Source organism: Psittacula echo (genome assembly GCF_963264785.1).
Source record: "Psittacula echo genome assembly, chromosome: 4".
Classification (NCBI taxonomy): Eukaryota; Metazoa; Chordata; class Aves; order Psittaciformes; family Psittacidae; genus Psittacula; species Psittacula echo.
In genome coordinates this window covers 65,273,457-65,345,545 of record NC_137738.1, presented here as the reverse complement: position 1 = coordinate 65,345,545, position 72,089 = coordinate 65,273,457, and positions in this window count along the sequence as shown.

Sequence of the window (72,089 nt, the reverse complement as noted above, 5' to 3'; positions counted from 1 at the left end):
AGTGTAAAATGTAGGACTATATATTAACAGATAAGACAAACCTGCTTCCAGGAAATCACATCCTTTCTTTGCTTTTACACTGGTTAGAGAAAAGGAAATGAAGCCAAAATTTGCAATTCAACAAGGTTACTTCAGTGTCAACAAAATACCTTTCATCAACGTTTTATGGCCATTGTACTTGGATATCTTAATTTGCATGCATTTACCTCTTGTGGCAGTGCACACTTTCCTAGGTATGTGTACGTCTTTTTTAATATCCATTGAAAATCTGGCTCAGAATCAGCTGTTTAGTGGTTTAAGTTCATTCACTCACATGGCTAATCCATGGAAGAACAAGCATTTTAAATGCTCCTTGGAGAAATAAATAGCAGCTTTATGTGTGCTTTGGGTATTTTAGGTACTCACATAAAGAAAAATAAATACTGTTTATGATCACTGGTTATATACTCGTAATAACCCATTTCCAAAGTCCCAAAATCTCACAGCCTGGCACCAGTATCTCAACGCTATGTACAGGAATGGAGCTCTATGTTTTTTAACAGTTCTTGAGCTCTCTTGGGGCTGTTTCCTGTGTCTTCAAAGCCACTCAAATCCTGCCGGGTTTGCGCACACAGTCGGACCTGGTGCTGAAAGTAGGGGGCTAAAACCCAAATATTTGCACTGAGCCAGGAAGAAATGGGCAGCCAGCAATAGCCTCCATGGACCTGCTCTTTGCTTCTGCACTCGGGCTGTCACTGCTCCTCTTCTCCTCACCAGCAGCCCTGGAAGACAAGGAAAGCACCATCCCCAGCACCTCAGACCTGAGCAGAGTGGGTGGAAGGCAGGCTCCTTCCGAAGCTATTCATCTGCTTGAAAGAGGGACCAAAGAGGCAGCAAGGTGGGAAGGAAGCAGCAAGGACAGCTGGGAGGCTGTGAGCACCAAAAGGCCTCTCTATGGGTCTGGCAACACTTGGCTGTTACAAACATCTACATTTGTGTGCACTGCAGTGATGATGTGGGGCCTCCATATTGCAGGTGCTTATAAAAATAAGCAACAGCTACTGTGGATATTTATTGCCTTATTCTGGGAACCTTATCTCTCAAGTAGCAGCAAACGGAGCCATTTAAATACAGTTGCTGGCTGTGATGCACATGAAATCAGAAGTGTTTGGTGGACAGGCTCTCTCTAATGTTAATAGCACAACAGGACTTTCTGGAGAGGGATGGGGCAGAGCTGCTCACGAGGAGTGGCTGGCTGGCATGCAGTGAGCAACAGCCACCTCACTGGTGCTTTGAGGGGAGCCCCCAGAGCTGCTAGGTGAAAGCCAGAGCTAAGAAGCTGCCTCCACATCCCTCATGCACGGGGTAGGCATGAGGACAGGACATCTTACCTTGCTCCTATGGGGAGATTCAAGTTTGGAGAGAGACACACTATGTCTGCATAGGCTCTCTTGCATTTGGGAAATCAGTCGTTAACAGTGTAAAACATCCTTTCATCCCATAGTGGCACTCGCATCTCCGCTTACATCAGTCTGTGGGGAGAGAGCAGGACTGAGCAAGGAGAACATCAAGAGCCGGGCTGGGAGGAACAGTTACCATGTCCCAGCACTGAGTGCAAACTTTTGGGTTCAATTCTCTCTCCTGAGGTGCCTGACTGCAGTTTAGGATACTCAGGCAATGTAACCTTAGGGACCCTGCTCTGTCACAGGCTGCCATAGTGAAACCAGGGACACCAAAGCTTCGTCATTATGGACATCCTAGAGCTTCCTATAGGTCTTGTGGGAATCCTGAAGTCTGTGACCATCTTCTTTGTCCAAAGTTGGTGTCAAACTTTACCTGTTTGTGCAAAGGAAGACTGCAGTCAAAATCATGCTGGAAAAAACCTCTTAGGTGGGATTTGTCCCCAGAATAGTCTGCAACATGGAAATGATAACATTTACAGCTAGATTAGGGATGATCTCTTTCATGGTCAGGATTAGATTAGAGATGATCTCTTTATGTTCAAGTATCACAATATAACCAGTTGTTTTGCTGCAGAAGGTGGAAACTAGATTGCCCTAAAACAGCCCCACCTCACTTCCCTCAAGAATACAGAGGTATATGCAGCCAGCTGTTAGTTTATAATAAAGTCCTTCAGGATTACATTTGCTTATGAATACTTAAAGAAAGCTTCTTCTTTCTACAGTGGATAGAAATTCATACTTTTATTCACACATTTTTCTTAATGACCTTCTGCCATAGGAGCAATTTACTTAGTCCACTCCAGGTGATTTTGCATGATTTGCAAATCTAATTTTTATCTCCATGTCTCACATTTGAAAATCTTTTGCCACCATATTAATTTAACATTTTTATCTTTTACCCACCAAGACAGCTCATCATGACCTTTAAATTCACTTACAAAGGATAATCCATTGGTTAATCTGGACCAATTGGCCTCAGTTACACACTTGGTGACAAACCATTATTTCTACTCCAGTTCTTTAATTGGCCAGAATGCTCTTTTTTATCAGATATATTAGCTGTCAGAAGTGCCTGCTAGCCTTTACGTACTTTCTGGATAGTGTCCAGGTCATTAAAGCAACATCTTCTGTTCAAGTCTGGAATATTTATCCTGTGCCAAAATCCTAACTTTCTCCTTGCTTTTAATTAATTAAAGCCTGAAGAATGTTGGATGGGTCATTCTACAGGCAAGCCTTTTGAAATGGGAAAGCTGATATGAAATCTTTCATGCTTCTTTTTCTTTTACTCATTCAGCAGTTTTGCTTCACAAATCACAATTTTATACTATTTAAATTTCATCTGGTACAAGTATTTTACTTTAATTTCTGCTGAATTATTTTGCATTACAATAAGGCAGGCACAGTTTCACAGGCAGGGAGGAATTAGCAGGAGCTGAAGGTGCTGTAACCCCCAGTATATGATGGTGGGGGGATGACTATGGAGAGGTATAGCTGTTCTCCTGTCCAGAGCAGTTCATCAGGACTGTATCCTCCGAGGATCAGAACTGGCTTTTGAGAAATAATACTACCCCACAAGTACGGCCAGAGTTCCCCAAACCTCTACAGACCTGCCTGCAGGAAACAGCCAGGCAGCTGAATCCCACCTCAGCTGCTACGGTGGAACAGCTCAAGGTGCTTAGGTGCTATTTGTGCAAACAACATGCATGACCCACATCCTTTTCTGTGTTTAATGTCTGAGATGCTGGTAACATTGACAGTTCTTTATTCCTTGTCCTTATAGACCAGCAACATCAAGATTTTGACTGCCTTGGTGCCATAAATATTCTTTTCACCAGCCAAGAAGACCTGGTTAAAACAATCTTTTACCATGAAAAAATATTTATTATTTTATACCACTGTGTTTGTTGCCATTCATGCTCTGTGTTCACTGTCAGTGACTCACAACAGAATCAAAGGATTTCTTGAAAGGAGATGTGGTAAAGTGTGGTGATTTCTTTATATCTATGTAGTAAAATACTGTTCATTAAAGATGTAATATCTCTCGATACCTCCTTTATGCCAGTCTTCAACGTAAAATTCAGAAGTCATCTTATGATAAAAATGAATTGACAGTGTTCAAAATATCGTAAGTTTACTCCAGTTTTGTCAGTCTAATGTGAATTTGAAAAAAGGGCTATCACTGTGAAAATCTGTTTTGTTGCAGATACTTCTTGCAGTTTCATGTTCTTCCAGCTTTAATTTTAGCACTCTATGAAGTGTAAGACTAATGTCTAAAGGTATGCCAAATGGAGATGTTATTTGAATGGCAAATGATGAAAAATTAATATAATACTTCTATTCTTGCTTCTTGGTTTTGGCTTATGAAGCAAAATCAACATATCTTCAGAGCAACTTTTTTTGCTGGAGCTGTGCTTCCTATGCATGTTCTTTTTCATATTCATTTTCTGCTTAGATTTGGATGATCTTTGAATAGCTGAAGAACATTTCTGGGAGAGCAGTGTTCCTGCTTTGTTGTTTGATCAGGGATCAAACTTCACTATTGTCTGGATTTTACTCACAATAAAGCCCTGTTTTTCAGGCAAAACAAGCACCCTGAAGTAAAGTCATGGGAGCCATATGACCTGAATGGGGCATAAGGGCTCTACTAGATGTGCTCCCTATTGAAACCTGCAGTGTCACCTATCAGCAAGCCCTTCAATCTCCAGTATACAGTATGTTTAAACGCTGTATAAATATAGCTTTCACACTTCCATTTATCTTTGTGTCACTTCTGCTGTGGTGCTGCCAAACAACTCTGGAATCCACGGGGGGGCTGAGCACGCAGGCTTGTACGGGAGCACATCTGCCAGTGGGCTGATTGAAACGTTCAGGAGGTGAACAACGGCCTCACTGATGAAAAGCAAGTCCTGCGGTTCACAGAGTCTGTCTCAGCTGGGCTGTGATAGGCTGTTCCCATTTTCAAGCCTATTGTACTTTTCTCAAGCTGAGGTCTCATGTTTGCACAGGGTCAGAAGACGCAGTTGCAGACATCCCATTCAGGAGGAGGCCCTTTACAGGCATTTATTCTCAAGGAACAATTTTGCAGTAGCTCGAAAGAAACCATAACCTGGTCATGTTGTTTTATTTTCTCCCGTATGTAATCCTACATGTAAGTCTGTCATTTTGGCATCTGTAGTTGGTGGAGACATTTGTTCTGAGGACATGTATTTTAGGTCTGTTATGTTTTCTTCTTTTGTTAATGGATAAACAGTCCACTTGTTGCACAGCCATTGAATGAGACTATTTCAAAGGTGGGAAAATCAAAATCTAACAAATAGCTTGTGCAACAGCTGAGGTTTCTTGCAGACTCCTGAACTTGAACTCCTCCTGGTTATCTGCAGCAAATGCAGTAAACGGCTGTGTTGGGGCTTTTTGCCATAACACCAATAGATTTTGGAATAAGCTTGTATTTTAAAAAGAGGCAAGTCTCTGGCTGACTTCTGCCTGTTCTGCTGTGGAAGTGGTGGGTAGTGATGAAGCAGTGGATCTCAAGATGAAGAGATGGTTTCCAGGCTGTGGTAGTCTTTTCATTCCTTTTTGCTGCCAATCCAGTTGCAAAAATCAAGTTTGTGTTTGGAATATGAAGATGCATCCATGCGGAGCATCTTGCAAGCCATGAGAAGATCAGAAAAACTGCCTTTGGACCAGAATGTGAACAACATTTAGGAAATACAGCAACATGTAGGAAGTAAAACATGCCAAACAAGGGAGAGGAAGTTAAACTGCACATAGTTGCTGAGATAGTTGGTTGTCTTCCCCCAGTTTGTTATGTATTTGTGTGGGCATGGGAAAGTTAAGCTTGAGGTATTGCTGAAGTTTTGAATTCATAACTTAATGCTGCTTGATATATTCTCTTTGGAAGTAAAATACCACATACCACATGAATACTCTAGTTCAGTGGTACTCAAAATCCAAATACAGAATGAATCAAAAAGAAAATTAAGAAGTCACAAGAAAATCCCCCTGTCAACATGTTTAATAATTCAGCTTAAAAAAATCCAACAGATTCTTATATTAGAGGACATGTATTAATTATAGCTTTTAAAAGACCTATGCATGAGAATATTTAGAACAACTGCAAAAAACAAATCTTGTATAGAAAAGTCATTCATCCTGCCAAATTTGAAGGCACTAATCCAGAGCATTTGCATGAGACAGTTCCTCAAATAAATTTTTGTTGGGTTTTTTTTTTTTTTCATAGAATCATAGAATGTTTTGGGTTGAAAAGGACCTTACAGATCACCTAGCTCCAAATCCTCTGCCATGGGCAGGGACACCTTCCACTAAGACCAGGTTGCTCAAAACCCTGTCCAACCTGGCCTTGAATACTGCCAGGAATGGGGCAGCCACAGCTTCTCTGGGCAGCCTGTGCCAGTGCCTCACCACCCTGACAGGGAAGAACTTCCTTACATATAACCAAAATCTATCCTTTTTCAGTTTCAAGTTATCCCCCCTTGTCCTATCGCTACTATGCTGCTACTACCATAGGACATAGGACTACGTTTTTTAACATAGGAAAACAGTAATTCTACTAACCTGCCCTCAGAATCAGCTGAGTCATTTTTAATTGAATACTTTCAGCTCAGTGATCCTGAAATAAACCATTGAATGAAAAATTTTCACTTATGTGGTTATAGTTTTTCAGCTGAAACAGAATCTCTCCATAGAGGGGACTAACGTACCCTAAGCACAGCAGGGACTTACACCGTTATGTTTCTGCAGGCGGTGAGTACTCAGATCGGATCCACCCAGCTCTTGGGATACAGCCCCATTCAGCTGTCATCTCCAAAAGGGCTTTCCTCCAGCAGCTGAGGAACAGTGCTTTCTATCGTTCCTTCTATGGAGCTGAATGCAGTGCTGCATCTCTGAAACAAGAGAGGTGGAGGACTACAACTCAAAATGTACATTTTTAGAAGCAAATATAGAACTCAGGTTTTGGCTCAAACCTAATTATTCATTATTTCCACTACACAAGCTGGTCAAAAATTGAATTGAGGAGACTCTCATAGGCAATTATAAACTATCTTCTAAATTATCTTCCTGCAAAGAAGGGGAATAAATCTCCTTCAGTGAAAGCAAGATAAAACCAGGGTTAATTTTATGCCAGCTGGGTCCACAATAGTTTACTCTTCTGCCTGTCAGCTGAACTGCTATGTTATTTGTAATGTATTAGTACTGCCGCCTCTCAGGATACGTACGTGCAATGTGCTGGTATTCCAGCACCACATTTGATATAAAACCATCTCTGGATAAAACAAGCACTAAAGGTAGGAATGACAGCAGCGTTTGTCAGTGCCAAGCTCAGTGTCTACAGCCTCCTCAGCATAGTGAGCTGTTGAGCTCTCAGCTTGTTTGGCTGCTTTTTAATCATGTTCAACCTATGAACTCTTCTGGATATCAAACTGCAGCCGATGATCTGCCGCTTGGAGCTGGAAACATTTGGTGGGATTTTATGGAGACTCAATGTAAGCAAAGAACCACGGAAATCAGGTGCAAACCACTAACTTTGCCGGCAAAAGAGCTTTAAAACCTACTGTAAGGCTGCAGGTGTGCGTGTGATCTGGGGACAATCTCTGTCCACTTCTCTGTTTGTCATTTCTGATCTGTATTAATATTCATTGTAACCTGGTCCTGGTGGGAAATTACTATGCATTTGCTCTAAATCGGTCAAAACTCCTGAACCAGCCATATGGTGTGAATCCCTGTTTGTCTGGTAGCACGGAGTCTATCTTTCACAGCCCTGATGCACATACAAAACTGTCTGCTTTCACTGCTTCCTAGCAGTGTTGTAAATATAACTGAACTTGTGAAAGAAACAAGGTGTTAATTGATGGTGTACATATTCGCCCTCATAAACGCCTGCTCCTAAACTACTTTTCCCAGTTTCTAAGGAAACCCTTATTCCTCAAAATGGCCAAGGTTCTCGCTCACAATACAGTTTAAATTCTTAATCGCCAAAAGTACTTTTTTTCTGTGAGGAGAAAGGTGTAGATACAACCCATCTGTATATTCAACAGTTACTTTGAACTTGGAGGAAGGGAAGATTTTTGTCGGCGCTGACTGTAGGAAACCATCAATTCGCACATTATGGGAAATGTGATACTGTATTGTCAACTCCAGCTCCTGACTTTCTTAATTAAGACTGTGCTAGACATGCCAGAAGAAGGGGTCTGCGTGTCTGATCATGTGCAGGCAGTTAAAAACGTTTGCCTGTGGCTGCTTCACTCATCGTACCAGTTCATTTTATAAGACTGTACCGAGATGAGTTTGCATCATGTAAAAGAAAGGCCATTGCCAATAACCACAGTGCCTTCCCTTCAGTGTGTCACTTTGCTTCCCCACCGCATCCGGCAAGCCTGGTTGAAGCAGAGTTATCAAACCCAAAGGACCAAACTGAGTGACAGCTGCCTGTTGATGCATCTGTGGACGGTGGATCCTCCTATTTTTTTCCCCAGCCTAAATCTCACTAATTTAAATTAACTCCCTAGGGTAATGTTCTTTTTCTACAAGCGCAATTACTGTGTGTGCGTCAAAACAAGATTAAGATTTAACAAGATTAAGATTTATAAATAAGAGCATGTGTCTATTATGTTATTTTCAATCTGCATTTTAAAAGTATACATGAACTTCTGTAACTCAGAGGATGCAACTGCTGTAGCAAAAGCCACATCAAGAAGAAGCATCCCAGATCTGAAGAGACCTGGAAGAATATCTGAGCTGATGAGTATGTGAGTCATGTGCCTGCAGACTTACACTCTACAGTGCAGCTATCTGCCCGTTTCGAAGCACTGCACGTCCTTTCAGCTACTGGAGCATATGCTGATCCCTTCACTTAACAGGAGCAGAGGGAGGGATGCTCAGGAAAGCCATGTAGGTCTTTTGCTCCCCAAAAGTGACTGTTGCTGTCATATTTATCCTTCTTCCCTGCATGACAAAACTGCGTGACATAGTCAAAGAATCATCTCTTTATTATGGCAAGCAAAGCTTCAGAAAAATCATATGAAGAACTGTGATTTTGTATTTCCAAACGACTTCTGAGAAAGCAGAGCCAATAATTGGCTCTGCTAATGCCCTTAAACTTCCCAAGGCCGTGCAAGGGTGACCAATAACCACTGGCCCTCAGTCCTCACAGTTTCAAGGTGTAAAATGAGGTGCCTTATATTTCTGAGGCACATAATCTAATTGGCATTGCTTCATTATTCCCATGCGCTGCTACTCCTCCTCAATCCACTTTTACATTTAAAGGGAAATAGGTAGGGTGTTAATTTTGCTGGGATTATGTTTTCTCCCAGAAAGAAAAGGGAACTGTCTGGACTGTACTATAATGTCTGAGTCACTGCCAAGAAGGTTATAAAGCCATGTGGATAAACCTGCCTGATTGCAGGTGGACAACTTGTTGTTGTTGTTATCAAATAACTCTCCATCAGTCCTGTCTTTCAGCCTCCCCACTCAACAACCGCCTTGGTAGAAATTACTGAACACATTTTCACTGCCATAAAAATTGGCCAGAGCTATATTTCTGTATTCCAAGAAAGCTTTTGACAGCCAACCATGATACTTTATGTAATAAGTTGTCAGCATACTGTGTATCACCTAACGCTGTCACTTGGCTTAGGTCAAAGCTGTCAAATTGCCAACAAAATATTGTTAGTGAAAGCACTAAATCTTTTTTTCAGCATAGTCCTGTTGGGGTCCATCTAGCCTTTGGTCTGTTATTGTTTATGCTGTGGATAAAGGACCTACTGCATCAATATGCATGAAAAACAAAGCTTACATATATGTAGACAACGATGCCAGCAGATGCTACAGTCAGATTTTAAAAAGATCTGTGAAGTGGTAGGGAAGGACTGCTTATGGTCTGCTTATGGCTCTAAAAGCACACATATAAAATGTTTCAGATCAGGGTCCAGACTTGGAGCTTCTCCATCATTCTTGCAGGTTACGTTTACATTGTACATTAAATTAACATCCGAGTTATAGATTTGATCTTTTGACTATAAAAGCCCCAGATGAATTGTAAAAACTCATGCAGCCCTGGGGGGAGAGACACCTGAGAGGGGGATTTGAGAGCTGCCCTGCCTGGGAAGCAGCTATGAACTGCCCTGATGCAGCTGGCTTCTGAGGACTTCTCCTCTTCTTTTCTCCTGGGCTGTGATATGACTTTTGCTCAGCTGACCCTAGAGGTAAGAAAAGGAGCAGAAGTGGCAGGAGAGCCTGTAATCAGGACAAGTCTCCGTTGAGGGAATAAGACCACTAAGCCTGAACTGTGAGAGCGATGCTCACAGTGCAAGGCTGGCTTTGGTAAACAGAAACAATTTTGGTAAATAGAAACAAGTTTTTTTTATTATATAAATGGAAGACTTAAAGGGACCAAAGTAATGGGTCATCTTCTCTTTTCTCAGATACCTCTAACCAGCCTTTTAACAGCACAGCCTTCCTAAAGCACTCCTCAGAAACAGGTAGTCTCAGAAGCATAGCGGTGTTCTAAGGATGTGCTCACATCCATCATAGCCGATACACCCCCCCAAAAGAGTGCAAAACAATACTGCACTGTCTTACTGTCAGTTTGTCAGTTTGACAGCGAGTACAAGGAAGTGACTGCCAGTGCCAGTGTGATTTTTTTCTCAACCCCTGAAACTCTGGTTGTCTGCTTCTCATTTCATGTGCACTAGTACTGAAAATTTACATTGATTAAACCGCTATACCATTAGTGGGAGTAATTCGCCTTTAAACTGAGCAAGAACTCAGGGTCTTGGAGAAAGTGCAGTAGTGAGAAATTCTTACATGTCATTATGATGTGTCATATAGGAAGTGAAGAGAGCAAGTGAGCCAGAAATTCAGGCCAGGAGTTTCAAAAGTAACTTATGAGTTGAGGCTCCCCAGTTTCAAGATGCCTGGTGTAAGACTCTATAAAAGGTCTTAGTTTCCATAATGCTGATCATTAACGGTGTCTGAAAATTAAGTTCATTTCAGATCTCTGAAAAGCTGATCTAGGTTAAAAAAAAATCAAAGCTCATAAACCTTTTCAAATAGGATAAGAAGGCTCCATGCATCACCTTGGGCCAGTTCATGTGCCCTCGCAGAAGTATTCTCCATCTGAGATGTTTACACCCCTAGCCAGAGCAGCTGTACCTGTATTGCTAAATCAAACAGGTCCAGGAGCTGTTCTCTGTCTCTGTGGCTCGAAAAGGCACAGGCTTATCAGCTGTGTGACACTGAGCTCTGACTCTCTCTTGGGCTTTGTGGATGCTCCTACAGACCGAAGACATAAACATGGCATTCCAACTTTGTCACTGCTGTGTTTGGCGCTGAATCCTGAGGCTCTGCAGCCCACAGTAGTGATGATTTCCTAGCAGGAACCCAGGCTTTGTGCTGCTACTGCATGAGCAGAGGTGTCGGAGACAGCATAGTGGGCTCCCTCAGGGCAGAGGGAGCCAAACCTAGTGTGCCATCCCTGATAGTGCCAGCTGAGTGCAAGGGCCAGCCGCATCCTGCAGCTCCCTGAGGGAGAGAAGCCAGCATGTATCAAGGCCACGCCAAGGTGTGAGCTAACAGCTAATAGCTAAGTAGCCTGAACAGCCAGCTTGCTCCCTAGCCCTGCTTTATTTAGCTGCACAGACACAGCCTTTGTGTGTCAAGACAAAAATCAAGACAACTTGATTTTTGCTGTGAGAGCCAGCACAAAGCTCATGGAAACGTCAGCAGTGTGTAACACATGCCTGCGGTTCCCAGATCACGCGCTGCCAGTGCAATCCAGGCGAGACATGACCTGCAGTCCCCTCCACTGCTGCCCACAGCTTCCCGGGAGCCCAGCCTGACACCTGCGATAATCTGCGCCCAATCCTGGGGTTGCTTGAGAGATAAACAAAAGGATTAAATTGTCTCATTTGACAGCTTTTTGTATAACTGAGAGGAAAAGAAACCCCAAACTTGAGTACCTTTCTTCCATTTAATAAAAAGCAACTGTTAGGACAGTTAAATCTATACATTTATGTTTTTATTGCTTTGGCTAATGATTTGATTTAAATAGCAGCAAAGGTTCTACCAACTTTGCACTATTGATTATGTGGTCAATAACTGAATACAATTATTGTGCCAAAATGCATTCTTATATTAATGCTGTTGTGAAGGCATTTCAAAATATAAAGCATCAGTGGATGTGTTGTGACTCACAGCAGAGTATCAAAGTCACAGCATGGGATGGCAGTAAAGAAAAGAACACAGTAATGAGGAGAAAAGTCTAAGAGAGAAAAAAAGGCAGCACTTGACAGTGCTTTGCAAGTTAGAAAACAAGCAGTTCTGAGAGCCGCATCATTAACGAAGCCTAGTTTACTATGAAACTGTGTCCTATATTCCTATTCCCCTCCTCCTTCCCACCAACCATCCCAAAGCCCCACTGTGTTCCCTATGGTCTCGATACCCTCCCACAGCATCTTCCCCTTGTCTTCTCATTCTCCACCTCCCCCAGCACTGTCATTTCTCTGCCATTCTCTGTGCCACCCAAACGGCAGTGTGTGCCCTGGCCAGTCCCAAGGGATGAGGGTGTGACCGGCTGGCCAGTGAGCATCTCCTGCTTGGCCAGCTGGCAACCAAACCTCTCTGCAGACAACTGCTGGATCAGGCTCCTGCCACTGAGCTCCTCGCTGAGGAAGTCTTCAGCACAGCATTCCCTTGCATCCCTATTCGCTTTGCAGATGTTGCTTGTCGCAGTTTCTTATAAACTCACGTATCTAAGAGCTGCAGTTGGTAAAACTTGTTTACCTCAGTCATCAGTGGATTCAAGAAATGATGAGGGATGGGGCAGGTGGAATCTCAGGCAGTACAGGTTTAAGTCTGTTCTTTTTTCCTTGCAACGCTGGACAACTGGATCAGAATTCTTGTATCTACTTTTTCCAAAGAAGAGTTGCAAAAAGAGCTCTGACTCAGAGCTCTCAAAAAGAGCTCTGATCTCAGCTACAGACTCATGGAAAAGCTCATCTTCCCTTTAAGAAAATACTTATGTTAGCTATGTTCTGGCATAATGTAAAGACCACATAAACAAAGACCAACAAATGAAACTCAGCCTCAGTTTCCCTCATGCATTGGTAAAAGTAACACTGACCTCTATGAAAACTGCAGCTGTGTGCACAGCTCAAGCCGAGCCTTGGCTTGTAGCTGTATTCCTCATTTTAGCTGTGACTTGTGGAGTCATGAGGATTGCACTCTTTCATCCCATGGCGTCCGGCAGATACAGTGCAAGAAATAAGCAGCAGGTTTCAGCGTTCGCAGTGACCTGGGATTCTGCACAGGACTGCCTGATGGCACAATTAAAAGCCTAATTCAGAGACCAGGATTAAAGTTCAGCTGCCACTTTTACCCTTTTTCCCTGCCTTTGAACCTTTAATTTTGCTATGTTAATAATCTTCTAGGAGAATTCCTATGGATTTTTTTTGTATTTCTTAAAAATGACAAGAATAGACCTATTCTGACACGTACCTGTATCTGTTAACACCAGGGCACCTGGGACTCTTCAGGAGGTACAACCTGAGATCAAACTTTCTGCTTCATTTGATATGAAATTTCCTGGGTTATATGGATAAATATCCAGAGTTGTATGGACAAAACTTGGACACGGGCACTGACAAGCATCTCTCTGGCAGCTCGGTGGAAAGCTTTCCATACAACTCCAATAACCACTGCAAAAAGCAGGGTGTGATTTATATACTCCTCCACTAGGCATTCCCACAGAACTGCTAGGCTGTGATCACAGCTCATTATCAAATGCAGAGAGCATGCAAAAAAAAAAAGGGTATTTAAAGAAATAAAGTACAATTTTTTCAGATCACAGCTAATTTCCCACCAGCTGTTAGGAAGCACATTTTGCTCCCCTATACATCCTCTTTCTCAAAAATGTCCAATTTCTGTTTGCTTGGAGAAGTTTGGCCTTATTTTAAAAAGCGTTGGGTTTTTTTTACATAAAAAAAATATCTAAACCAACTAATTTTCCAAATAAATGGATAAATAAATAATTACAGAATTGAGAACACACTGACAGTCACAAAATTAGAAGCAGGTGAGAAGGTGGAAATGGCTATTAGTCCTAACTGCAGGCATTACATGTAGTTCTGTTTACGAACATGCTCACACCATATACGCATATAGCACGTTTTGGGTAATGATGGCCATATGGTTGAGCGTGGAACTGTAAGGAATGACAACATGACTAAATCATGCATGTGTGTTCAACCACCTCGTTGACTCCCTGACCATCCATCTATCTCTGCTGAAGCTCTTGAGATGTTCCAAACCTCTAAACAGATAAAGGCTTTTCTTCTGAACTAATCTACTAGAGCATTGCTTTTGTATTTCCTGCTCAAGGATCAGGACAGATGGTTTATATCATTGGGAAGGAAACCTCTCCTTCCCAAAGATGTAGAGGTTACCAGAGTCACAGAGGAGGCTGAGGCTCCCTCTGAGCCTGGGAAGAAGGTGAGAGAATGAACTTTCAACACAGGACAATTTTATGTGCTGAAAATCTATTGTAGGCCATTTAAAGCAGCTTTTATGGCTTCTTCTCAGCTGTGCATCCATATTACTTCCTTCCTGGCTAAAATATGGTTCAAGGTTATGGATCCATATTGAAGTTTAATGGTTACTTCAACATCAAAAATATTTGTTTGACTTGTATCTCTCAATGTCATAGAAGTTCAAATACTGCTGCAGCAATATTTTAAGGCAGAAACTGAGTTAAAAGTTGGAGGCCAACAGGTCAAACATTATATCATTTAAAAAAAAAAAAAGGAAGTTGAGCATCTCCTTCTTAAAAGATATTCAGAAGACCACCAAATCTCATGCAGAAACTTGCTCTTCAGAAGAAATGTATTTTAAAAATGCAAAAGAAGACTCTTAATCAAAGAAAGCTCAATTCATTCCCTTTACCCCCCTTTTTAAAGAAAATAAAATATGAACATTCAAATTGAAGAGGGTGTCTGTGGGACGCTGGAAGATGCTACACAAGGGTGTTCACTGTAGAGAGGAGGATAGCTGTATTAAAATGAATAATTTTGTGGGGAAAGGATAGAGAGTTGCTGCTGTAAGAAAAAAATCTTTTTGATTGACATGAGAAATTGCTGCCACATGAAACAGTTCATCTTCTTTGAAGGGCTCTTTTGTCAGTGAGGTCAGGTCAAAGAGGTTTGAAAGGTCCTCATCAAAGGAAGTTGCCTTTCTAGGCCCAGTGCATTCCCTTGCTGGTGTAGTCTTGGCTTCAGGAACTGTATGGAGATGTGGGAAGCCGGGGGATAGCAGCTGCATAGCTAAGCAACGAGGGCTGGCTGAGCCATGAATCAACACTGTCACCTGCTGTGGGTGAGATAATCTCCTCGTCACCCAGGCTGGTGGAAAACTGCTGCACACGGGTGACTGCTCAGTAGTAGGTGTCTGACCATAGCATCTAGTTTGTGCATCTAAGTAGAAAGCAGGAGGGAGTCCCTGTGCTCACTGCCCCGCAATCCAGAGTCAGGATTTGTGTTTGAAACTTAAATAGTAATGTAAGCCATGCAGCATGTCTGAAAAACCAGAAATCCCTCTTCCCCCTTTCCCTGTCTCTGCTATTCCTCATCCCTTGTTTCCCTCTATTCCTCCTCCCTCGCTCCTTTACCAAGCATTGTCCCCATGGAGGGCACGGCACCTCTTTGCAATGCGAATGAGCAGCACATTAAATATTAGTGCTAACCCTCTAGTTAAGATGTCTGTGCCACCCCTCTGCCCTGGTGTAACTAGCCACTAGTAATGAGTTTTGCAGGTGTCCCCCACCACCACTCAGTGATGGAGATGCTGAACCAAGGACCTGGGCATATCATCTCAGTGTCATACCCCGCTGGTTAGCCTGGCACCGTGCTGTGGTGGGCTCAGCTGAGCCATGTCAATGCTGCCACAGTCTCCACCAATGCAGCTGAGGCTACCGCAGGGGAGCTCCAGCTCCAGACCTCCCAGCGTGCTCCAGCCCGAACACATACTGGGTTCAATGCAGGCTGAACAGTACAGGTGGCTGTATTTGTCTTCCTGACAGCACCACTTTCTGTATTCTCCATTTCCTTCTGAAATCTTGTTCCAAATGTCTACTCTTGCTTAGTTTTCAAGATACTACAGACCAGGACAGCAACCACAACCTGATGGGACCTAAGCTCTTTCCCTTCTGCCCTGCAACTTATCAAAATTCAGAGGAAAATTGCCCCCTCCTTTTTCCTGGTCACTCAGGAATGCCCCACATGCCAAGGAGGGTCCCATTTCCCACTTGCACCCTGCTCCCACAGCCTCCCGCTCCATTAGGACCTGGTGTCTCCCTGCAGAAAGAGATGAAAGGAATTAGCATCTCATTGAGATGGAAGAAGCAGCTCATACCTCTCCCAGCGAAGTGCAAGCCCCAGCCCTGATAAAGGTCAGTTCATTTCTTTTTTTATGGGCTAATTTTCAAGGAAGGCAAAAAATCTGGGGGCTTCTGTTTGTTCTCCAAAAGAGAACTGACCTTCTGATACAGCTGTGAGACTCCAGACCCTGCTTCCTTGGGCAGGAATTTTGAGTGCTCAGTGCCTTAAAGCGTCGCTCTGCTGATTGCAGGCAGGTTTCACCACCACTCGCTCAGCCACATCTCGAGCTATGTGAAAAATCACCTTTGCTGATTAGGGCAGGGCTTTCCTTCCTGATTGCATTGTCCTGTTGACTGTCATTGAATTTTTGAATCAGGAGGACGTTCTGTTTGTTTCTCAAATATTAATTGCTGTATGACTTTCCTCTTCTTCACTAACCTGCTTTTATGTCTTAGCAAATAGTTCCAGAGGTAATTGCTGAATTTATATATCCATGGGAACCCAGCAGATATGTATGATAATAGCACAATTTGATATTTATGAAGTGCCACTTTTCTATAAAGGTAGAATTTCAGTTAATTATCACCAGGCTGTTTATTAACACTTGAAAATGGAAAAATAATGAATGGGCACATCGTTTATTCATTAAAATGCGGATGATGAGTGGCCCCATTCATAAATTAGCTTTGCATTTCACTTCAGTGAAGCACTGCCTGTGCTAGTGGGTTTTGAAGGTCAATTATGCTTTAACCCAAGGCTTCCTGCGAACAGCAAGCGTGTTGCCTTGGACTGTGATCACAGTGGCTCTTGTCAACCAAACAGAGCCATTCTGTGAGAAGTTTGGCTGACAGGCTGTGTAGGCAAAGAAAGAGAGCTGCAGCAAGTGCTGTTGTTCAAGAAATAATTCCCTTTTGCTAGGAAGCAGTGCATCTGTCTCTATCAGGCAGTGAGGATTGATGCACTGGGCTGGGAAGGTGCTCCTGTGAATGTCCCTATATGTCTTCTGAAATCAATGTCCTTCCTTCTCACAGCCAAAAACCAAGCTGTTCTTGGAGAAAGTGCTGCCTTCCTGCTGACCATCCAACAAGAAATCACACCCCCTCTGGCTCCAGTGCTACCTGGGCAGGGCATTTTAATACAGATGCAGGCAACAGAGTGAAGTTCAGAGCAAGCATCTGAATCTTTGGGACACCCTTTTTCCACGGACAACCCCTTTCCCATCCCAGGGAACACACTGCCAGGTCACACAGAACCCTGTTGGAGTAAAGGGGCAGCAGGGGCAGAGCTGGGACAGAGAGGCTGGGCAGGAGACACCTCTTCACAGCCATTTGCTATTCAATACAGTATTGAGATGCTACACTCGAATGAGATCTAATAGAGAGGCTTTTTCCTGAATAGTTTCCATCATTAAAATTATCAAGGACTTCCCCTCAGGATAATGTTAGCCCTGGGGTCAGTCTAAAATTGCATATTTCATTCTACCCATCCCCAGCCTTCCTGCAGTGCAGGCTGGATGCTGCCTCATGCTGTAGAGGAACCACTGATAACTGCTGCCCTGGGGCAGCTGGACACTGTCTGCAAAGTTTGCTGGATACCTTGGTGCAGAGGTGCCATTGAAATGTCAGCTGCTGTAAGCTCAACGACTGTGCCAGATGTGCTAAACATGACAAAAATGAGAAAGTGGGTGCCGAAATGTCTTTGAAGCCATCTTGAGGCGATGCTCGTTTCCAGTGGGTTTGGAGTAATCCTCAATTCAGCTGGAGATTGAGAGACACCTGAGCTGTGAAATGACACGATGAACAATAGTGGCCATTTCCAGAACAAAACCCACAACAATATCAGGAGTTAAGCAAGCACTCCTGGCTATGGGCTCTGGTACTGGCCACAAGCAACTGTAGGCTTCCCTGAGAAGAAGCCTTGTATCACTGAGAAGGAAAGCTAATGTGGTTAAGCACTATAGCTCCAGGTGTGGAGATGAGCCACCCTCTCACACGTCTGGGTCGAACTCTGCTAGTAGCCCCAGGTGTACAACCAGTTCCCTGAGCGTAGTCAGCAGTAGCACTAAGTGCTCCTGTATTTTGGCCACTAAACCATTTTCGGAGGATGCTGTTCCTTTCTAATAGCATAATCACTACTTGCTCAGCTAAGGAGGAGTATGAAACTTGGTTTAGGAATGACTGCAAAGCAAAAGAATGATTGTAAGGGGCCACAGAGGGGCAGATGTGGTCATTTGAACATGAAACCACCCATAAGCAAAGTGAGTTATCTGAAAGATGGATCTACAGTAACCTTAGACAGGATCAGTGTCGCTCAAGTGCTCATCCTGCACAGAGTAGCTCCGGGATAAGTCCAAGCTGCTAGTGTTAGTTACTAAGACTATATATTGGCTTATTTTTCCAGTGGCATGTCTGAAAACAAGAATCAAATGCAGGGCTTTTTTTAGCTGTCTTTAAAAATGCATAAAGTTTTGCTTCGAGTGTCACTGTTGGAGTTTTACTATTATGCTAACAATCCAGGCTACCTGCTGAATGCAACGGGCTGCAGGCTCCATTTGGGGATTTTACCTACTGTGAGCATTTTTTCATTTCTTTTAAAATAAAATACCGTTCTCAAGTGCCCACCTTGCAGAGACCCTTTCATATTTTTTTAAATAAAAAGAATGTTTAGAGAAATTATCTCTGCTTTCATGCACGTTGCTGTAAAGTCAAAGACAAGTATTTCTGCCTTTTTTTTCCTTATCAGCTACAGCTAAAATGCAAAACCCACCAAACTTTCACACATTTTAAGGTCCACTACATTCTTCTAAGCACTGTGATCCTTCATGAGGTAACCAACTGAATTTTAAGATGCATGTCAAATAAAATGACTAGCAAGGACAAATTAAGGTTAGCATTCGAATTTTTCTTCTGAAGTACAACTTATTTTCTTGCAAAAGTACAGCATCAGTTCCTGCAAAGCACTTCTGTTATTGATTGGAGAGATATAATATATAAAGCTCCTGCCTGTACCACTCTACAATAATTAAAAGTACTTAATCATGCAGCTTTGAGATTTATTTTAAATGCACAAAATATGTTCCTTATTGTGATTCACAGGAATTTACTGGTCTAATTTCTTTAGAGACTAGCAGGAATATATATTGACTCTGGTTTATTTATAAACCAGCTATTTAAATTACCAAGTTATTTACATTGTTATTGTCTCCATCATTTAGTCGCCATTTGCAAAGATCTCACATTGCTCTTAATTTGGCATTCCCTAGTGCTAATAGTACTTATGGGAGAAGGTTATTTAGAAGACAGCCAAGCAAGACATCTCGGTATGGGTGATCTCCTTCTTGCCCTAGACAAGCTTGTCTCTTGGTGACCTCCTTTGCAAGGGGACAATGTGCAGGACTGAGCCCTGGGGAATGTTGAAGCTACTTATCGTCATGATACAAGAAAGAAAGAAGGCACATTGTGAGGAACTGTAGACCCGGGTTTCAGCTGACCCCAGGATCTGGATTAAAGAACCTCTGAGGCAGGTGTTTATAATGCTGCACAGCTGTATATCAGTCTGTTGGGGACAACAGGGAACACAAAGGGAGGGACATAATGGCCCAGAAGGCCTCCAAGATTCTAATGTGGTTTTGGGGTTACGTGAAGGAAGGAACAGGCTTCGGGTGGACTCAACTGGTCCCATTTTCATCTTAGTCCACTAGCAATATATGAAAACCAGCAAGACCACCAGAGTCTGAAACTGCTGTAAGAGTAGCTGAGGAAAACTGTTATTAAAGGAATATTTCATTCCTAAGGGTGAGGACATAACCTACTCCTTATTTTCATTTCTAGCAGCATTTTTTTTTTAAGTCTTAAGCACGCAGTACAGCGCTCACTCTCCTTTTCTTCTGTTCTTTTTTATGCCCTAAACTCTGTATAGACGATTGAGAATAACAGCTATTATTTACCTTGCGGCTTTCATCCCACAGCTGGATCTTGCACTGAAAGGCCTCCCTGAGTATCTCCAGTAGAGAGACAACTGTCAAGCAGATCATGATAAAGAGCAACCCCAATGGCCCCTGTGGGGAGGCGGGCGGTGGGTGCCCCAGCTGCAGGGACACCGTGCTTTCGGAGGCTGGCGGGGAGAAGAGTGAAGAGCCCCAGCAAGGCAGCCATCCCCCACAAGGCGGCAGACCCACCTGGCACTGGTGGGACCAGCAGACACTGGCTGACACTGCGCCAAAAGCCTTTCAGTGCAGATGAAAGGGATTGCAGCTCAAGCGTTCTCATGGCACTCTGCTTTCAGTTGGCTTTGGGGTGGTCATTGGCTGCATGAGCCTGGAGAAGCGACTCATGTTTTAGCCCAGGTTGACACCAGTACCATAGCGACTGGGAGCTCTATACAGTTATACAACTCTCTTTTAATTTCCACCAGCAAGAAATAAACAGGTTCAAACTACCCAAGGGAGAAAGAAACCAAATCGAAATGAAATAAAATGGGAGTTTACTGGAACTGAGGTTTGTTTCTTTTTAGATGCTTCAAGAGGGAGTCTCAGACAGAAGTACAAGCACTGTGAACTCCAAATGAGCCACATGCAAAGGCAGCATGAGAGCCACCCATGGCATTAGGACATGGCTGTCCAAACCTCACCTTAGAAACAGGGCTCAGTGTGATGCCAAACCAAAGGTGCCCATTGATCATGGTGCCTGCCACTCCATCTTTCATTAGGACTGCTGCTGTGATGAAAAGCTCAACAACAACAACAAATAAACCCTGCAAAAGAGTGTGGTCCCTTCTGCAAGGTGATCGCTTCTTTGTGAAAGAAGAAATTACTGAAATGCATGCTGTTTTGTTGCCTTATATTTCTAAATAGCCCATTCCACATGAGGAATGAATCCCTTCCCTCGCACGATGCAGGCAGATTCAGAGCACATTTTGGAATAAGGAAAATTTACATTTTTCTTGGTGGGCTTTGGATCATAGCATTTTATATTTTACATTCAGAACAGTTTTAAGGGAACTGAAAAAGTTTCAGAGGTATGCGTCCATTCCCAAGCCAAGAGATGCTGATCCAGACATTGTACAACACTGTACTTTCTCTCAAGATATCCAAAATGCCATGAATTATGTATCCAACCTTGAAATGTTGTTAAAAATATAATAGAAAGTCACATATTGTGCATATTTAAGCTTTTTTCAATACTCATATTCCGTAGCTTTGAGCCAGATTTCTTCTCCTCCATGACATTTGTCCACACTGAGAACTGAGTCCAAAATATGCTTAAAGGCAATTGAAAGTTGTTTGGAATTTTTCTGATTTAAAGCATTTACTTACTGTGAAAGTTGCCAAAAATCTGAACAGTTTTAAAACACTGGGCACCTCATTTTCAGTTTTTCTCAGCAGTCATTCCATCTATTTTTTTGGAACTTTAATATTCTCACAGGTTTTATTTAATTTTCACATCATGCATTTCAAGATCATTTTAGTAGGGTGCCTTTTATAGGTATTGTTTTAATTCCCAGCATACAGATCTTCATAGTTATTTATTGTTAATGTTTCCTCTTGGACTAAACCCAAGAAACCGAAGAACTTGGCTCCAGAACATGGCAGTCACATAGAGGGAATGCTCTGACAAGTGAATTTGGGATTTAATTGGCTTGTACTGCGAGATGCTGGGTTTGAAATGTATTGACAGCAAAGGACTGGAAGAGAAGCCTTGAACAGTACAAGCATTATTATGCTGATAAAATGGAGAGCAAAATGAGTAATGACATTTCTTTTTCTGGCTGTTATCAGCCATCCAGCCTCCCCCAGACCAGTGAAGAATCTGTTCTTCAGTAAATCTTCAGCTGGTGTAAAGCAACTTCTTTTCAAGTCAGGATGGGTATGCCATTTTATATCACCTAAGCATGTTCACTGCCACCTTTGCAGACAAAAACCAGCTAGTAAGATAGATATTAGGAGTGCATATGGCAGCAAAGAGAGTGTCTAAACTGTAATGATTGATCAGAAAAAGAGGTATGGAGCAGTTTCATTTCAAACCACTTGGACAGCAGCTGCAGTCATTTACAGGTAGGACAGAGGATAATGTCTCCCCATTCCCTGAACTCTGTTGTTTGCAGATATATTAAAACAAAAGAAAACAAAACATCTCTGACATTTTAGGGGAAACTCCATAAAATCTGTGCTTAGAGCACCAGTAGCAGTCAAGTAACCCTGTATTCTTCCATCTTCCCTTTAAAAACCTTTTGTTATCAATAATGAAGACAATTCAAACATGGATAGATCACATTTTACACTGAGAAGAAGTAACTATGGTAAAGGAGACTTGAAAAAAATCTATTCTGATTTTTCAAATCATGAAAAAAGGAGACCTTGCATCACATTAAAAAAGTCTTCATTCACACAGATATTGAAATCCTAACCTTTCCTGCTCTGAGCCATATTACTCAGACAGGAGCGTGGAGGGAGCAGGAGGGAGCAGAAGATGAAGGGAGCAGATTTCTTTATGTCATCAATTTATGTACTGTAAATGAAATTAAAATACATACTTTTATGACACTAAGTGCTAATTCTTCAGATCTTAATTGATGCAGGAGGTGGATTTGCTTGATTAAGGACAATAAAACCCAAACCAGAGGAGACTTCTGCTTAAAAGGAGTACCCATGTTCCAGTCTCGAAAAGAACCTGAGAACTGGGAAATTAAATATACTACTATATTTCTTAGAGGAGATAAACTTATTCCTACTTGGAATGTATTTAATTATTATCAAATCCATTTTCTCTGAAACTCTAAGTTTCAGTAACCTTTCACAGCGAAACAATACATACTTGAAAGAGCCCTAATGCAATGTGTGTTCTGGTGCAATGGAAAGAAATGCTACAAACCTCTCTGAGATGTAACAAATGACTTATTTGTTTTCCTCTTCTAAATAAGCCTTTCTAAGAAAGGTATTTTGTGTCTCCTGAATTAGTATAGGTCTACAGAGCAGATTGTCTTTGTCAAATCTAAGGTGGCTTAAAAAGCAGGGCGTTTTCTTCTGCTACAGGGAGTATTTACCAGCCTGCTTTAAAGAGCACGTTAATTCACTTGCGCATGTTGCTAGAAGCATCCGGTCTACCTGCTACCACTGTTTGTTACTGTTTTATTATTTTCTTAGCCTTTTTGTTGCATGTCCACATAGGTCATACAGTATGTATGTATATGCCTATATATGCAATTCAGTGGAGATTACACAACAAAACAGGTTAGAGCTTTGGAGACTTGGAGGGGGTTTGTCTCATGGCTATCAAGGCAAGTGAGATGGTACTGGCTTGCAGTGCTTCTTTGTCATGCTGGCTTTGGCCAGTGCAGTAGAGGGGTTAGACTTTAAGCAGAGACACTTTTGATAAAGCCTAGTGCTGGTCTGGGTGTCAGTGGGGAACACAGAACTTCTCTTATACTTAGACTTTAAAATTGTATTAGAGGGGAACATAATACATTTTTTCATCTGAAATTTCATATCCGTAACTCTGTATGTCAGTGAAATAAATAAAAATCTGTTCCTGCAAACTGTTTCCCATTGGCTTTAATACGTGTGCAATTTTTTGCAGAAAAGGGTCCATAAAATCATGTTCTGTTTCACTAATTACCTGTCCAGTGTATCACAAATAAGATCCCAACACTCCCATGGGACAAAGTAAAGGTGCAAGTACATAGCGATGGCACAAGGTCCCCTTCACTTCCCACCCCAATAAACCCCACTTTCGCAGCAGGGGGAAGGGGCTGCATGCACCGTTTTCTGTTCTGTCTGTGGAGGCAACAAGCAGCAGTGCCTGCCCAGGCTTCAGCCTTTGTAATGAAGACACTTTCAGCTGAAACAGGAGTAAATTTATTTAGAATCTTAAGTAGTCTTTAGATTATAAAGTCGTGTCATGCCAGAGACAGATTTGAATAGGTAACCTACCTAGAAAAAGGCTTTATATCATGTAGTTTTTGCCTTGGTAAATAAGTCACCTACAGCCCAAACATTGGTCCTTGGATTTAAAAATACTTCACTGCATATTCATAATCTGCTTTTTGTTTTGCTATTTATGCCTCTAATATTTGTAAATTCTTATTATGCATCCCTTTCGCACGCTTAATCATCACCTACCAAAGATAACTGGTTATCTTTCCCCTTGTAAATGAATTCACTCCATGCCCCTAATTATTTTTGTAGGACTCGTTTTCCCTGTAAGACAGAATCTGATGATTAAAGAAGTGCCTTAAATGAATTCCTTCTTTCCTGAATTATGTCTGTAACAAAATCCTTCTGGAAGGGTCTGCGACTCTTTTTACTTCAGGTGTTGCTCTACTGTATATTCAGTTTCAGATTCTATAGACATTTTTATTCTCAATTTCATAGCTGATTTGTCTTTCACCATTCCTGATAATTCTGTTTAGTTATCACTTCTTCCTACTTTTTCTGCTTTTCCGAATATCTGTATTATGGGTAATTTTTCATTAGCAAATTTTTCATTTTCCCAAGTTGAATATGTGTCACCATTAGGGAAACAGGTCTTGGTGCAGCTTACAGATTTTTGGATTGGGATTCTTTGTGTATCTGTGTCAGACAGAGAAAATCCTCCATCTAGAAGGAAGAATTTGTTTGTCTTCTCCACTGTCTTTTGTATCTCAATGAGTTAAAATTTACACAAGTGAAAAGAATCACACTTGTACCTGGTTCAACTTTGAGTTCCTCTAAAAGCTGAAGTCTTGGAAAGGGTTTGCTCATGCTTCTGGGGAGTCAGGACAAGACCCAGGTCTTCTGTAAGAGAACACAGTCCCTGGAAATACAGCAGTTAACTCACTGGATACATGACATATATGACAAGTACGACTCACTCGAAATACGACATTCCCATGACAAAACAAATTTTGAACCTAGGGCTTTTCTGAAAGCTGGTTGTTGCTTTCTGCCCTTTCTGGTAGTCTTTAGGTGATTGCATATGCTGGAATATAGTAAAGAAGTGGTTGAGAATCCTATCACTAACCAAAGCAAGTAAGTACTTAATCTATCTCCAAAGTGGTTTTGATTTCAATGGGCATACTACAAATCACTACAGTATTCTGATTATTTGAAAGGCTTAAGTAAAAAAGAAAAGCCCTGTGTTTCTTTGTGGAAATGAGAAAGTAGCGTGTTGTGGTTAGTTTAGCTGACCTACAAAGCAAACGCATGAACGCATGGGATACTTCCAGGAGGAAGTAATTTTAAAAAGGAAAGGGTCTACTGGGAAACTGACACAACTTGTGGCATGTTTACTGTCCTCTGAAAGTTCTCACCATGATCATTCTCAGGCTAGTACAGTCACAGCTCTTCACATGCATGTGTCCCCGTGCACAGCCCACACAACCACCTTAAGATTTTGCTGTCCCAGGCAAACAAAATATTATCTTCCCCAAAACAAAGGCCTCACTCATTGTTATTCATCCCCTTCTTCTTCCAAGAAACAACGTGATGTGTTTCCCAGTCAGTTTATAGATCCAGTAGCTACAGTCCCATTTCCATGCATTGCACTCCATTTGTTTCTTAAATGAAAGGCTATGGAGACTACAGACCTGAGGAACAACTCCCTTTCAAAAACAAATGTGTTTAGATAAAGATTGAAGGAAAGATGGTGAAGAAAACATGGACAGTAGTAGGAAAGAATAAAGGATAAAGATTGGATAACTGAGAAACATAGAGAAGGTGCCTGATTTCACAATTTAAATTATTTTAAAGCTATTTGTTTGTGGTTTACATGGATAATTACTGGCAACTGCACAAGAAATATTTACAGGAATTTTGATGCTTAACTCTTACAGTAATATGAAAGATCATTGATCCAAACCTGCTATCCTGCTTCAATAGATTCGATCCAAACCTTCTACATCACATCAGCCAGGAAATTTAAATTGTGATAGGGTCAATTATATTCATCAGCTCTTGCTTTGCCTTCTGAGAGGGACTAGGTCATTATGAGACAGTGGGAGCCTACTTGAAAGGCAATGGCAGTCCTACAGTACCTCTTCCTTTATATATTTGTTGGAAATCATCTTTATTCCATTGTATATTATACTCTCACTTTCAAGCCTGTAATATTTTTTTCTTATAAGGGGTTATGACTCTCTCAAAATATTTACCTTTCCTAACAGTTATAAGGTTGATTTCCTCTTTGGTAGAGCATTTTCCAGAAAAGACAAGCAGAATCCCATTGACATTTTTAAATCAGTAAAATTCAAAATACTTCAAGCTTTTGGAAGGCTTATGGTAACACTGCCTACTGCCACAGTAACAGCAAAAAATACTGACACCTGAACTGTAAATGGTGTGCTGCCTAACGCTTACCAAGCAGCATGTTCTTTTATAAAAATATACTATTAAATGAATTTGAGCCATTTGAATACATGTCATATTTGTTCCTCCCAAAGGAAAGTTTTACTCTTGCTTACGTATGTCTGAAGCTAGTTAAAAAATTAACTGAAAGCCATACTTTTTATTTAAATTTGTTCATTGCTATTGACCAGAAAGGAAAGGAACAGGAGAACTGCTAAGACTGTGTAACCTTCACATGAAAGAAGACATTAATTAATTGCAAATTAAAGTTTTTAAAATTTTTTCATCCTGCATGTGAGTGGGGTGCATGCACAGCTATAGGGTGCATACAGTGTAAGCAGGTAAAGGAACCATTACCAAGAAGTCCATAGCAAGGGATATTATATACAGAAGAGGTTTTAATTGGCCAGAGTTTTAATGGGATGGAGAAGAGAATCAAAAATGGGTAATGAATGAGGTATTAAGCTATATTAGTGACAAACCCTTGATCACCAGGGTGAGAAAACGCAAGAAGAATAGAGAGAGTAGGCTGAATGGTGAGCAGAAACAATAAGGAAAACAAGGCAATTATGGTTTTGAATTTACACAAAATACTTGCAAACACACAATTGAGACCAATCCTGCATTCACTATGGTTAGATGATCTGAGATACATATATTTCATCTTGGATAGCCACTTGCTACACACCAGAACTAAAATTAGCATTTTCCAGAGAGCCTGATATTCCCCACACTCAATTTGTGTGGATTAGATGAAATTTCCTCTTTCTTTTCAGCAATTTTGGCAGACTGCTGTACATTTCCAAGGGTTGCCATTATCTTCCTCTGAACGCGCCGAAATGGTTTGTAATTTTATCCCAGTATTACCAAAGAAACCTGTAATCTCCAGCTACATTATTTTAAATAATACAGCTCAGCAATCACATCAACAAGCAGAATCCTCACAAATGAAGAAGTCTTTATCTGGAAGAAAACAACAATATTTATTTGCTATTGCTTGCCTTCAAAATAAAATCACATCTTAAGAGTGTAACCACAATGAGTGTAATCACAATGAGTGTAATCACAATTCTCTTTTTGTCTACAGAGGAAATGCATTGGACAGATGCAACCCCCCACATTAGCTGTAATGCTTTTTGGTAGAACTGGTGTAACTGAGAGTGCGTTCAGCACAGGCAATGTGCAGCAATCTGTCATTATGCACTGGACTGCTGTCAAAATGCCTTCCGATAGCTGGGCATCTAAATAGATATTTACCAGATTAAATCTCCTTCATTATTACAGGTCGGGAATACAACCAATTTGATCAGTATTTCAAAACAAGGCTAGTGACTGATGTGAGTTTCAGCAGAAAACTACACCATCTAGTTATTTTTCATTTTTCCATAAATGTGTACTTTTTTACCAAAAAGATTTGTGGTTTCCATTGTAAAAAGTATGGTAATTTGCATTAACCCGTTCTTTAGCAGGGTCTGATCACCTCCTGAGAGATTTTTCCAGGGGTCCTGAATAGGCAAAAGGTAAGATAAGAAGCCAAGCAGAGTAGGATTTTATGGACAGATCAGTGTTTCAGATAGCCCACTGGTATTAGATACCCAAGTTACTATAGAAGGGCTTTATCATATGAGAACATTTTAGCATCAACTGAAAAAACAACGCTTTAACAGGTTATGTCAGTAGAACAATAAGTAGGGCTGAACTTTTATCTCGTAATATGACATGATGAGCTCTGTGAACTAATGAATCCTAAATCAATCCAAGGCCAGTCTTATTTTCACTGACACAGAGAATTTCTACCTTTGCATGTATGTGTGTGTATATATGTGCCCATCTCATTATAAATTGTGCTCATTATTTCTGCTCACCAGCTTAACGATGGAACCACTTCAGCATTTCAATACAGTCAGTAAGAACACTCATTCAGGAAACTGAGCGTTCATATTCCACTTGCTAGGACTGTACCTGTACAAATACATGTTCCACTGGCCTTTCCCTTACTTAACATTGGTGTGGTGGTTCAGTTTCCACAGGTGACCTGCAGAGGCTGGGGATGCTTTTTCCTTTCCTCAACATACTCTTTGGCTTCTGACAGGCTTTTTTCTACTTTATTTTGAATCCTCTTGGACTGGCTATAGCTATGGATGAAGCGCTGTGCTGGATGCATCCATGATCCTAGTGCTTTGGGGCACCACATCAGATTGGCAGGAACTCTAGGAAAACAGGGAGCCAACTTGTCTGTGGCATGTAAGGGGGACTGATGTCTTAGAGTTGCTGAGATTCCTCCTGGTAATCCCCTCAATGTTGCAGTATGTCAGGAACAGGCTGTGCCTTTCACCACCATGTTTCACATGCTCTCTTCTTGCAGCACTTTGCAGCTTTCTTGAATCTGGTATTAAATTGTCTGAAATGGTTTTGTGACTGGTAGCTCTTGGGACACATGAGTTAGATGTTCTGTTCACCCATCCTCTTGGATGTGAATCTGTTGCATGACTGCTTATCACTGGGCACAAGACTTATTAACCCATTCAGCATTCTCCAGCCTGTGTTTGTAAACACTAAGTTGGAGGACAAAGGAATTGTTTGCAAAATCAAGATAATATTGTTGAAAGTATCTCAAGTTTAGGCGCTTGCAAAATATCAAGCACTTTCATAAGGTGCTTTGAGATCCACAGGGATGGAAAACCCTTTAAAACTATGAGATGTCGTTAGTAAACTTTCCTCACCGTTCTTCTCTGTGTATGAGCAAAGATAACACAGGTTGACTAATGATTTCCAGGGAACACAGTCGTACTAATAACAAGATATTTACACTGGGGCTGGGATCTTTCTCGGTCGCTGTGATTGCTTCCCTCTACCCAAGGCATTCTATAAAATATGGTAATTAACACAGAGCCTTCAGACAGTCTAAATTTATTGCAATTTATATGTTCAGGAGTGTCGGTAAAAGGCCAATGCTGGCATTTCTTTAACTAATAATTATTGTATTTTATTGTTGTTGTTCTCTAACACATTAATGAGCAAGGACCCAGCTTTATTAGAATTCACTTAGCCCCACTGTTCCGTGCATATTTATTATGCAAGAGAATAGGATTCTCTTCCTCTAGCCTTCACTAATTTAAAAGAAGATATCCTCAATGAAATGTATTCAAATATTTTGACATTTTGCTTCACCTCACTTACAGAGCAGAAATTGTTTCTGACAGTTATTATACAGTACGGGAATCCTGCTGTTTCACTCTGCTGAAGCGCAGGTTGAAAAGACACAGCGATTGCATTTTGTTCAAAGAGTGATTCTCTGGCCTAGAAATAGCAACACTGTCAGCTGTGATTCACTGGAAGTTTAGATAATATCCACTCTGTACCTCTCCACCAAGAGCATGCAATATTTTTTTTCTTCTTCTTAAAACAGATGGAAATGAATCAAAGTGTGGAAAATTTGGTGCCTCCAACTTTGGGATCTGAAGTAGAGGAAGGTGTTGACTTTAAAATGTGAGTGGAAATTGGGAGAAATGGAAATGAGGGAAGTTTCCTTTTTTCAGACACTTTCAGTCCTGTTTTTGTTTTAAAGAGACCTATTTACAGGGCAAAATAACAGAGTTAAAAATATAAATACATGGGTATTTCCAAAGATTTAGAATAACTGAAGTAATTATAGGTGGCACCTGCCTGACTTTTGTTTTGTATAATGCTTTCAGGCATGCTACATGTGTGGCAACATCTTTTTTAATACAATAACATGTATATGTAAAGTATATTTGCATATTCAGCCAGTGCCCCCAAAGATTTCTTTTAACATGAAAACCTCAACCTTTTTATCTCATTTTAGAATGCAGTTTGGTGCTGTCTTAAATATATATAGGTTGAAAACCAATTTTTGTCTTTAGATATATATACAATCAACTCTGAGTCTAGTTAAGGACTGGTTTTATTTAGCCCAAAGTCACTTGTTTGAAAGGGCTTGATTGAGAGTTTTAGATTGTAAGTATTACAAGGTTTGTTTGTTTGATGGCAAGGGGAAAAGCACCTGCAGAATCTGAAGCAGGAGGAGGAGGAGAATGGAAGAATACAGGGAAAAACCTGTGAAAGGCTCTCCCGGATGCTTTGCTGTTCCTTTTGCTGTTGATGTTATGCAGCTCCTATATCAGAATTGAGGCTTCTTTCTTCAGAATAAGAAAGAAAAAACTGAATGCACAGTGAAAAGAAACCACAACAGTGGTATTTAATATAGTTCCTTAAGATTTCAGAAGCAGAGCTTCTGTCAGAACCACAGACTGTCGCAGAAGGGGGTAGGAGACAGTGAAAAAGGGCCTGTTCTCGTAAAAGGAGATTGTTCAGCTGTAATCTCTGTTAATGCTCCTGTCGTATCACGGGAGAATCTGCCTATTACATTGACGAGAAAGTAATGAATATAATATCTGGGAAAATCATGTTGCTCAAAGTGTTTCCTAACTTTTCCATGCAAAAAAAAGGCCTGTCATACAGAGACAGACATTATTAACTGGATCAAAATAATGAGAGTGGTTGCAGGATGTGGCTCTTCCTGTCCTGGAGGTGCAAGCCTGGGCTGTCAAATGCAATGAGCAGTGTGGCATGCGAGCTCAGGTCAAACCCTGGTCTATTAAGGCAAGCTTTAAAACAGATTTTGGTCTCTGCCATTTCACCAGGAGGCTGGAGGAAATAGGACACGTGCCAAGGGTTCCCCAGAAGGAGAGTGACGGCTGCAACTATTCTCCGCTAGTGGCTCAGGCACAAGGCAAGCTCACCCTTATAGGATTGCGTGGCAGTGGGATCCCCATAGCAGAAGCCCTGCCAGAGCAATAGCCCATTAACAAACCACTGTGGTTTCGAACAGTGGGGTCACTGACTGTCCAAAGCATCTGTTCTCCCCTCGTCAGGGCTGTATCCAGCCCTTCTTTGGGCACAGAAGGTTTCTCAGCCCTCCCCAGCCCATGTTAAACCTCTCCCTCACAAAATGTTGTCCATACTCCTGACCAAACGCAGCTCCTGGACCCCACCATCCATAGAGGAGTGATCTCCTATGAACACCTTCTGCAGCTGAAACAGTTGTGACATGCACAGAAATAACAGGGTGTTAAAGCCTGGGATAAATGGGTTGACCTTAATTGCGCACTCTGCTCTTGGAACCTCTGCTTCCACATCATTTTCCTAGAGAATCACACTTCATACATGGCAAAATCTCTCAGAGAATGATTGCTGCAGAGCGGGGTGTCTTCTGGAACATGATTTGTCTATCATATTAGAAAAATCATGGCAGTCAGGTGAAGTTCCCAATGACCTGAAAAAGGGAAATATAACCTCCATTTACAAGAAGGGGAAAACGGATTATCAGGGAACTACAGCCAAGTCAGTCTCACCTCTGTGCCTGGCAAAATCTTGGAGCAGATTCTCCTGGAAGGCATGCTAAGGCACATGAAAAACAAGGAGGTGGTTGGTGACAGCTAGCATGGCTTCACTAAGGGGAAATCCTGCCTGACCAATTTGGTGGCCTTCTCTGATGGGGCTACGGAACTGATGGACAGGGGCAGAGCAGTTGACGTCATCTACCTGGACTTGTACAAAGCGTTTGATGCTGTTCCACACGACATCCTTGTCTCTAAATTGGAGAGACATCAATTTGATGGGTGGACCACTCGGTGGATAAAGAACTGGCTGGATGGCCGCACGCAAAGAGTTGTGGTCAATGGCTCGATGTTCGGCTGGAGATGGGTAACGAGTGGTGTCCCTCAGGGATCGGTGTTGGGACCGGTCTTGTTCAATATCTTTGTTGGTGACATGGACAGTGGGATTGAGTGCGCCCTCAGCAAGTTTGCTGATGACACCAAGCTGTGTGGTTCGGTTGATACGCCGGAGGGAAGGGATGCCATCCAGAGGGACCTCGACACGCTTGTGAGGTGGGCTGATGCCAACCTTATGAAGTTGAACCATGCCAAGTGCAAGGTCCTACACCTGGGTCAGAGCAATCCCAGGCACGGCTACAGGTTGGGCAGAGAAGAGATTCAGAGCAGCCCTGCAGAGAAGGACTTGGGGGTGTTGGTCAGTGAGAAAATGAACATGAGCCGGCTTCAGTGTGCGCTCGCAGCCCAGAAAGCCAACCGTATCCTGGGCTGCATCAAAAGGAGCGTGACCAGCAGGTCGAAGGAGGTGATCCTGCCCCTCTACTCTGCTCTTGTGAGAACTCACTTGGAGCATTGTGTACAGTTCTGGTGTCCTCAACATAAAAAGGACATGGAACTGATGGAACAAGTCCAGAGGAGGGCCACAAGGATGATCAGGGGACTGGAGCACCTCCCGTATGAAGATAGGCTGAGAAAGTTGGGGCTGTTCAGCCTGGAGAAGAGAAGGCTGCGTGGAGACCTCATAGCAGCCTTCCAGTATCTGAAGGGGGCCTACAAGGATGCTGGGGATGGACTCTTCATCAGGGACTGTAGTGACAGGACAAGGGGTAACAGGTTCAAACTTAAAGAGGGGAAGTTTAGACTAGATATGAGGCAGAAATTCTTTACTGAGAGGGTGGTGAGACACTGGAATGGGTTGCCCAAGGAGGCTGTGAATGCTCCATCCCTGGCAGTGTTCAAGTCCAGGTTGGATGAGGCCTTGGGTGGCATGGTTTAGTGTGAGGTGTCCCTGCCCATGGCAGGGGGGTTGGAACCAGATGATCTTAAGGTCCTTTCCAACCCTAACTATTCTATGATTCTATGATTCTAATATCAGAACCCAAGAAAACTTGTCATGCCTGTGATGGCCCTATTTATGTAAAATGTCAGCTGGTATTTGTGTAACTATTTGTGTCAGCGTGTGCAGTGGGTGACACCACTGAAATGGGTGAATAAATCCTCACACCTGTTCTGCTTTTAAATACAATGGATTCATGGGAAGTTCCTGTTTGTTAAGGGAAGAAATTGCGCACCCTGCTTGAGGGAAAAGAGATTTTAGAAGTAAACAGATAAAATGCACTCAGACAGCATTTTCAACAACGAAAGAGCTGAAGTTACTGAACCTGCTTCCCACATCTAACACCATAGTATCTTTTCAGATCCTCATGCAACATGCAGCCAGCTGTACGAGGACTGTAATTATAGTGAAGGCTGAGTATTCTCTCCGACAGGATTTTCCCAGCTGTGCTCCTCTCAATGTTTTTCACTTCCTCAGAACATAAACCCATACATTTTTATCTATATTTTTTAAATAGAAAATGTTTTTTTACTTTAAGGACAGGCTGACTTCTCAAAGAGTGCCCGTGAAGGCGTTGTCGGAAACTGTGTCTCACAGGATTGCTGAGAGACACGGGACTTTGCAGTGCTGTAGGCACCAGTGGAGTAGATGCTCAGAGGCCACTTTGAATACTGATTTTCAGGATAAAATCCAGCACCCAAAAGTCAGTGAGGTGGACTTCATTCTTTGACTACACAAATAGTATTAAGACTGTCTAAATTGCCATTGGATCATAAGGTTAACAAAAAGGTATTTCAAAGAATAGTGTGATTATTAAAAAGTATATTTGTAATTTCAATTTCAGGCAGTAATATATATACCAGTCTGTGAGCTGGTAGTATTGAGCCATGAACTTAGGGCTCACTTGATCCTTACTGACAAGAGTATATTGCAATATGAAGAAAACCACTGCTGGTTGGAAATTGAGGACACTGACATACACACCCTTGCGCTGAGCCTCAGCTTGCAGTCCTCTCCAGGCTCTCTGCAGATGCCTGCCACACATTCGTCTCTTTCCACCTTATATTCTGTTCATTTTATTTGCAGGCTTTCTGGAAAGAACTCATATAGCAACTAGAAAAGACTCATCTTTCAGGTGAACTTCCAGTGCAACCTTTGTTTTTATTACCAAGTCACAAATGAAGAAAACAATGATGAACAGAAACTATCGATTAAGGTTGAGGGGGCTTTTTTTCTGGTATTTTTGGCAGAATGAATGATCAGAAGTACAAAATAGAGTATAGAGATAATGTCTAATGCACGGGAAGGAATAAATAAGAAAAACCTTAAATATCCAGCAGAGAAGGTTACATATATGTGATAGAGATGAAACCGCTGGAGGTACGCAATAAAGAGTAATATGTTCAGTGACAGGCCAATAAAGTAATTTTTAGCAGGGAAATGAGTGCTAAATAGCATTTATCAAGAGATGTGCAGTTTTGGTGAAAAGAGCTGTACTTGTGTAGAGGAGTTAGAAGTACCTGTAGCTGAAATACTGTGAAAGGCTTGGCATAACATAAGGGCCATTGGCTGTGTAACAAGAAAGGTACAGTACGTCTGTGCAGTGTCAAGTATCATGCAGATGTGTAATTAGTCAACCCTATGTAATGTCTGGACTCTGGAATATGGCACTTTTGTGGTTTTCACAGTGCCTGAAAATGGTCCTCTCTACTCCTTTGTGTTCTTTGGACTCTGTCCTTTGCCCTCGCACTAAGTTTAAGACTAACACAAGCAGCGAGCTAAACCACTTGCAGGTAGGGTTTAATGAGCACTAGGCACACACCATAATTCTCCATAGGTCATGAAAATAAACAGTGGTGGAATTAAGATTTGATTGATACTAGCAAAATAGTGGTATTATAGCAAAGATAGATTGATTATGCAAAACAAAAGTTCAATTCTAATAAATGCAAGCTAGTAGGCTTCAGAATGAAGGTGTATTGAAACATAAGAACGAAAAAAACAGGGGTTCATTAAAAATTACAGTTTTTGAAGACTAGATAAACAGAATGCACAGAGACCCCCAGCAGCCGGTGCCATGTGTGCTGCACAGCATTAGCTGCCACAGAGCCAGCATACACTGGGACTGGGCACAAGTAATTATGGCCACGACTGCTCTGTTCACCTGAGACGTTGCTACCAAGAGAAAATGTATGCAGTGACTGAGCCGAGGTCCCAGGCGCCAGAGCTGCCTTGCTTGCTATCCCATGGAGGTAAAAGAGGTGCCTCGAGATTTCAGGGTGTCTCAGCATAGCAAGCACACCTGGTCATGACTCAAAATCATGATATCATACAGAAAAGCTTGGGAGAGTGAAATGGAGTAACGCAGGCTGAGATCACAAGTCATACTATTTGTATCTTCTGCTGATTTTAAAATCGTCTTTGTTTCCAATATCCACTGCAATCAGATTTTGAAACAGTTTCTCCCAACCACCTGTTTCCACAGATGACCAGGAACACCAGTGGGCTATGTAATTCCTCCTTAAATCTTGAGCAAGTTCTGCTGCAGATATTTCAGCACTGATTTCTCCATAAATGACAGCGCTAACGGTCTCACTGTTCCAGGCTTGTGGTTGTTTGGGTACAACCTTTTCCATTCATATTAATTGGCACTGGCTTTATTTAAACCCATTACTATAGGTCTCAGAGATCACTCCTATTTTGTAAACCACTGGGTAGTAAAAGCAACTGAATGTATCAGAGAATTCTACTAACTAATTACAAAATCTGCAGATTTTCTCATTTAGGTAGAATGAAATCCAATATAGTTCAGTTTTACTCTCTCTTACTTACTTTGTAAGTTAGAACTATAGTCTTTTCTCATTTTAATTGCTCAGAGGGGAATTAAATCCCTTCCAATATCTTTACCAGCTGTTTTTCTGAGAGATGTATCTAGGTATTCATATGGTCCCAATCATCACAGTCTTTCTGCTAATCCAAAGGACTGTATTCATTGAGTTCTGTTTGCAAAATCCCTATGGGATGGGGTAGCGCCATTATCTCTGCTGTACAAATAAGGAACTGACACAGAGAGAGATGAAGGATTCCCAGCTGGGAGAAAAGGGCTATATATCCCCTTGAGATTTGGGCAAAGACATTCTTGGCATCCAATGCTCCTTCCAATGCTCCAGAAATCTGCAGTGTGGATGCTCTGCTCATGTGCAAAGGAAGTCTAGAGAAACCTAGTAACATAAAAGCAGGGACCTCACTTGAGGTACCTGGCTGAGAAAGGTGTCCTTGGCCCATTGGGCCAGGCTCCCTCAGTAGCTGAGCAGAAATGATCAGCACTTGCAAAAGGCGGGGTGGATCTTTCTTTCTGTGAGACAGAGATGCCTTGCGTAGACCAGAAGCCACTGCTCAGATGAGCCACAGCAAAGTGAGAGGAACTCCACTGGGGTTAATGTACCCATTTACAGATTTGGCCCTGTGATTATTCAAGGTCATATATGAAACCTGGAAAACTGGCAAGGCACCAAAATTCTGATCTCCTAATCGATGTGCAGTTTCCTAATTGCTGAGCAGTCTATGTTTTCAGCTTCCAGACTCCAGATTAGCATAAAGTCATAGCATCAGTTGCAGCTCTTCTTAATGGAATAGCACTTAGAGCAAAATTGATGCCTCTTTAAGAGCAAGTTGGTCCTGAAACAACGCGGTTCTGCCAGATCTTGGGCATGTTCTTGGAAAGCAGTGCACTCACTGGTCATCATAACCAGAGAGCCGTCAAAGTTATTGCAACAAATGATGGCTCGGTCACTATTTCTTTTCAGAAGTACTTCAGACCAGGGTTTTGCCTGTGTAATGGGTTCAGGATTTGGCCCAAAAGTAAAAAAGAAGAAAACCAAATTCCCAATATACCTCACTTTCAAATCCTATAGAGCATTTTCCCCAGATTAATAAAACAAGCCCCACAAGTTTGCCAAAATGTACTGTTCTCCTTTTAGCTAAATGGGGAAATGACAGCACAGGAGGTGAGCTTCCTGCGTGCATCATGCAGGAGAAGTCAGCAGCAGACTTTGGGCTGGACTCCACACCTCAGCAGAATGACAACTATCTGAACTAAAGCACAGTGTTGATAAGACTGCAGTAGGACAGTCAGTGAGTATATTAAAATCTAGGATACACAGAGCAGTTCACTGGGCTTCTTCACGGAAAAGTTCAATATTTGTTGTTTGTGCCTACATTAGTTGCCAGTGCAGGCCAGGGCGAAAACCTACAGACAGTAGAGAAGAGCAGGTGGTTCAGAGAACCTGATGTTAATGCATGCACATTTCTTTAATTCAGACTGTCACTAGTTTGGCCCCATAGGCTGAAATCCCATTTGTGGCTGGGGTGCTCTCCTAATGCAGATATACTGTTCATGCTCATTTTAAGCCTAGTTGCACAATGTTGTTGCTATTTGTTCTCAATTTGCCTAAAGGAAGACATTGTTTCTAGACTGGAGGAGTCTCTTGGTTCATAATTCATGAGGATGATCAGGGGACTGAAGCACCTCCCCTATGAAGATAGGCTGAGAAAGTTGGGGCTGTTCAGCCTGGAGAAGAGGCGGCTGCATGGAGACCTCATAGCAGCCTTCCAGTATCTGAAGGGGGGCTACAAGGATGCTGGGGATGGACTCTTCATCAGGGACTGTAGTGACAGGACAAGGGGTAACGGGTTAAAACTTAAACAGGGGAAGTTTAGATTGGATATAAGGAGGAAGTTCTTTACTGTTAGGTTGATGAGGCACTGGAATGGGTTGCCCAAGGAAGTTGTGAATGCTCCATCCCTGGCGGTGTTCAAGGCCAGGTTGGACAGAGCCTCGGGTAACATGGTTTAGTGTGAGGTGTCCCTGCCCATGGCAGGGAGATTGGAACTAGATGATCTTAAGGTCATTTCCAACCCTAAGTATTCTATGATTCTGTGATTCTATGATAATGCTACCATGGCTGATTTGGCTTCAAAATTTGGGACCATGCCCTTCTACTGATCAGTGAGCCCAGGAGTCTTTCAGCGTTACATTCTTCAGACATCTAAACCATCTTCTTTTCAATCTCATAAAGTATTAATTCTGTATGGCACATAGCCCAGCACCGATTTTAACTTTGATCGTGAGGAACCGTTCAATGCAGATGCTGGTATTTAAATCTAATGCCCTGATTAGTTCATTCTTGTTCATATTCCAAATGGAATATGTTGTAGTCTTTCATGCCAAATATTGGGATGCCAGTGGTATAGATACAGACTGATGTATATTATGATCCACAGACAAGAGAAAACACGACGACCTTGATTTGAACACAGGCACCTTAGGTGACAGACCGATGCTAAAGGGCAATCAGATCTCACGTTGTCATTTCAAAGTGTGTATTCAGTGTAACTTTTTAAAAACAAGATGAAATATAATTCTTTAGCTTCAAAGGAGTCTTTTTGAAAGTTGTGATATTTCAACGAAGGATGACAACGTGCCACCACAGGATAACTTGTGAATGCAAATACCGCTCCCCTCATTGTCCCTGGTTTTCTTCAGAAGCCGTACATCTCACTTTTCTAAAAAACGTAGGCTGGAGAACTAACGGAATTTAAAAGAACTTCCTTTCAATGTGAAGAGTTGTAAGAGTGTTAGTTCTCCAAGTCTTTAAGGAAATCCAATTATAAGCCTCTTTATATTCATGTACTTTATCGAAAGAGGAACTTTTTTTTCCATTGGTGTCATTTTCTCAGTGGGGACTCCACTGTGACATTGGTGCTGAGTTTCAGCGCCCTTCTCATTAGGAGACAACTTCCATCAATTCCCAAGAGGCTGGGGCAGGACCCAGTCAGGCTGCCCCTGCCAGCAGTGCGTTATAAAAGGGGCTTAATGTTCACAAGTGATGCATAAATGTCCTCCAAGGCCACTGGCTTCAGATTTTTAAATGTGTACTCTTGTGAGAAATGCAAAGTCTAAAGGCAATTGTGCCCATGTTGTACTGTGAGCATCTGAGCAGGCTTTAAGGCTTTAAGTTCCCTTCCACTTACTGCAGTACATAACCACTAGTATTATTGTTGTTGTTGTTGTGATTGTTATTATTTCTTAGGTAGTTTGAAACAAGTGTCTGTTTGCCAGATGTTTAATCAAATAATATAATCACACCCGTAATTTCTGATGGAATGCTTAGTTTTACAAGCATCAGTGAATTTGGGGAAATCTGAAGTTACAAAAGATCAAGACATTAATAGAAGGAGTATTAGTTCAACCTGCTATATTTCAGTCTTATGAAAGACTTTTAAGACTGACAAGTAATCACAACAGTTTCAAATTAATAACCTGCTATCATCTCCTTTCCCAACCACATTTGCTGCAATATTTCTGTTAACAATTCGTTACTGACAGGCCCTGATGCTGTGATGTTAAATTCCACTTTTCTTCATTAACAAGTGTTTAGACATTTATGTTTGCAGAAGACATGACAGAGACACACCAAGACTTTTGTGCCACTGAATGGGCATCCTGCAGCAAAGGCTCCTCCTGACCCTGGAGTGAACTGAGCAGGGGGATGTACAGACAAACATCACAGATGCAGGGCGTCTGTACCACCAACCTGGCACAAGAAGGATGAGCCCATATCAGCTTCTTTATTCATATCCAGAGGGTGGCTTCACTGTGAGCCTCCCCATTGTGCTCACTTGCAGAGCTCTGGCTCTGAGCACAGCACAAGTCCAGGGCAGGTTTGCTCCACAGGAGGTGTTCTCCTCTTCATGTTCTCTGGTGCTATGAGCATTTGCTCCACCCTGTTGGGACCCTCCAAAAATGCATAAGATGAATGGAAGTGTTTGACACCAGCTGAGTCACTTCACATACCTGCTCCTGCCAAGTCATGCTGCCTGATGGTACAGACACAGTCAAGGAGGGTGAACTGGGATGAAGTCTGTGACCGCTGCCAACAGCCATTGGCTTCACAAGCATTACATTCTCTTTAAACCCCAGAAATGTGCAAAATGTCTCCTTTACAGCTGTTTCATGAAAAGTGTCTGGACAAGCCAGAGCTGTTCCATCAGATGACTTTCATGGTCTTCGTTGATTCATCGAGTCAATATTTTGCTTCAATGCATTTAAAAAATAACAACTCAGCATGTTGCACTGCTAACTTTAGCCTCGGATAGTATGTAATTTTTTATTATTAGAGATTTCCTTTTAAATAACTAAGGACATTTTATAAGAGTTTCCTGAAATCTGCTCTTGATAGCACTAAAGTTTAAGGCTTTTAGATCAATATACCAGAGAGGCATAGCATGTGGCTGAGGCAGGAGGGAGAGCATCATGCTTATATCGTAGAATTATAGACTCACAAAATCATAGAATCATAGAATAGTTAGGGTTGGAAAGGACCTTAAAGATCACCCAGTTCCAAACCCCCTGCCATGGGCAGGGACACCCCTCACTATTCGAGGTTGCTCCAAGCCCTGTCCAACCTGGCCTTGAACACTGACAGCGATGGGGCAGCCACGGCTTCTCTGAGCAGCCTGACAAGAAGGAAGTGTGGGACTCTAAAGCACTCTTTTGGATCAGCAGGAGCCACAGACGGTTTTTGTCCTCTCCTACCAACAGCACCTCGAAGCAGCTCCCAATAGCTGGACAGGAGCAGGCAGAAAGCCCTGTGAGCAGTGGCTCTGCCACCACCAGAGCAGGGCTCCCCAGGTCCCACTAGAAAATGGATGCCTCAGAACCATGTTTTGCGTGCTACATTTCCAAAGCGCCAGACAAACAATAGCTAATTATAATCCATACGAAAGGATTATGTGTTTGGCAGCTTGTGGTAAAGCCTTTTAGGTAATTGCTTCAGGGGTTTAGAAATCTAATACTTTGTTGCTAAATCGCCTTATAAAAATCACTGCATTTGGACAGAAGAGGTTCAGAGGACCAACCCCGTTTATCACTTTCCTGTGCAAATAATTTTAATACAATCACCAAAATAGTTGGGTATCAGTGACAGCTCTAATGGAAATAACCATCTTGGTCTCTGTAGCTTGTGGAAAATAAGAGTCCTCTTCAGCGAACCTTTGTACACACACACAGCATCCAACTCTTTGTTGCAGGCACTAGTAAACACACAGGACTGGGGTCTCGCTGCTGGGAGCTGACCAAGGCCACTGATGGCAGCTTTGGATCTAGCTTACAGGCTTGCATAGAAAAGCAGTATTCTTAAAAACAAAGGAAATGCTGCAAAGTTTAGAAGAAGAAACACAGAGGCACCTACTAAAGACCTGCTGTTATCTTCTAAATCTCATACTTGTATAAACAGTAATTAGGATGAGAAAAGAGACTACAGAGAAAACATCTTTGAATGGGAGCAATAGGATACTTTCAAGGAATTAGCAAAGTGGTTAGCAAGGATACTGTAACATTTCTGATAATCCTCCTCAAAAGCATGATTGCCAATCCTTTTGGCCCCCACAATAAGAAGGAATTGCAGATGAAGCTCTATAGCCCTCCCAGGGAACCCTGTAAAGTTAATACAACTGTACTGAAAGCCGATAGAGCTGCACAAGCAGGCAAAGAGCAGACCCTGTTAGCAGTCATTTCTCAGCTGGCCCCCAAATCAGCAGTGGTTTTTACAGTCAAAATGTGGCCAGATTGGACCAAACCACCTCCAGTGTCCCTTCTTCACCAGCAAACCTGACTGCCTGTGAACTGCCAATCCCTGAGCTGCACTGACATAACAGGTACGTAAAAACAGGCAAATAGGGTTAGAGAAAATAATGCAAGTGTCAGCTTTACCTTGGGAGCCAGCTGAAGTGTAGCCAACAAGTTTAATGGACATTTTCACTTCTGAAGGTGAGATGCTTTGTTGAAGCAGTTAAGTGAACAGATACACTTTTGCAGTCAGTATTCAGCACTAGCAGAAACTGCCATACTGAAATGTTTCCTTTGTCTTTACTCAAAGGAGTAAGACATATCCTTGCTTTCAGAGTATTTCATCTGCCTGGTTCTAACTTCCCTAGATTTCTGTTTTGATGGAAACCATTGGCCTTACACTGCAGGAACATAAAAAAGACTGGAGAGTATGAGCAACCCTAGCAAGGCACCATGTGTGGCAAGGTGCATGCTGCCTTCAGGAAGGAGGGCAGGTTGCTCTGGGACGAAGAGTGAGAAAGTTGGGGCTGTTCAGCCTGGAGAAGAGAAGGCTGCGTGGAAACCTCATAGCAGCCTTCCAGTGTCTGAAGGGGGCCTATAAGGATACTGGGGAGAGACTCTTCTTCAGGCACTGTAGTGACAGGACAAGGGGTAATAGGTTGAAACTTAAACAGGGGAAGTTTAGATTGGATATAAGGAAGAAATTCTTTACTGTAAGGGTGATGAGGCACTGGAATGGGTTGCCCAGGGAAGTTGTGAATGCTCCAACCCTGGTGGTGTTCAAGACCAGGTTGGATGAGGCCTTGGGTGGCATGGTTTAGTGTGAGGTGTCCCTGCCCATGACAGGGAGGTCGGAATTAGATGACCTTAAGGTCCTTTCCAACCCTAACTGTTCTATGATTCTGTGGTTCTATGACTCTACCTGCCCAGGAAAAGCACCGAGAACTTCACCAGGCTGTCATGTGCCAGCTGAGAATGGAAGCCTGTGCATTCACTGACTGCAAATTATAGCCTCTAAATATCACAGTAGCTGAGGCAGATACATTTCACACAAAAAACATGGGAGCTGCTCTTCTGCTGCAGACCAAAGGACTCTTTGGCTCTGCACTGTCCCTTGGCAATGACTAGGATTGACACCTAGCAAGAAGATGAAGAAAAGAACCATTATAATGCCCTGCCCTAGTCATTTCCCATTCCTTTCACCCCATTTTTCACGTGTCCTAAACTCATCTCCATTCAGGAGAGAGCCACAGCATCATGCTTTCTGACACGCTTTCTGCCTCTTGAAATGTCCTTGTGTAGCAGAGGAATTATACTGACAGCTATTTCAGGAGAACAATAGCTAAGCATAGTTCCTATTACACAGCAATGTAACCTTTTTCTCTGCCTTGGTCATGCTGGTGGCCAGCATTGTCTCTGATGAGTGATCACTGTATTACACTAAATTCAGAAACATGTTAAAAAAACCACATTGGTCTAGTAAAATTCTGGTTTATCCATCCATCCATCCGTCCATCCATCTGTCCATCCATCTATCCATCCGTCCATCCATCCGTCCATCCATCTATCCATCCGTCCATCCATCCATCTGTCCGTCCATCCATCTCTCCATCCATCTATCCATCCGTCCATCCATCTGTCCATCCATCTATCCATCCGTCCATCCATCTATCCATCCGTCCATCCATCCATCTGTCCGTCCATCCATCCTTTCTTCCTCCCTTCCTGCACATACCCTAGAAAATTTTGACTAATCACCAAATGTTAAAAAGAGATTGATTTTGATTCTTTTAACAATTACATGTGACTTTTGCTTATCATTAAGATGCTTTGTGAGGGAAAGGTCCCAGGGACATGTACCCTCCCTCAGCTTGGAATGACTTCAGTGGCTTAATTCCAGTTGTCTTACAACTGTATGAGAAGTGGAAAATCTCAACAGCTGAATATTTAGCATTGCAGATGCACCATACTCATGTTTCTGCTTTGTTTAATGCCTGGTACAGTTTCAAATAATGTGTTTTTCCCCATGAATGTTGTGGTCAAATTTGACTCATTGGTGTAAGCCTTGAGTATTCCCACTACCTGGGAGTCAAGCCCTGTCTACAGTAATTTTAGCAAGTAGCAGTTTTGCTGTGCTATTTTTTATGACAGGTTTTGTGGAGTGGTCTTAACAGGTCAATGCTAAGGTTAACAAGTTAAAGGAAAACATGAATACCTAGCCATGGGCAGGCTGCCTTCTTGGGGATATGGCTAACTATTAATTAAATGGCAAAGGAAACACTAAACACAAAAGGTCCCAGTGCTTCTATGTGAAGACTATTCAGGTCCTGCATCTCCTTCCAAGTGTGTCTCAGATGCAGTAACACTAATAATGAGAAAATAGTGACCGCTAGCAATTACCACTCAAATTTCATTTAACAGGAAAAAAAGATCTGAGGCAATAGCAGGTTGGCCATAGTTGGTGAGCACTCATGGGGAAGCAAGGAGGAGTCCAAGTATATTTTAGCATAACCCATTGACTGGCTGCCCCTGTTCATTCACTAGTTCCCAGCAAATGATAGTCAATCAGCTCTTAAATGTTGGTAACACCCAGAACAGCCAGTGTGTTTGTGTCCAGCTGGAAGCACTGCTCATTTCCAGGGAGAGCAGAGACCAGAGATGAGGATCCTCATCTGAATGCAGGAGGATCTCCAGGCAGTGACACTGCCCTGTGATGCCGGCAGGCTGTGACTGTGAAAACATCCATATCTTGGAGACAAGGAGGAGATCAAGCTCCACTCTAGTTTCTGGGCTGTAGTGAGGGCAGGACAAAAGGAAGATGAAGTCTGTAAGAGTTCATCCTCTGAGCTCAACCTCAAGGCAAAAGTGGAGTTTTCCCCATTCAAGACAGGAGTGCCCCTACCCACATGGGATGGCAGGGGGACAGAGAAGCAGCCACTGCCCCAGCTGCCTGATGGTGTCTTGCTCCTATGCCAGGTACCCTCCTTCCCTATTGACACTGAAATGTCATCTCAAAATGAGCTGAGTGTCAGCAGCTTCTGCTGTACACCATTCCAATGGAGGTAGAAACCCAGCTGAGGTTGGAAGCCCTTGAAAATAACAGCAGTTTGCAACTGCATGGATGCCAGTTCCAGTTAAAAGTTGCTAATGCTACTGGGCAGCCCAGCAAACTGGGGTTAGCCTCTCTCATCACTCTCTGGCAAAACCTTCATTGGCAGAGTGTGGGAACCGGTCAGGCTCAAGGTCTCCTGTGCATGTGCTTTACTCTCTCTTACAAACTGGCAGGGCTGGTTTTTTTTTTGTGGTCCTATTCCATTTTCCACATATTTCAAGGCATTTTCCATTTGGCAGCCAAGGTAACCTTAATTCTGGTTATTGGCATTCATTGCATGTGTTCATCAGCTATAAGGATGTCAGGTTAACGCAAGCACTGTGGTGGATTATGGTTTTCCCTGATACATCAACTTGTAAAATTGCCTGAGGAAACACAGAGTTTAGCAACATCAAGTTTCACTTCTGCCTCAGCTGCCATTTGTGAGCAGTGATGTTTAGGGTTTGGGTTTTTTTAATTTTCATCAAAAAGAGGTTTAATTGCCCAGAAGCCAAGCATTCTTAATACCTGCCAATAAGGTTTTATTTACCTTAGATTATTTTAGAAGACCAAGTCTTCCTTATAAGAGATTGTTAAAGCAGTGATACTTTGTACATTTTCCATGAAATTATGGAAATTATTTGCTCAGCATTCCTCTGAGAGTGTCCCTTTAAAGCTACAGGCCACTGGGACATCCCCTACTAGGAAGTCAGACCTGAGCACTAGCTACAGGAAGCCCCATGGATAGTTCCGGTTTTCAGCGTTAAGTGCCCAGTTCGAGGCATGAAGTATCTCACTGCAGCAACGTGACTGCTGGAGGCAAATTAACCCCTTTCCCCTCCAATATCTGAAAAATAGACATTTCAGATCCACAACTTGGTGCACAAATCCACAAACAGGAGCACACAGGGAAGTCAGATCAAGGTGCCATGAGCATTACTTCCCCACTGCTTGTTCGGAGTGCCTTTTTTGTCGTTATTTTATGTCTTATGTAAACACCAAAAAGTCCTTATTGCAGAAAGGCTTATTCTGATAGAAAAGTGCAACTGTAACAGCCTAATTACACTGGCACTACTGGGAAAAACTCCCATGTAGATAAGCACATCAAGAAAATCAAAATAGAAACTGCCTCTAACTAAAACTTAAATCTATTTTAATGGCCAAATTAAGACAAATAATATGAGTTGCTGGCTTTTGGTAGTTAACATCGTGCAACTGTAAGGGTCATCTTTCTAGTTGTTATTTCACAAGAGGTGCTGTCCTAAAATGGCACTTCCTACTTTTGACTTTCTAATTTTCTTCCTCTCATGTGCTCCTCCCTAGCACTTGTTCATGCTTTTAGATGCTTCCAAATTAGCTTTGCATTACTGCAATCAGCAGCAGTTCTGCACAGTGGAAGATAAAGCTCTTGGTGCAATGCACGGTGCTTTCATCCATCTGTAACATCAACAGTATGAAAAGCACTTTGGAAAATGTTGGGTAAGGATGCTAGTTATGGGAAAACACACTGCACCTCTGTACGCTCTTTGTGTTTGTAGAACAGTTAGGGAAAAGCTGTGGTTGAGTCAACAAATGGGGAAAATAACAAGTGATAGGAAGGATTTAAGAAGAAATTGCCTGGATGCAGTTTCTTCCTTGTTACCATGCAGGAAAGAGTATGAAGAACAATTATCACTAGAGAAACAGAAAATAGTAAAAACACATGTGATAAAATGTCCTGCTTCTAATGGTCAGGATTAACTTTTCCCTGTACTCAGGACAGCACTGCCAAATGTGTTGTCAGTCCTATTTCAACAAAAATACAACATTTCCCCCCAGAAAAAATCCATTAAAAGCCCTCGTATGGAAACAGGAAATGAAAAGAGCTTTCTGGAATGCTTTCTGCAAAGAACCATCACATTAATTCTTAAATCACAGCTCTTCATTGAGACCCTTCCCTCAGAGAGAAAGGAAGCTGCGACCAAAAAGCTCCACAAAAGACAAACCTCTGGTGAATGGCTGGGCTTTTAATAACTGAGGAGAACAAGGAACAGAGGCTGAATTAAATCACAAGTAAAATTTTGATGTCTATAGCATGAAACCAAGAATGGATTTAAAAGAGAGCAGTCATGAGGCCTGTACAGAAAACACAAAAGATTTTAAAATATAAAGTTGAATCGAGTTGAATCAAGTCTAAATTTATCAGATGGGCTCAGTATCTTCTATAAACTGATAATAAAGGAGGAAAGATTATGCACACTATTCTTTCTAGGACAAAACCATGAATTCTTAAGGAAAAAAAACGAGGTACTGTATTGTTTTTCCATAACAAGGTTTCAGTAGCTGGGAGTTACAAGAGTGGCTTCTATTGAGAAGCTGATAGAAGCTTTCCTGATAGAGCTGATGCTAGCCAGCTCCAAGACAGACCTGCCACTGGCCAAAGCCAAGCTCATCAGCCATGCTGATAGCACATCTGGGATCATACAGTTAAGAATGGGAAAAAGTTACTGGCAGTCTCCTGGCAGGACCTGTGGCCCCATGAAGAGAGGAGCCCACAATGGAGGGGTTTGCTGCAGGACTTGTGACCCTGTGGGGGACCCATGCTGGAGCAGTCTGTTCCTGAAGAACTGCAGCCCATGGAAGGACTCGCATTAGAAAGTTCACAAAGGACTGTCTCCTGTTGGAGGGACCCCACACTGGAGCAGGGAAAGAGTGTGAGGAGTCCTCCCCTGAGGAAGAAGGAGCAGCAGAAACAGTGTGTGATGAACTGACCTCAACTGGCTTTGCCTGTCCCACTGTGCTGCTGGCAGGGAAGGGTTAGAGAATTTGGGACTCATTTGGGCCCAGAAAGCAGGGTAGGGTGGGGGTGTTTTAAGATTTTGTTTTCTTTTCTCATTACCCTTCTCTGATTTGTTTATTAACAAATTAAACTAACTTCCTCACGTCAAGTCTGCTTTGTCCATGACAGTAACTCGTGAGTGATGACAAAATGGGATCTCCACAGCCTTTGGAATTCAACAGCACCTGGTCGATGTGCAAGACCTCCTGGTAATGAAGGGCCATGCACACCCAGGAGCTGGGTTCACACAGCTCGAGCCAACATTTGTCTTTATTCTTCACTGCAAGTACAGCCAGGAAAACGTTGCACAAAAATCCAAATTAAACCTGAGCTTACAAAGCGAATTTGCAGGTGACAGGTCTGATGCTCCACTCACGGACCTGTGCTGAGCTAAATGGCTAAATGCTCACAGAAAATGAATTCCAGTCTCGCCCATCACCAAAACACCATAGTTTTCAGTAGAAACACTTTGTTTCTAACATTGGCTTTCAGCAAGCATTTGCAGCAATAGCCTTATTGCATGAAAAGTCCTGTTGACAGACGGGAGCCAAACCATGTGAGTATCGTGCCCAACTGCAAGCAAGCAAGCGGCAATCAAGCTGTAGAATAAATGAAAAGAAATAGAGTGAAAATTTGGCAAAACACTTCACTTAGTCCTGGTCAGTGGAACCAGAAGGAATCACAGCAACAGGCTACAGAGCCAGCTGGCCCCTCTGACACGTCACTTTGTAAATGTGCTCCATGTCATGCTGTCAAGGCATGAAGAGCAGTCTCCTGTGCTTCATGGCTTTATCATAGTCCTGAACTGTCTGTGGACATCCTGTGAAGAGAAACAGAAAAGAGTGATTTGAATTATTCAGTCTTTGTTTTTAGAAAGACTCTTTCCTCATTTTTTCCCTCAAAATTACAATATGATGTAAGACTCCCTCGCACCTTGCATTAATGCCACAACTGATGGGTTTGGGTTCTTTGGGCATTTTAGTGAATTACACTTTTTTGATTTTGAGGCTTGGACAGAAAAAGCAAGTGGTGCTTGTCTACTGATATTTCAAGTTATTAAAAATTGCAAGATACAAAGTAAAATGAATGTAAGTGATTTTTAGCCTGAAAAGCACACAAAACTATGCTTCTTATGAAATAGTACATATTGAATGGTGCAAGTAGAGTCAGATTTACCATCATAAGGAAGGGCAGCACCTGCATTCTGGTGGGCTTCCTCTGGGAAACAGCATAAGAAGGCCTCAGGTAACAGTTACCCAGAGGAACGGAGGCACCAAGAATGTTCTCAGTGCCCTCATTGCCTTCTTCTACAGTCCGACCTTTCACACAAGACAAGCTCATGCCAGAAATGCATTCTGGGCCAAATCCTGCTCACAGACTCCCATGGCAACAGAACAACAACATTTCAGACCTGTTGTTCTATGCAGCATCTTCCAGCATCTGTTGCTGCTGTAGAGGTGCAGTTTTGAGAGACAGCCTATGCATGTACTGGTTTTCTTGATCCTTTTTTCCTATCAGCTTCTGTGTCTGACAAACACCCCTCTTTTTTGTGTGTACGTTTACCTTCTTGCATTCACACTCACTGCATCAAAGTGATGGGATCTCTAAGTCCAGGCTCAGCAACCCCACCATAAGCCCATACTGATGCTTTCTCCCCGAGGGACCCCAGCCAGAAAAATAGTAACAGAAGATCCCTGAATATCAGGGGAGCATCCCTCAAAGCTACTATACTATCTTACTGTCGTGGTTTAAGCCCAGGTTGTAAATTAGAACCACGCCGTCTACTTCCCCCTCACCTTTCTTCCCTCCGCTCCTGGAGGGATGGGGAGGAGAATCAAAAGAATGCAACTCCCATGGGTTGAGATAAGAACAGTTTAATAACTAAGGTATAACACAAATCACTACTGCTACCACCAATAATAATAATGATAAAGGAAGAGAATACAACAAGGGAAGAGAATACAACACCTCACCAGCCGATACCTCGCCCCCACCCAGCAGTGATCCAGCCCTTCCAGGAGCTCTCACTTCTGCATCCTGGGCATGACGTGCTGTGGTATGGAATACCTCTTTGGCTAGTTTGGGTCAGGTGTCCTGTCCCTGCTTCCTCCCAGCTTCCCCTCCTCCCTGGCAGAGCATGAGACTCACAAAGTCCTTGGTTAGGGTAAACATTCTGACCAGCAACTGAAAACATCGATTTTATCAGTATTATCCCCAAGCCGAAAGTCAAAAAACACAGCGCTGCACCAGCAACTAAGAAGGAGAAAAGCTGACTGCTGCTGCTGAACCCAAGACACTGGGTTGTTGTTCCCAAGATACTGGGAACAGAGAGCAGTAAGAAAATGGTCAGGCATCCTCAAAAAAAAAAGACTGGAACCTGCCTTTTTCTTCTTTTTGTTTTGGTTGTTTGTGTTTTAGTTAATGATGGAGAACCATAGCCACTAAGCTTCATCTCTGTGGAACTGTAGATAGGGAAGAGGGAGTGCAGGGGAGAAGTGAGGGCTGTTGCCTGCCAGGGAAGAGAGGAAACAGCAAGAGACAGCCATGCCTTGACATTGCCTGCAATGAGACAGGGAACATCTCCTTTTTCAGCATGTCACTCAGCTCAGCTGATTTATCTTGCAAGGATTCTCAAGTATTTGTTTTCTTTCATATTAGAGCATCTTGCAATCTTGTAACAAAGGCAAAAGGAGAATGTAACGAATCTTCAATGCCACCCACACTCAAGAGGCACAGTTATCTCTCTCCAGGGGGGATGCAACACATTGCTGCCCTCCTGCTTGCTCACCCCATCCGCTGTATCCTTGCTTCCACTCGGCAGGACCCAGGCACACTGACGAGAAGTGAGCGGTAGAGACAAAGAGTTAAAAATAAGCTATCAGGTCTTCAGTTGTTTACCAACTTCTCGTGAATCTCAAGGATCATCCTGGTGGCTGAGGCAGGGGAGGAACAGAAATCCTTGCTTTAGGGGCAGCCTCGAGAGGTGAGGCACAAACAGTGCATTAAAAGCCCACCCAGGGACACCTCTCCTTCCTGCTCCACTGCCTCCCTTGCTTCACAAGGAAGGAGCTAACCGCTGTTTCCATGACCCTCGCCTTGTCTGCCCGAGGGATGGAGCAGCGCTTGCCTTGCCCTTTCCCATCTACCCCACAGGAAGACAGCTGGGAGCACTGATGTGATTTACATCACCCCCAGAAAGGTCTCTGTAAAACCCCACCGGTGGCAAGGCATCACATTGTGTCTGAGAGCGGAGGTGGTGGGGAGAAATGTTTGCATCAGGCTCTCCACTTCAATTTACAGAGGACTGTCAGCAGCACCATCTTGTGCTACTCCTAGATGATGTCCTTTCCTGACTGACAGCAGCATGCTCACCGCTGAACAAGGCACAAAATGAAGACCCAAGTTTTTAGCCCATGATACAAAGGAGGGCACGCTGAAAACAGGGAGAGCATCCCTTGAAAGACATCCTTTCATCATACTCTGTTAGAGTGATGACAGGAAATAAAGCTGCATGCAGGCACTGTAGCTGCTGTTAGCGGGTGATGGAGGGATGTATTGTGATCACCCCACCTAGTCTGTGCCTTGTGCCTTTGAGAGCATGCTGGCTGTAATTGCACTGCCCAGGGTGGACCTGCACACAACTATTCCCCTGGGGATCTGGTTAGAAATGGGAATGGACTGCCAGGTGTAGGGCCTAGAGATATGTTTCAACCAAAATGCTTTCAAAATAAGACAGCTACAAACACAGGCTTCTAGCTTTGCTTCCTCCACTGTGGCTTCATGAACACATTCATCCTAGGGAGCCATGTTCTTTTCTTGCTGCTGCATGCTTACATGAAAAGCATCCTGACCCAGCAGGATCTGCCCCCTGCTCCCAGTGCAGCAGCAACAAGCAGACCTGGGTGGGGAGGTCCATCATTTAGACAAACCCTGCTACCCCACCACACAGGCAGGCAGTGTCACAGGAGGACCAGTGCCAGCACCCACTCACACCAAGCAGTTCCTGCACTGCTGATGGAGACACCTCAGCTCCCTCTGAGGATGGTTTCCCACAGCAGCAGCAATCTTTTCTCCCTGAGACAAGCTGCATCTGTGAGTAATGGTCTGCGGATGCAGCAAGAAAAACCCACTCCTCCAGGGAGGGCAGTATCTCTATTGCACTGCTCAACAGTAATGACAGTGTGACAAAATCTGGCACTAAATTATTTGCATTGAACACCAAATCCATAGTGGTGGCAGCCAAAGCCAGGCAGAAATTATAACTGCATGATGACTGCAGCATCTGAATCCTGGGAAAAGTGTTTACCCCAGTACCCGAGTGGGTTTGTCTTTGGTCTGAGCCTTGGTTCATAAGATGATGTTTACACACCTATTGTTTCTTAGTACTATCTGATCCCATTGGCCAGAGAAGGAAGATTTCGCAAAGGTACTGTGCTCCTACAAGCTTTGGAAATGAGTGACTGGGTAAAGAGAGGCACAAATTGCTGCCATGCACAGTGTGGGCTCTGCAGTCAGACCCTGAATGGCCTTGGCTGTCCAGCAGGTACACACATACCTACTGCTGGCCAGGAGCACCACAGCTGGTCCTAAATCCTTGCAGCCAGTGGCTGACCTGGCATTGTGGGGCCTAGGACAGAGCTGGGGGCTGCGGGACATGAGGAGGAGCAGTGGTAACATGACTAGGTGACACCTCAAGGGAGTTGTGACTGCAGAAGGGGTAGCAGAGGGATCTGAGACGTCCATAGCAAACCTGCCTTTGCTAGTGATTAAGTGCCTTTCTGGGGCTTATGGTCATGGAGAGAAGCTGGACACATGATCTCAAAGCACCTTAAAATTACAAAATATTTGGAAGCAAGTAAGCCCCTTACATGTGCTCCTTTTAAAATTTCAATATTCTCAAGCCAACTTCGTTATTTGGGGCACACAGGTTATGATTTCTGAGTACTTTACACCAAGCCAGGCTCTTACAGGAATGTCAGTGCATGTGATAGCTTTCAGGCATCAACCTTGAACAGCAGCTAAACACTGCACTTCCTCTGCATCAGCCCAGCCTGGGGTGGTTGGCTTGGACATAGACATCTGAGGGTATCTAACGCTGAGCAATATCCTTCCTCTCTGTACTTTCTAAAGCCCCTCAGGTATTAGCATCGGTTTGGACACAGCTAAATTTCCAGCCTTCTAGCCACACAGCAGCAGTGGCTCCTTGGTTTATCTGAGTCCTGTGTTGGAAGGGGCTCCCAAGGGATGGTGACCCTGAAAATTCAGGGAAGCAAATGGCAACTTGCAGGACTGTCATTTCTGGACTTGAAGATGCATTCTAGCTCCACTGGAGACATAGCATCCCAGTGGTAAAATCGAGGGAGGAACCACAGACAGTCATAGCTCCATCACTGCATGCCAAGGCAGTCCCCACCACTTCCTGAAAGTTTCAGTAAAACAAGAATGCCAAGGTAGAGCCATCACCTCTTCCTATCAATTTATTGGCATTACTTGTTTGCTTTTCCTTCCGCCAAAGTCTTAAATATGACGCAAGTGCTAGCAAAAGACTGAAGAGCTCATATGACTTTTTCCCATGTTCTTCTACCTGAGAACTGTTTAGAATTAAAGTAGTCACAGTAGAAGGAAAATACAAATATAAACAAATGGATATGTTTTGTTTGTTTTTATCTATTGCAAAATAATAATACTGTAGGCATAGCAGCCTAAGGAAAATAATATCCTGCTCCAGCTTTTTTTTTCCTGAACATATCCCTAAACCCTAATTTTTTACAAAGAACATTTTACATCTGTCCTTCATCTGGCTTTATTGCTTTGAGCACACAACAAAGAGGGAAGTGCGAGAATAAGGCCCTGGCTTACACCAAGATCTCTGTCTTACTCTGTGTATAGCTCATAAGGCAAGAAAGCCTTGCTTCTGATCAAACTGGAATACATTTCATACACCGTGTACAGCTATCCACCGTTCCCACCAGGCACAATTTTCATAGCACTGCCATAAGCTATTGAGGGTCTTTCTACCTACCTGTAATCATTTCTGACACTTTTTTCAACAACGTAAGGCTATGAAGATAGCTAGGAGTGGGTGGTATTCCTGTTTTTAAGCTGAACAGAGGAAGGAGAGAGTTTGTCTAGTCTAGATTTCTAGTCCCAGGTGGCACCGGTTGTTTTATTGTATTGTTTTTTTCTGACAAGTTATTTTGAATAAACAGAGCTGCTGTTACTGCTGTTTAGGGTGGCCCTTGCTACATTCTCAACTTGCAGCCTCCTTAGGCTCCTTTGATGTCCCTTTTGGTTGTTTCTCAGTTCCCTCTTCCTTTTGAGATACCTCTGGGTCCTTGTTTCATTATGTTGAGTCACGCATAAGGCAGAGCGATGTGCTTGTGGTGCAATGATGAGGCTGGTACTGAGCCTGCACTGTCTGTAGTAGTTTATTATTGCTGCCAGTGAAAAAGAAATCTAAACCTGGCAGCTCAGCCTGCTGTGAATCAATATTTTACAGGTCGTGTACTTTGAAGAGATGACTCAAAGACAGACCTGAAGGAGGAGAGGTGGGGGGAGGGGAGAAAAGCAGGGAAGAGAAGAATTTACCTTGACATCCGTTGACACACTTTTCCACCAAAAGTGAGGGAAAACAAGCACCAGGCACTAATGCTGGGGCTCTCTCACATAACAGGACTCTGGAGCATTTAGAGGAGCTGTTATTCCCTGCTTGCCTTCCCTGCTATTGCTTTGCCCCAGATGGGATAAAACCCAGCAGGATAAAACCCAGTAGTGATATAACTTAGCTCAGAGAGAAACTGCACTTTGAGAAAAGATGGAGCCAGAGAATAGAGCAGTCTCCCCTTGGAAGGACCCTCAGAGCCACAGCTTCTACACAGCAAACAACCTGGGAAGGAAGAGAGAGAACCAGCCTTGATGCACCAGCCTGTGTCTTTTCTTCCTGGAGTGTTAATGTTCTTGGCAAGGTTTGGGGTTTTGGGTTTTTTTCTCTCCTTTTAGACTGATCTGATTAAGCAAATTTTTAATTCACCATATAATGGAGGAGCTTTCTAAGGTACCGTATGGTAATAAAGCCTTTCATTACTTTGTGCTGGCCACCCATTTACTTCCTGGTGAAAATCAAGGTATCAGTTACCATCTGCCGAGGCCTGGATGGCCCAACTCCAGATTATCTGAGAAATGATCTCTCACTACCTTCCCCATTTTTACATCTGCTTTTAAATAGGACACTTTGCCTGTGTAACTCAAAGGTAAAGCTGGCAGGAGCCAGGCTCAGGCAGCCCCTCAAACTCTGTAACTCCCTGCCCCGGGAAAAAGGTTTGAATCCTGTCTGTAAAATACAACAGAATGGATTCTCTTGTTTGCCCTATGTTATAATAACAAGGCTTAAATATCCTGGTGGCTGGAACCTAGAATTCAGAGGCAGGCAGGCAGGCACCCAGCTAGCACTGGGCTTCTGCCTGCAGGGTTTGCTCAGCCGCTATGGGAGGGCTGGAACATCCTGGGGGGACCCCAAAATAGAAGGCTTATCAAAAATGGGTAAGGTACAGCATCATGGTGACAGACGCACCTCTTAAATGCATATAGGGAAGTCAGTCTTGCATTAAAACTGGATATAGTGGTTAAAATTACAAAACAGTTTGTATTTTACAGGATTTGGATCAACCTGTGAGTGGAAGGGGAAGGGAAGAGTCTTCACCTCTATATTCATTAGCACAGGAACAATAAATTATGAAATTTTGACTAGCACACTAACAATTACTATGTTTTATGTTGAAATCTGAATAAAGTAAAGCTTCCTAGAAGAAACTAGAATCATATTTCTCCACCTGTGCAGAATGATGCCCCAAATGAGAAACATAGCTCTGAGATTTAATGCAGCAAGAGATCCCTAAGGACAGAGAAATAACTTCGAAAGATTAAGAAGTTTGCCCACAGTTTTACAGAAAATAAAAAAGGCTAAAACTGAAGTTCACACTTTCCCACAGTAGTTTAGAAATTCCGCATTCTCACTCTGAGAAAACATGTATCAAAATGAAAATTAAACAGTCAATTAATGCCAGCTAATCTGACTTTTAAAGTTGGCTATTATCCTTATCAAGAGAAGTCAGTGAGACTGTCAGACCAAGTGGATGTACGCAGCAAAAGGAGGGGACTGGGATTGTGGAGATACCATGATGTTTTTCTGGACATGAAGGGAGCCTTGTAGTTCATAAGAGATTTCAATAGTGGACAGCTGCTTGTGTCCATCTTGCGAGCCAGCTGAAAAGTACTTGCCTTTCAGGAAATCCATCAGAAGGAGACATCAGATCTCTAGCTCTAACACCCTGATCATAAAAATGTGTGTAACGTAATGCCTAATAGTACAAAGACACACAGTGATGATAATTATTAGCAATAGCACATGAACCCGGCAAAGTAATTTTGGTCAGGTATAAAAGGATTATTTGATTTGATCACAGAGAGTTACAAACCAAATTACTTCTGATATAAGAGATGTTATTAGTGATCTCTATGGCCTCCCTGACTCATTTAAAAATTATTTTGCAAATCTGAATAATGGAAAGTGAAACAATATAGATTTTCATCCCCCTTTCCCAAATTGTATAGATGAAAAGACTCTTAATCCACACGTGTGTACCTAGAATAATGACTGATCCAGGCTTACTTTTAAGTCTGCACTCCCTGATGAGGTTGATAATGAGGTGACATGAATTAAAGTAAATAAAACTCTTGAGACCTATAACCTGGAACCTCTGTGTCTTGTAATTGAGGTCTTGATAATTGCTTAACTTACAACACAGTATCATTTTAAATGTTGAATTGCAAACAATTTGAGAGAATGCTTATGCTGTACCTGTGGCATAATGGGTATAAACCCTTACATGCAAAAATGAATGCAACCCTACTGCAGGTTAGTTTGACTCAATTCCTTAAACAATATGAACACTCTTTATGAAATGCATCACACACAAAGCCTTCAAGTCTGCTCTTGCAGTAACCCTTGCACTTACAGACAAGTATGTTGTCCCACATGCACCAAGCATCTGTTGAGGGAGGCACCCTTGCTCAAGGCATGGAAGCTTCTGCTTCCACCCATCCCTCCAGCCCTCCTCTGCCCTGCAACATAGCCAGGGAGAGGACACTGAGCAGGGCTTTGGCTGCAGACATCTGATGCTGGAAAACAAACTTGAGTTCACCGGTGTGTCAGTGACCCACAAGAGAAGCAGAGGCAGCTTCCTTTCACTCCTTCAGGGTCATCATTAATAACGTATGGAATAAATCCAGGGCTGATGCCGTGCCGCTCATCAGCAGATCCCAGGATGCCATGCAGAAGCCCTGGTCCCAGGCTGCAGGTAGCGAGGCCAGTTTGCAGATGGATGTGCCCAGGCTTACTCAGGGAGCTGATGGGGGGCTGAGAAGAACATTTGGGCTCCTGAACATGCTCTGGTATTTGGTGCAGTGCCTTATCCTCATTTCCCTTGCCAATGGAATAAAAGTGTAAATGGAAGGAGAGATATTTGAGTGGCTGGAGTGAAAACCAGATACGCAAATAAACTTTGTATCTGCAAACCTAGTTCTTATGCTACACAAAGATGTTACATACAGGCAGAGTTTATACCAAGTGGATGAACCCATGTTGTGCCCTGTTACCCTTTATCCATGGCGAGGGCATAACCAGTGCATTTTCCGTCATGCTCAAATGTTTCAGAGGTGAGGCTCTGAGTTCAAGCTGCCCACCCTGTTTAACACATAAAGCATTATGTGCCCTAATTTTTAATCTTTTAATAACATGAGAACATCTTGTGCATCAGCATCCTCTGTCTTTTTCTCTGCCCTTCCGTGGTGTCCCTATGTATAGACTTTTAGTTCACATCTCAGCAAACCTTGCGACCTGGCTACTTGTAAGATGCAGCAGCTCTTTTCTACCCCCAAAAATATTGGGGCTTGGAACTGCAGGCCACTGCTTATGGGTGCTCTTAGCTAACCATTAATGAGTTGAGTTTCCATTATAGTAATTTGTTTACCTAGTGTGAAAACCTAGTATCTCAGTGCAATTACCTGGCGTACACTGGATACTTGATATGTGCTGTTCATGAATTATTGACAAGAAAGTCTTTCCCTTCATCCTGTCCTACTGAAACGATGGCTGCTTTCAGAGGTTACCTTTGAAACTTTGGTAGGTTTATAATTAAATCTCCATTGTGGGAGTTAAATGTTCTATACTGAACTATGAAGAACGCATGAGAATTCATTTACAAGGTAATAAGAGGGATCTATTCCTCAGCTGAAGTCTACTTTTGCTTAATATTGTGCTATTTTTTCCTTAAGTTTCCATCACTGTAATCAAATTCCAGTTTGCTGGTATTCTGGGTGCAGTATTTTGGACTGGAATAGTTGAAACCCTGATGTATTATTTTGACATCAGCATAGGAAAAAAATCCAGAAATCCTTTTCTTTCCCTGTTTATCTGTATTTCCGCAAACTCCCTGCTTCAGTTACCTTTACTGCTGTTTTCCTGTGCAAGCAGAGGTGGGCATCAGAGCCTGCATCCCACCCTACCAGCCTGGCCAGTGCCAGCAGGACAGGCAAGGGGCAGAGCACACGCTGCATGTCTTTGGGAACAGCCACCCATGAGCAGCCCTTTACTAGATTGCAGCTTCCACCAGAACAGGGCAAAAGTCCCATCTTTCCAAATACTTAAGTCCAAGAGTCATGGTTGTCAAAAGTAACCTCACTGAAATACCTTGAGGCCCTAATCCTATAATCATACACTGATTTTAATGCTATATACACAGTATTCCCTCACTAAAACCAACGACATCTTTGGTGCAAAGAGAAAAAGAGATGTACCAGATGATAGCTGTAAAACTGTGTTCTCCCTCACCTCACGTGTCTACCTGAAACAAAAAGAAAAGATGCTCCTCGTAGTCCCATTCTCCTGAGCTGGCTTCTTGGAGGGGATTTTTGGCTCTTGCTCTGCACAGTCCTTGTAGATTTTAAGAAAAGGTTTGGTTACATACTAGTTTTCCTTTAAAACAAAACTAAATTTGCCAGGAACAGAAAACTTGCATCTTTATGAATAACATTTGGTACATTATGTGATTTAGCTTTCACACTGAGAAAAACAACTATTTAAAAACAAGAGCTGGAATAATTGCATTTCACAAGGATAACGTTATATTACACTGAGCTCTGAAGCTCAAATCACTGTTATACTTAACTCTACCCTTCAAGGTAGTTGTAAACATATCAACATGTCTGTTCAGCTGTAAGATGCTAAATAAGATGAATGCTTTGGAATTTGAGAGGAACCAACTTTTAAGTAGCTAGGGCAGTTTTATGACTCTTTCCCTGTCTCCAAGAGGAGGTACACAAAACATTCTCATTCCTATGCCTGTATTCTTCAAATGTGACCAGACAGTTTCTTTTCAATAGACTGATTATAGCTCAGTAGATTGGAACCTTTTGGGTTCCAACCCAATAGGTTGAAATAGGAAACAAATAAGGAAACAAAATAGGAAACAAATCTGCAATAGCACTGTCAAATATAGGAAAGGCAACTGTTAGAATGATACTTTTCCTGCTTTAAAGCCAACAACCAGTTGCAAGGCTTACAATTATTGCAAAAGAGTAATCTTACCCAATTCCTGCTTCCAATCCCAGCAAAATCAACAACAGGCCATGTCCAGGCACTCTGCCAATGCATCTGAACAAGGGTCCTGGCTTCAGTGAAGCACTGTGATATAATAGTAGCACAGCCATTATGGTCCAAGCACCAGCTATTTGTCAACCTCTCTGAAATCAGGTTTCTATCAGACAAAAATTGAAAATCTGATACATACGGATGTGGAAGAAAATCCTTCCCTTCCCCCACACAAAAGTTTTGCCCTGGATTTTGCTTCCGGAGCAGGATTGGTGCATGGATGGGTGTTAGTTACTCTGTATATTCCTTATACTGTATTTATTGTGTCTATAGTGGCCAGGATAGTAGACAGCCAATGAATTAACATAACAACTTGCAAAGCTGGTGTGAAATTTGATTTCATATACAAAAATCTATCTGAGATCAAAGATATGACATCAAGCCCTATGAGGCTGATGATTGGAAACCCGGTTGACAAAGGGCATAAGAAACAGCTAGCAACACTGCATATAAAGAGAAACTCAGCCTCCAAGTGAGCCAAGCAGGTATAAACTCACTTGCTGAGAGCTACAGCTCTAATCTGTCTGCCCATTTATAGGATGCTACACTTGCAGCATGTAAGCACCTTAGAAAGATAATCACAGCCATAAAATAGGCACATGTATGTGGTCTGCTAATCCACACAGTCCCCATTTCCTTTCATTCCAGCACCAGAATACCTGCAATAATATACATACACCATCAGGACACAAGGCTATATGCAGCCATTTTGGAGAAGAGGCTGTTTTCCTGCTATGATGAAAGTGAGAAATATCTACATTAGTTTTATATTTATGTGTGCTTCTGCTCTGCTTGCTATCTGGTTTCAAAGCATTGGCTGCTATCAGAGTTCACCACATTCTGCAGGAAAGCATGCAATGACTTTAGAGAGCTCAGCAGCCGATATTCGCCTGAAAACCCCCATAATTTAAGGCTTACAAGTTTGGTCATGATCAAACTGGGCACAACCAACCCTATCTTAAGGCAGGGTTGTGTCCCTTTAGTTGAGCAACCTCAGAACAATGATCAGGCTGAGAGAGACCTGGTGTTAGAAAAAATCTCCCAGAAATGCTTCCAGAAATGGACTTACCAGTGATAAATCAGGCTAACTCACATAGCAAGGGAAACAGTGGACTGCAAACAAGGCATGGGCAATATGGGTTGATCCTTTTTACACTGGCTGCTACACATGAATGGTACATATAGAGTAAATAATGCTGTGGTGTGACAATGCTGATTTGAGCCGCCGTAGCTCATTCTGGGCACTCTGCTGTGGGGAAGCAAACACAACAGACCTCATGAAGCAGCACATTTACAAAGAGGAGTGGGAGCCAGCTGGTGAGAGGGAGCCTTGCTGGGGCTCCCCGCTCTGAGAGGGAGGATGCAGGCTGCTGCAGAGAACAGAAGCAAAGCATCCACAAGAGATGGATGAAGGAAGGGTCAGGGCACAGCTCACTCTCCAGTGCTGATCGCTTTCTTGTCACCCATTCATTTCCTATATCTCATCACCTTAGCTTCAGAGCAAGACAATTCATTTTCTTCTCTGCCATCTTTTAAATACGGATAACAACTCTTTATTTACCTGTGCTAGAAAAATTAAGAGCTGTAACTTTGCGTGATGCAAAGGGAAAGGAAAAGCATGCTGTATCTCCAATACATTCTGAGCTGGAAGTCACTAAAGAAGAAACCTACCACTGTAAAGGAATATTGGAGGAAAGCAATAGGCCAGCGCTTGGCTGGGCATCCTGCTTCACCTGCCAACAGATGATATACATGTAGGCTGTCAGAAGTCAAATCATTTTCCTATTAAAGTTAATGATAAAAACTGCAGCACACTTACCCTGACCTCACAAACCCATCCACAAGAAGATTGAAAGTAGGTTTCCTCACAATTTAGTAGTCAGAAGTTAATTCTTAGGAAAGCCCTGCCAAAATGACCCCCTTGGCATCACTGAAGGACCCCAACCCTGGGGTGCTTTGCTCCCTTCTCTGTGCTCTGGCCCCTTGGATTTATTTTATCTGTGGTCCCCTGCAGCACTACCCACTTTGCAGCATGTCCTTTTCTCCCTAGGATGCCTCATACTTCACAGGGTATCTATCTGAGTGAAACCAGCAACACCAGCCTGTAGTAAAACAGTTTAAAAATATCTAAATCACTTGTACAAAATCAAGTGCACAAGATACAGGTAAGATACATGGATATGGCACCCCTGATATCAGTTTTCCATAGCACTGTTTGTTCCTCATTAGTAAACATTTTCTTTAAATTATCTTGGATACTCATTAAATATTATCAGCTACTTAGAACCAAAGGATAATTATGAGTTTAATGAAGCATGTACCAGCTTGCTGAAGTCTAACGTTTGTTTCTCTGCTGGGACTCCATTTTACTTTGCACTTATCCTTCAGCAAAGCTACTCTACAAAGTCACTTTGGCAATAAGAAGTATTTAATTAGATTAATGAATTTTTATCACCTCTCCTAGGGATTAGGCTTGTTAAATCCTGGCGACTAAAGAACAACAGATTTTTTATTACTAAATGTTTAGGGATGCATTGGTTGTGTTGCTGTGGCAGTCCTCATAAGTCAGGCTGCTTTGGGCAGTTCGACCTTATATACCCCTGGGTAGGCGAGGGATATTTGGCAGGGACAACCTGTGCCTTCAGTTAAACCACAGAAATCAAAATGCAAATGAAGGTGTGCAGACTCCAGACAGGGTTTCCAGCAGCTGACTTTATTTCAAAGTTTTCTAACTAGCTCTGTGGGAGGATTAACGAAACCCTCGTCACGGGGTCCTCTCTAGACATGTGTATTTAGCTTTGCTCATTAGCAAGACCACAGCTACTGTATGAACTAAGGAAGCTCTTGAATATTTGATCTTTTGGTGGCTTTTTGTCACAGCCCTACTCACAGCCTGAGAAACCGGTTTTAGATGCTGCACTGAGACACAAAATGAACATGACCTCTCCATCCCAAGGAGTTTCCCACTACAGAACTCATTGTATCACACCACGCAGAATGACACAAAGCACAGTTCTTACCTGACACCATCAGCAATGAGCCAATGGACTCCTGAGATGCAACCATGAAAAACATTTTAGGCTCACTTCACCAATGCTATAGATGCGTTTAATGCCACAATCATATGTACCACAGTTGCACTCTCAAAGCACAGTTAGAGATGAACTGAAGCAACCTCACGGCATAAGTAATCAGACTGTTAGATCTGGATAGCTGAGTCGCACTCAAGGTAGATGAGTATTTGAAGTTAGTTATGAGACCTTGCAGTCTCAGACTAGAGACTGCAGGTGTCTTTAGTCACAGACACAGCGGGGAAGGAGGATGTGTGTGATTCACATCACTCAAGCCTTATGCCAGTTGCACACAAGTGATGGTTATCACCATTGTTCAAGTGAGAAATCCAAGGAGGTCATTTGTAAAATGTCACAAATTTAAAGTAGTAGCAAATGGGCCGAGAAACATAAACCATACATCTAATGTACTTTCTGTTCCTAAATCATCTGGGTGCTTTAAAATCTCCACCTTAATGACCTGCCAAACTTGAATGACAGGTGTCCATTAGTCCTGGGACCAAAACGGCAGAGGCCCTGCCTGTCATGGCACGCATCAGTCTATAGCTATCAGTGCTCTGGATTTCCCATTAAACATGAAATATTAATATCATGTTCCTTCATTCAGCACAGCTCAAAACTCACATGCAAAAGCCGAACATAGCATCAAGTTTCCCCTCATAGGCTCGGTTCTGCAGACTCCAACGGCAGCCCTGCTGCCTTCCCTGTTCATGAGCAGGCAATGCTGCCTTCCAGACAAGTGACTTCAAAGAGTTTGCAGGAAGGAGAGAAACTACTAGCAGCAAAGGAGATGACAATGCCATCAATTTTAAAAGGCTGTTGTAAAGCAATAGGGAAGGGAGAACATGACATTGATACAAAGGGATGACTTTTAAACAGTCGTGCCTGCGTGATTGAACATTTTCACAGGTCTGATGCATGCAGCCAAGTCTACAATGCTGTGTAGGACTTCATGTGCATGCATATGTGACGTTGCAGGCCCCCAGCTGAAGGTGTCAGAATGACACAGGGTCACCAACACACCCGCACATGTTCGGTAGGCTCAGGCAATTTCCCAGGTGTCTGGATGCGACCAGGCAGCTGTCGTCCCTCCTATCTGCAGAACGGCTGCATCCAACCTCACCCGCTAATGTATGCACACTTCTGCGCCCATCTGTCTCCAATAATCTGTCCCATAGGACCGGGAGAAAGAAGGAATAATTAAGCTGTTCCATTAAGGAAAGAGGATGGTTTTGACCAGGGAAAGTAACATCCATTTAGCTCATCTCACGGACCGAGTAAAACATGAACTCGTTGACCACTGATGCTGCAAGTATGAAGTGATTTGAACTTGTTAATGAAGATAGCTCTCTGTGCTGGGAGTGCTAGAAGAGGAATAGAGGGTTAGAGGGGAGCGCTGAAGTTTAACTGTATTCTGCAGAGTGCATCTGAGTAATGAAGTCACCTTCCTCAGAAACCTTTGCCCAGGAGTGAACTCGATTCCTCACAGCATGTTTAAAAGAGTCCTGTAAGACACCTGCCTGAATAATACTGAGTAGGACATGCTCACTGAACTTACAGGGATGCTGGATTCAAAGGGGAAAAGAAAGATGGTGAGAAGCAGAAAGAATGGAAGGAAACAGAAGGGGAGGGGGAGAAAATCAGGATATGAGTAAAAAACTGAAGCTGCAAACAAAACTTCCTGATATACTAAGGGGAAAATGCAAATGACAAAACTAGGATACAAGGCATTCGCGGCATTATCTCTTATATTTATTGTTAAGAATACAATAGGACTCTTTCTCTGAAAAAAACTGTCTTGAAATCTATTGAGAGAAACATCTTCCAATTACCAGCACTTTAAACTCCAAACTCTACCCTGTCACAGCAGAGAGGGAATGACACTGAGAGGAAATGCGTGATTATAACTCCATCCACATCCCTACTGTGACAGGATGTGTTTTCACAACACATCAACTGCTTAAACCATTTGATCTTCTTATTGTCTGATAGAGCAAATTAAATATATGATCTGCTTTAACGAGGCCTCCTCATTCAAAACCTACAAGTTTCCTTTTTTTTTTTTTGCATTCACTTTTTAAGTTAATTCGAGCTCAGCTTGCAAATCCCGCAGAGGTGATCCACGGGTGATCTGGGAGAAAACCTATCAACTCATGGACTAAAAGGCTTTTTACAGCCACCCCTGCTCAGGAGGCTGAGGGTGCAGGGCAGATCGTGGCTTCAAAGGCATGCTCTGGGGCTTAACCGTTCAGCTGGGCCTGCAGGCAAGGGAAAACATGTGCTTGCTGCCCACAGGCTGCCTTCACTGCACCTCCTGTTTTGGGAGACAATGAGCTCTGGGGAGGTGGTTGAAGAAGGGCAGGGATGTAGGAAAGGGGGTGAAAATTGCATAAGGGGCTAAGGGTGAAAAGGGGGAAGAAAATGAGTAAAGTCTCTGGCAGGCTGGATACTGGCCAGCTGCCACTGCTGAAGCTCTGGCAGCCACCAAGAAGCACTCAAACACCCAAAAAATGACCTAGAGGAGCAAAGGCAGAAAGACTCACAGACACACTAGCACCTAGCACAGATTTTGAACACAGGGTGCAGTCTGCAAGATTCAAACATATTGGACATCAGCACATTTTGGTAGGGAAAGTCTGACATAGTGATGTGGCAGTGAGGGACAGAGAGATGTATGGCACTTAGAACATCCAACAGGCACAAAATGCCCTTTCCAGATGGAAAAGCAATTCCAGCTTGGTAGGACATAGTCTTATTTTTTCCAGTGAAACACTGATGAGTGAAGGTTGGTCTCTGGACACATTGGGTTATGTTGAAAATGGATTGGAGAGGGTAGGAATTCAGACCTAGGGCAAGCACAAGGCGCACCACTCGGTGACCTGACTTCGTCCTAGGGCCTGCTGACCCACATGGTCCCCACCTTCTTTCAGGTAGCACCAGAAATGCCAGGAGATGAATAAGACAGAGGTAAAACAACTTAGAGAAAGCACACTGTGCTTATATGTGCATTATAGGTATATGTATATGATGTGAGAGAGATTGTTTGACATACGCTGTATTTACCTTCCTCTAAAAATTCATTGTGGCTTATAAATACATTTGTTTGTGAAAGAAGATATTCGGTGAAAGGACCATCATTTTATTTAGTGTTTGTAAAGTGTTTAGCATAAAGGCATCTGCACACCTTTTCTGCACATCCATAATGCTGCTTAGATATTACAGCTTTAATAATAATAATTAATGCATGAAAGCTGCACATTCCTATTAGTAAGGGTGCTTTAATCAGGTGATTTTCTTTACATTTAATTCAATACCAGTTTGACCCAGACTATCCAAAGTTTTCAGCAATATTCTGTGTTTCTATCAGCATAAATGTGGCAGTTTTCAGACCTAAGGAAGACTTCTACTTGTCGTTACAGGGGACATAATAATGCTATCTAATTGCAACTTTACGCTGCCATGATTATACAAAGATACTTAGTTCTTCTAGCAGACTGCAGTTTGCAGAATAATTACATTACAAGAATTAAATGGAATTTACCAAGTGATCCTCAAGAATACTACATGGCAGGACTGCTGAGCATATACACTGGCTGAAACTGTGCAATTAAGGTGTCAGGCAGCTGAGTAGATCACACACAATGATTTTGCCTTGTACCTTAATGCAGGATCCACTGTATTACGCTGTGTAACGTGTTTCACTCCAGAGCACAGCAGGAGGTAGAAGAGGCCATACTATGCAGACCTTACAGCTTCTGGAGAGGCCTTTGACAAATATGTGCAGGTTAATTCAATATTCCCAGCCTCTGGTTTAGCACTGAAATAGTTCCTGCCTTATAAATCTTTCTGTTTATCTGCAAGTGCAGAGATAGAGGCAGTATGGCTACATCTTAATACTTTGTTGTTACATACAGGCTTTAATTTAATTTTACACTATATTTACTTTATCTGTTTTGATATAACTAATTCTTGGAGAGACACCAGGAAGGTAACAGAAGGTGATCCTGGGGTCTGGATCTGCATAGCCAGCCACTTCTAACCAGCCACAGCTGGAGCAGCCAGAGAATGTGATTAGTATCTTCTATGCTCAGCACTGGGAGGGATTTAAAACCTAAGAGAAAGTGAAGGCAAAACTATAATCTAATTTTGAAAAATGAGGATTAAAGGTTCCATTACTCATGCTGTTTCCACTGTACATATGGAGGTAGCAATATGTGATTTTGTTGGATAAAAATGTTGGCCCCATGCAGCTAGTGTGGTGCAACTAAATCCCTACTGTGTTTGTAACAAGGGAAGGTTAGGATCATGCAGATGTGTGACTGTAAGCCGGTTTAGTATTTGGGTTGGCATAATAGGGAGAGATTGTTCCTTGACTTCCTGGCAATTCTGGGTATTCTCCACCATGTTGTGACAGCAACAACAAAAGCACCAGGAGGCTGGCAGGGCTCCGTGCCACATCTCCTCGCTTATTGCCTTCTAATGCTCAAATTGGGTGTCAGTGGTGGGCTTCCCACCTAGGATGCTCTGGACTTTCTTTCCCATGAGGCTGCTTTAATTTCATATATTTGGTAAGCGTCTGTTTGTACAGAGCTTGGACAATGCCTAGAAGTGTGGAAAAAAATACTGATAATTTCTAGGTAGTCGGAGAGGTCTGCCATAGTACTCCAGAGACACCCCAGGGGCAAGGCAATTTAACCTGGAGAATAACACAGCCAGGGACACTGGTGTGGGAAAGTGAGGGGGAAGGAGGTCACTTCACATATGGGAAGCTAGTTCATTCAATGCCCATGTAGGTTAGTGCAAAAGGAGCAGATGAAAGTAGCAGCAGTGAGCTATCCCAATGAAGTATGCTTTGGAAGTGGAAGAAAAAGCTGCTCAAGGTTACCTGATGCACAGGAGCATCACTTGTTCCACACCACTGAGGAGGGATGGCAGTTCTGGCTAATGTAAGCAGAGCCATAGAGAGGTGTGAGAGAAATTAGAGATGGAGCATCAGCTGTGAGAGGGACAGAAGAGAAGGAAGCTGGTAAGAAAAAGGAGCATAGCAAGTGGTCATGGGTGGGAAACAGAAAGCGAGCAGCCCAGACGGAGTGATGTGGGAGATGAGCATCTTCACTGTGAGCCTGCATGGACTGAGGAGAGGCCAGCAAAGCCTGACTCTGAGCTCTGTGGAAGGTGAGGAACCACGTGCCGCTGCTGCAGGGGGCTGGGGCATATGCAAAGGCAAAGCAAAAGCAAAAGAAATTACAGATCGTTCTAATCTGTAGCATACTCCTTGTTGTCTGGGAATACATGTCACCTGGGGACACCAGTGCAGCTTACTGTAATTAATTGTATTTTTACATTTCGCTCTCCTCCTCACCCCCAACAGATGCACACACATAAATTTCTGTTAGGTATAAACGTAACACTGGCGTTTCATTATGGTTAGCAGCATCACTTGTCTCAAACCATCACATTGCTGTGCGAATGCTTTTCCATTCTATACCTCCCTTGATTCCCTGGGCAGATAAAGAGATTGTAATTTCCCAGAAGAAAAGGCTGGATTCTCTAGGAGGCTTTCTAAGTCTGTGTATTGGATCACCAAGTATTTCCTGAGACATGTTCTGTAGCTGAGTAGATCTGGCCAACAGAGTTTTAAAATTAAAGTCTCTTCATCACTGCTTTACTGCTGTTAAGACTTTTCTTACCTTTACACCCCATCATGCCTAGGAGATGACTAAGCAGGGACAAGTGCACTGATGCTGACCATATAGAAAATGGCTGATGGGCAGGGGCCCAGGAAGAATCATAAGAACCAGTGTTCAACACACAGGTATGTCCTAGGTGCTGGGGTGAAGTGGGTCCACAGTAGTATTTTTATTATTGCTCTATAACAAAAAATTCATTGTGAAAAAATAAAAATTGCATTGAAGATATATCTCTAACCTGAGGACAAAGCACATCAGAAATGGGGAGGCATTTACTTCTGCGAATGTACCTGTTCCTTATTGAACACATTAGCATACTGAATGCTGTATGAAAAGACACAGTACTTGTTCCCCAGAGTTTATCATTTAAATTATAAATACATTACAGTATCAGAAGGGGTATCGAAATCAACTCATGCTATGTTTCACTGCAGCAGCACATCACCCCCCTATGCTGCCGCCACACTGGCTTTTCCCACAGGGGAAGGGAAAGCACCATGGGAAATCCAAGTCCTAGTGCTCTCACTGAGAGTTTTGCCCCAACTTCAGCAGAGGTGGGATTTCACTTGGGAGCAATTGCAGTGTTCCTACCTGGATCACTCATGTTCTGTGCATCCTCATTTTTTTGTAACAGTAGCCAACACAGATAAGGTTTCATCCAAAATAACAATGCTGCTGTATACTGGAATAAATGCCCATGCAATACTGGTCTGAAAGATTATGTCAGTGTCAGTATGTTAACATCACTGGGCATGAGAATGCTTTGCTTTCCAAGTCTGTCACCCAAGTAGCTGGGATGTGCTCTGGTTTTCCATCACCCTTCCCAGCCTTCTGGTCCCCACAGGCAGGAACCCCAGTGTGTTGGCTGGCAGGATGGCATACTGCACCCCAAGATGCCTGAGTTTGCCACAGGGTAGCCAGTAGCTATATTGAGGCATGGTGCAGGGGGCTCAGATGATGGCCCACACTGCTATAGTGACGTCTTCAATGTACCAGGGTATTCTGTGGGGTTTCTGCCTTCGAACAGGAGCCAGAAATTGTCACTGACTAAAATGGTTTTGCTCATTAATGGATGTTAGAGAATGTCTATTTTAGCAGTACTATAAATATTACAAAATTACAATAATGCCAGTATGATGGATATTAAAAAGTCAGGAACATTTTTCTAAACAAAGAGTTTTGGCTCCCCTTTGTTTAACCTCTCTTGAGTGTTTAAGATTCCTGCATTCAGTTTTTCCTGAAAGATACGATATCTGAAAACCCTTCTGTTGGCCTTTCTTCTTTTATCTTTCTTTTTTTATTAATAAAACCTGAGACATCTGCATTAGGGTAACACAAACATTTGGGTCTGAAGAAGAAATCTACATTCTTTAACACTTGATGGACAATATTAAGTAATCAACACCAATTTAAAATTGCATGTAATAATGAATACATAGTTTGCATTTCAAGAAATATGCTTGAGAAGTCAAAATTGACAGCCACCTTTGGTTTACTAAACAGATAAATGCTGCCTTTAAAGCAGTCATATTATTACTCAGCGTTAGTGTAAACTGTTTTCAGCTAGTTCTTGTAAATTGTTAAGACTGTTTTCCTCCACTTTCCTACTACCAAATGAACTAGCATAGATTATTTTACACCATTTGAGTGGTACTTAAAGCACATACACAAAGCATAAGTCATCAATATTGGTTTTGCCCACCACTGATCTCTGTATTTTCCCGTTAGTGGACAGTGATTTTACTCCCACTCTCCTTAGAGAAAAGTTGTGGAGTAATCTCAGGGTCTATTACCCAGCACAGGTGTCACACAGGGACACTTTCATGAATTACTCTGGCAGAGTTAAGTGCTAACAGGCATGTGAAACATTTCCACAGTTTTTTCCATACTGCAGGATTTGAGTTTTCTCTGTTTGACCAATTACTGATATCTTTTTTGTGTGGCCCCCTGAAGAGAGAAGACAACGTAACCTCTGAACCACAGGCTCAAATGTAGCCCAGGTGTCCTTTCAATAATCACTGTTAAATTAATCAGCAATCTTAGCGCCTTCTTCATTTTCACGAAGTATTTAACATAATGGTTGCAATTCTCACCAGACAAGAAGAGTGACAAAGGAGTGACCAAGCCTGTGCTGGGCCATGGGTCCTCTCACCTGGGAGAAGACCAGGCAAGTAGTGACTGAGCCTTGTGACAATGAGAAGCACGCTATGTATTTCAGTGACTGCAGGAGATGTGTGCCACAGCTGACAAACACAGCTCGTTCCTATTGCTCTTCCTGGATCCACCACCCTGGGACAGGCTGCAATCACTGCTGGCCCTCGCAGTGTGGCCTTTCATCCTGGTCTGGTTCCACCCTTACAGAGTTGTCTGGAGGCTGTATTGCTGTGGATAAATTCAGTATTTCATTGCTGGTTTAGTGTCTGTTCTGGCAAGATACAAAGGATATCCATCTCCAAGCCTATCAGCATGGCTAGGAGCATCAACAATAAATCCAGAAAACATCATATTTTCAACAACTATTTTGGTGTTCCCAAATGAAAAGGTCTAATGTTTTTAAATGCTGATTTTTCAATAATTAATAATCCACAGTGCTGGGACAATACAGTTTTAGGGTCATACACATTTACTGCATATAGTGTGAAGGCTGTGAAGATTTATACGGCGATTACCTGCTTCAGCAGCCTGAATCATTCCAGAGACAGGTTGTCTGTAAATAGGAGACCTTGAGGGAGCAGAAAATGTAAGTAAGAAAGAGCAGTTGCACTAACAAGCAAAAAAACTTAAAACAGGGAATGAACTTTAGTACTCAAAAGCCATTAAAAGAAAAGCTGACAGTTTGCCATGCAAAGACATACTGTCGATGCAAGACAAGCCAGGGCAAAAATAGTTGCCATATCAAACAAGCCATGACAAACCTCTGCAGTATGGGAGGACTCATACTGTAGGAGAGGACCCTTTACCTTCATGCTTCTTCCTAACAGCATGTGGACAGTGTGTGGTCAGCACAGAGGGCAGGGAGACAACTCTGCTTTTGGGGCTTCCCACATGGGTTTGCCTCCTTTCAATACAACCTTCTGCAAGGTCAGTCCTCCTTGAGGATCCTGGGACCAGTGGTGTCTGAAAGAAGCCCTGCTGCATCCAAAGACCCCCAGGTGGAGGGTGATAGGCAGGAACATAAACAAAATGACAACTCTCTTTTAAAGAGCAGCAGCAATGCCCTGTAGGCTTGTTAGGATAAGGTTTGAAGGCATCATCTTGTTTTATCAGTAGCAGAGCAATGCCCCACTCTCCCCCAAGCTGCTTGGGCTGAGTTGGGAAGGGGCACACGCACAGGGGATGGATGGGGTTGTTTATGCCACCTGCTATGAGTACATTAATAGCAAGTCTTGGTGTTTCAAAGGTGCCTATATCTAGGTAGATTTTATTAACTTGAAGAAATTGGCTTCAAGCAACTGCAGAAGAGTTTGAAATATTACTTCACCATGCAGCACTTTTATAAGAAGGAAAAGAAGAACATTCAAGAGTCACCTTTGGGCAAATTCACAGGTGAATCTAAGCAAGGAAAAAGTGCTCTTTGCAGACAGCATGAGCCACTGGTCCCTGCCCACAGCTGCAACATTCTTTTCTGTGAGAGCTTGAACCTGCAGCATCCTCTTCTGTGAGAGTTTGGAGCTGTGCTTCATCATTTACCTGTGGGAAATGAGTGCAGAACATTTCCAAATGCCAGCATGCACACTTCCACCCTCTTCAAAGGGCTGACTGCTTGGAGGTGAGTCTCAGACCTGCCTGAGCTGGCAGTTATGGAGAAGCCCATCTGCAACAGGAATTGAAAGTGGTCATATCAAGCAACAGTGTCCTTGTAACCATGCCTAATGTGGTCATGCACCCATGAGACAGAAAAATACAACCTACCAAAAATGCAGCTCTCAGAATCCTGCAAGGAATTACGGACTTAAGTAGACCACCTACCACTTCAACCTTTGCCTTTCCAAGGCAGCAGAGTTATATCTACTACCTTTTGTGTACTGTAAATGTAAGCAGTGAATCTAGTTTGTACCAGCTTCCCTGGCCCCAAAAGCTGACCCACTGTCTTCACTTTCAAAGACAGAACTTAAAAAGCGTGCATTGCAGTTCAGCCTTGAGTTTAGGCTGACATTTGTCTCCTTCCCCAAATGAGTTGCCTGGTTACATATCAAGCAGACTTCTGAAAGTATACAAATGTACTTCTTCTAAACCTGATAAT